The sequence below is a fragment of the Marmota monax genome, unplaced genomic scaffold (assembly GCF_021218885.2).
Source record: "Marmota monax isolate L192 unplaced genomic scaffold, Marmota_monax_Labrador192_F-V1.1 WCK01_AAM20220418_F8-fsc00355, whole genome shotgun sequence".
NCBI classification, from domain to species: domain Eukaryota; kingdom Metazoa; phylum Chordata; class Mammalia; order Rodentia; family Sciuridae; genus Marmota; species Marmota monax.
This window is the reverse complement of record NW_026694765.1, coordinates 569,313-641,401: the sequence shown is the minus strand read 5'-3', so window position 1 is coordinate 641,401 and position 72,089 is coordinate 569,313. Positions and strand designations below refer to the sequence as shown.

Sequence of the window (72,089 nt, the reverse complement as noted above, 5' to 3'; positions counted from 1 at the left end):
TCTTGCATCTACAGCCATAGCAAACATTGAACAGCCTAATTATAGAAAGATAACAAAACTCCTTAAACTAAAGATCTCTTTACCTCAGTTTTTATAACCTGATATATCATTCCTGGGTTTTACAAAATTTTAAAAATATGCTAAAGGCAAGAAAAGCACAATCTAAAGAAACAAAGCAAGTGTCAGGACCAAACTGTGATATGACACCCGATGTTAGAATTCTTAAGCAGAGACTTAAACGGGACAATTATTTAGATGTTAAAGTGTAATGGAAAGACTAGTAACAGATATGCAAGGACAGTAGGGCAATAATAAGCAGAGAGATGGAAGCTCCATGAGAGACTGCAGAGGAAACTCTAGAATCAAAAGCAATGTAAAGAAATGAAGAATGCTATTGATGTGCTTAGTGTACTAAACACTTCCAGAAATGAGTCAGAGAGCTTGAAGACATGTAATGGGAACTTACCACACTGCTATTAACAATCACATCCTCAGCCAGCAATATCAGTTCATGGGCCTAGATGATGCACTTCCAGGAAATGTATCAGACACAGGCTTAATAGTGGAAGAAAAGGACAAAACCTGAAACTGGTAATTGAGAGTGCATTAAAATTAAAATTCAGTGAAATAATCTAGGATCAAATAAAATATATAGGAAATGGCACTTATAGGAATAGCATAATGAAAATCATATTCACTAAATAATTGTATGACATATGCTTCACTTAGTCTTTGGAGAAACTAATTTAGCAATACGACTAAAGACACTACAACTTAGGCCACTAAAACATTTTCTGGTATGTTATCCGTAGATTGCTATGAAGCCTTTATTTTGTTGTTGTTGTTGTTATTATTATTATTATTATTATTATTATTATTATTACATTAAAGTCATACATAATAGCTGAATTTCTTATGCCATATTTATTTGAATTCTATGATATGTTCCCCATTCTGAAACTTATATACTCTCCTCTTCTTCTCTTCTCTTGTATATTTCATATCACTAAAGACCAAAGAGATCAGGGATACCCCCTTCACAGATCAGCCCTACAGAATGAATGAGGAAGAAAAGAAGAGTTTTTTTCTCCTATAGTACTTAACATTTGTCGAGCTTTAAACAAAAGCCGTAATTCCTGGTTCTGAGCAGCAGACAATAAAATCATCATCACACATAGGAAAACACTAAGGAAGAGAAGGTAAAAGCACTCTTTAAGGTCATAGAACTAGTAATTAGAAGAGCTAAGCTTCAAAGCTAGTAAAGTTAATGTAAAATTCATGTCATTTTTATCTGACTACTTTGTGTTTCAAATTTCCTATGGGATTCCTCCTGATTTTGTCATCCACAGCATTGGATACTAAATCTAGACTTGAAAATACATGATTAATAGAAAAGTATTCTTAGTTTTACCTTATAAAACTCTAATCTACATATAGAGTATACATGAGAAAGTCAAGTGTTTCTCAACTATTTTGTAAAAAAGTCATTGACATGTTACCAAACACATTTAAATTAACCAATCCCTGTACATCAGGAAAGCTGAGATGACTCCCTCTAATATAAAGGACTGGATATGTTTAATATCACTAGACAATTCTATTTGGAGCTTAGAAGAAGCTAGCAAGACACTGTGACCTAGGACCAGGCACCTTCCAAACACACTTAAAAACATACCTTCTATAGGAAGAAATACTGTTCAAACCCTGGGGCAGTGGCCACAGCTTTCTTTCACTATCTTTCTTTTACTGCAGATCCCTGACATCTTATCTGAAACATTTTGACATTCTTTGTTCTATGTGACTTTTTGGATTTAATACTATGTATTAATTTAATTATGTTAGTATTTATAGACTATGCTTCTCAATTTATCTTGACCCAGCATCCTAGAGGGTTTATTCTATCCACTTTCATTTTATAAGTCACTTAATATGATCTATAGAATGTGCTCAGTCTGTATATAAAATACAATCCAAGCTCAGTCGTTTCCCAGAGAGCTCAAAATTCACTGGATAAAACAGACATATGTGCAGATAATTCTAATGTTGTAACACAAATTTCCTAAGAGAAATAGAACAAGAACCTAAGGATTTTTTTCTCACACTCTTATTTCAATTACTTTAGTATTTACTTTACCCTTGATGGGACCAAATTTAATTTTATTCTTAACTGATGCTATTTAAAGGCATCAAAAATGAGCATAAAATGGGCATAATAAAAAATCAATTGGTATTTTATTATTTTACTATTTAACAGACTAGATTAATCTTTATCCACACAAGGATATACAGGAAGGGAATAAGGCTTGCCATATATACATCCTGTTCAAATTCCAGGGATAATTTTAATTAAAGAAATTCTGTTATCTCCCAAGTTCAGCCTTTAAAACTCTACTGGAGAGTCTTGACATTGTTTTGCTTAATAAATACAGTTCCTAAAATATGTGCAAATTAATTGAGTCCATTTAGTTTATGCATATGTTATTGCAAAAGAATTTCAGAGTGATAAAGATGATGAACAAGAGAACACCAGTCAGGCACAGAGTACCCTATAATTTCTACCCATTAGTTCTTGTTTCCCATAAAAATCACCTCAACATCCATTATCTCACATTTTCATGAAACTAAGTGATTATAATTAAGAGCTCAGCTGCTCCACCATTGTCTCCTGAACAAAGTCTCAGGGGCCTCACTGAAGGAGTAGTGATTTGAAAAATGCTTTGCTGAAGAAAGTATCACGCTGAACAGACTTTTGTACTGGAAGTATCCAGAGAACATATCAAACCATATACAAAAGGTACTTTAAAATTGAAAATTAAAAAATGATGATATTTCATATGTTAATTTCATTAAATCTAACGAAAATTAAACTGTCACCTGTATATAGAATGCTCCTCTCTTTGATAAATGTGAAGACTAATTTTTAAAGCAGCCTGAACTCAGCAAAGCCAGTGCTCTAGATAACCTGTGAATTAATAAACAGTATTTATAACTGTTTGGAAATTTTTAAACTAAACCCAAGGTTCAGATTCAGTTATAGGATAAGTATTTGTGTGTGCGTGTGATGCTAAGGATTAAGCGTAGGGACTCACCCACACTAACAAAGTGCTCTACCACTGAGGGACACCCCCAGCTCTATTACAATTTTTTGTTGGAGAATCATAAAATATACTTTGAAATGTACAATCTTCCCACAAAACTCATCTTAGGTTTCAGATCTTTTCTATTTCAGAGCACTACTTCTAAGCTGTTCCCACACTCAGTGGATTATCATTAAGCCAAAGAAAAAACAGAATATCTTGGAAAGTGTATAACAAAAAATCATGGCTGAGAAACAAATAAAAAATGACCTCTTTAGGGATTTACACATATAAAAACATACATAATTGAAAAAAAACTACAGAATTCTAAGATGGCTGAAAATGGTTTCCAACATTCACATCCTCCTTCCCAAAGAAAAACCAAAGCAACAGAGGCATAACTGCATTATAAGGGGAGGGACCATGATAGAACACTGGAACTCTGCAAGAGAGAGACAGACACATGTAAGGCTCAGAGACCTGGGAATGCACTATACTGGCAAATACAACCCTGCCTCCCCAGACACAGGGGTGTTTCCCTTTGCAGGTGAAAGAGTGAAAAGGAGCCCTAGCAAATTCCATCAGCAGGAACACCAGTAATCCTAGCTCCTGAAAAGTTTCACAGTGGTCACAGGTTTGTGGCCACTAGAGGAGAAACCTTGAGTCTGTGCAATAGTGTTACTTTAGATAATATCTCTTATTATCACCCTGCCAAGCCCCAGACCCCATACTATTGCAGTTTGGTGTCATGTTGAGAAGGGAGTTAGTGTCCAAATTCATACCCCCCTAGAGATTAGAAACCTCTGTGTATCCTATCGCTAGGACTCCACACACATTCTACCACACTAGCATGAGGCCTGCAGTATCACCACCCAACTTGACCCACCAGAGCAAATGTGACCCCAGTACCCAAGCCCATGCAGTGCTCTGTATCACAGGTGTTTCAGCACAGAGAAGAATGGAAGGTGCTGCTATCAAGACTGAGATAGCAGGGCATTTCTCAACTGAGAACAATAATGTGGTCACCTGAATGGGTTCGTGCCACTGCCAAGATTGACAGCAGGCCCCTACATAGTTCCCCACTGCTACCTCCCCCAACACACATGGGCAGCATGAGAGTGGTTGAGAGTGATTGCTACAGGGAGGGAACCACAGTTCCTGCCACTGCCACCTGTGCTATGTGAGAGACCATACATAGTATTGTTGGGACTGAAAACAGGCTGTCTGTCATGGGAGCTGTGTGTAGGCCCAAGAAACCACCAGGACTGAGAGTGGTGGTGCCACATCTCACATCTGCAACCTGTGCCCATGCCATATGCAGACACACACTACTAATGGGAAAGAGAGTGAGTGTTGCAGAGAGGCCATCACCCACCTACCTCCACAAGCATTCATGTGTGGCTTTGCACCATTGTGTGAATTTAGAGCAAGCACCATGGTTACCACCACCACCTCCTCCTGCATATGAGATTGTATCACCGTGGGACTAAGAGTGAGTATGATGGAGTGAGAGCCACAATTCTGTACCAATGTGCATGGGTGCATGTTCCTGCTGGGATTGAGAGCAAGTGCCACAGAGGGGCACTTAATTTGTTTACTACTGGTGGGCAGCAGCTTGCAGGACCCTACCATAGCAGGGCTGAGACTCTGAAATGACTTTAAGAATCTTAGAAGAAACACCTCAAGATATCACATATTCAACAAGTATTTGGCTAAAACACCCCCCAAGTACAGAAAAAAAAAAAAAAAAAAAAAAAAAAAAAAGATTGAGAACACTTGAGATTACACCAAACTAAGAACATCTACACAGCAAGGGAAACTCTGAAAACCGAACCCACAGAATGGGAAAAATTTTATGAGCCATTAATTCGAGAAAGGGTAAATATTCAGAATATATAAGGATCTCAAAAAAGTCAATAAAAAGCAACAATAGTACATTTTAAAAATGGGGAAATGATATTAACAGATATTCCTCAAAATAAGAAATTCAAAGACCAACTTTTTCAGTCATCAGAAAAATGCAAATCAAAATCACAATGAGAAATAATTTCACTACACTGAGAAATTTTCTTTTCTCAAAAAGACAAAAATTGACAAATGCTGGTAAGGATGTGGAGAAAAAGGAACTCCCAAACATTGTTGGTGGGAATTTAAATTAGTTCAGCTACTGTGGAGAACAATGTGGAGGCCCACACACACCAAAAAAAATGAATAAATCAAAATAAATCTATCATGTGACCCAGATATATCCCTTCTAGGTGTTTATTCAAAGGAAATGAAATAAGTTTACCTAAGAGATAAACTGCAAAATCATTTGTGTTGCAACTATAAAAATAATGACATAATATCATTTGAAGAAAAATGAATAAAACTGAGGACATTATGTTAAATGAAATGAGTCTGATTCAGAAAGAAAAACTCCACAAATTCTATGTCATATGTGATGTTAAGAAAAAAAAGACAGTCAATTGGAATGTATAATAATCATAACTAAATTGTGGGAAGAGTAAAAAAAGGAGGAAGAGTGGGCAGTTGTAACCAGCATCCAAACAGAGTTAGACAGAAGTTATAAGCTCTACTGTTCTTCTGAACAACAGGGGAATAGACTATAGTTCACAATAACCTACTTTTTTATGAATAACTAGATGAGAAAAGCTTGACAACTCCAAACACAAAGTAATGATAAGGAAATGGAAATATTAATTACCTGAATTTGATCATTACATAGTTTATACATGTATTGAAATATACTCTGCACACTACATATGTACAATTTTTACATGTTAATCAAAAAAGTTTTAAGTATAAGGAGATGTTAACTACCCTGATTTGATCGTTACATATTCTATACATGAATTTAATTATGACATTCTACCCCATACCTTTAATAAAACAAGCAGAAATGAAAAACTAAGATTCAAAGCTATTAATCTTAATCCAAACTCTATATGATGGACTTCTTTCAGGTAGGTCCCAATGGAACTTGCTGCCCAGTATTCATATCCTTATTTTAAGCCCTGTTTGCATTGTACTAAACTTGGTCTTTGTGATCAATAGTTGTGTGGCAGAAATTAGGGTATATCACATCTGATATTAGATAATAACAAAGATCATTGTTTATATATTGATATCTCTCTCTCAAATTATTTGTGCTGGGAAAAACTAGAAGTTATGTTAGGAGTAGCTTAGTGAAAAGCCCACGTTGTATTACCAACAATCACAAAAGTGGATCCTCTAGGAGGATCCTTCAGCAGTCTGACTAAAACCTCATCAAAGACCCTGGGCCCAAACCTCCTAGCAACCACTCTTCTATCACTCTCCTACAGAAACAGTGAAATAATAATTTATTGTTTTGAACTTCTGCACTATAGAATAATTTGTTATGTAGCAATATATAATAAATAAAGTTATCATGGGGCTAATTTTAATCAAAGTTCCAAAAAAAAGTGGGTTAGGAGGTTAGTATATATATACATATCTGAAAATCAGGAGTCTTAACCAAAAAGTTAAGATCAGTTATCTGGGATAATGAGCCTCACAGGGGAGCACAGACAAAGACCAGCATTTATAGTGCTAAATGCAAGTTTGAAGAGTGGATTTCATAAAAAGTGGATTCTGACTGTAAGAGATCAGAAATAAGTTTGATGTTCCAATGAGATGAGAAATCAGGCATGGTGTACATATGTAGTGTGCAGAGTATATTTCAATACATGTATAAACTATGTAATGATCAAATTCAGTCTGTACAGACTAACCCTTTGGGGAAAGAATGAATTGGCTCCACCTGGTAATCCATCCTCATCCGTGCTGTCTTACCTGATTATCACAGTATAATCACATTGGCATTCTATGTGTTCTTAGAAAAGGTTAAGAATTGTAATGCAAGAGAGAGAGAGAGAGAGAGAGAGAGAGAGAGAGAGAGAGAGAGAGAGCTCATATATAATGGCATAATTTGGCGTGAACATACTTTATATACAGAGTTATGAAAAAATTGTGCTGTGAATGGATAATTATGAATGTAATACATTCCACTATTGTCATGTATGTAAGAAGTAAATGAAAAAAGAAAAAAAAAGAAAAGGTTGAAACCATTCCTATTTAAGGACCTTTGGAACATGCTTCAACCAGTTATTAATTTATCCATCCCTTTCCTGAAGATTCTTTTCAAGGATGTCAACATTCTGACATGCCTCTCCTAAAATGTATCACCATCTGCAATTAATTATAGATTTATTTACTGTGAATGCTAAATGCCCTTCCATAAGGAGAATATGCTCAGGTTGAGTCTCTGCATGAAAGAGTAGCAGGAACTCTTTCTCAGTTTAACTTCACCACAAATTTTCCAGAGATAAGCCACCTCATTCCCCAGGAGTAAGGCAAGTGAAGTGGGAAGACAGGTGTGTTTCAGGAGTTCGGCCTCCTCAGGAAGAAAGTATCTGAGGCAAGAAAGAAATAAATTCCCATGCTACCTCTGATAGTACTATTATTACTATATTGTTAGAAGTGATTCATTTCTTTGTTTGAACAGCATTTTTGTGCTTAGAAATTAAGACAAAGATGGTGCCATCACAATGCTGTGTGTTTCCCCAAAACTCCTTTACAAGCAAGTTTCTTTGTCATCTCATTCCAATTTATCTCTTCAACACCACTCCCTGCTCTCCATTTGCTGACAATTTCATTCCAAGATGGACTAGGAATTATTATTCCTTCCATGTCTTCCAAACACAGAACTAAAGAAAATGTTGATCAGGGAAAAAGCTTTGGCCTTCCCCAGGTGGAGTGATGTGTAGGAACCCTCATGTTTCTCAGACTCTTTCCAGCAACAAAAGTGGATGATGTTAGCTAAATTTTAAGTTAATAAAGACAAAAACGCAAGAGATTTCTATGAAATGATAAATGAGTTATCTAAACTGCTTTACCTAATATTACACACATGAGCCTCTATCTTTAATGTAGAAGTATTCTCTGGAAGACTTCAAGCAAAAAAAAAAAAAAAAAGAAAGAGAGACAGAGAAAAGAAAAAAGAAAATTAATGATATTCCCTTCAAAATGATATATTTATACATAATTCTCATGTCAACTGTAATCTTGTAAGAATAAGCAGCTTCAGCAAGACCCAGAACCAGCTCTGGAAAGTGTCGATGAATTGCAGTTCTGAATGCTTATTATGGAATAATTGTCATAAAAATAAAAGAGAACTTCAGGTAAGTCTTTAGTTCTAGGTAGAACTTCATGAATTTAAAGTTTAGAGGGTGATTCTTGATGATTTCTTTTAAATTGAGTCAGCCACCCAATTAAGTTTTCATTTCCCAAATTATTTTCTAATGATTTAAATCAAAGCTATTGAATGACTTCACAGAAAAACTACATTTTTTACCACAAATAATAATGATTGACATTTATCACTTGTGGCATTTCTAAAAAAAGTATAGATACCATAAAGAAATTTTCATTAAGAAGTATTTCCCAAATCCTTCAACGAGGGTAAATTTTAGTAAAAGTATAAGTTCATTCAGGATGTTGGAAATGGTCGATGTCAGTCTACTCAACCTCTAAAATATCTGTAACATGTAGGAAAAAATGGAAATGATGACTCAAAAAATCCTGAACCCAGAATACTATTTACTAAAACTCAAGATCAATATAGTAAGTTACTAGTTTCACCAGAAGGCATTTGGGCTGCCTGATAAATTAGTAACCTTACAGCCCCCAAAAGAGAAATCTTGCATTAGTGAAAGTGGTGGAGTCTAAGAGTCCTTTCAGCAACAAACTGGATGGTGTTAGCTCAATTTCAAGTTAATAAAGACAAAATTACAACAGATTGCCAGGAAATGATAAATGAGTTAGGAAACTGTTTTACATAATAGTATAGACAAGAAGATCTATCATTACTGCAGAAGAACACTCTGGACTTCAATCAAAAAAAATTATATATATATAATGATCAAGATAGATTTCAGAAAATATTTGCATATTAATCAAATTTATGGAAGTGAAGTTGGGAATTCACTTGGACATCTTTGAAATAAGACCAAATTTCTTCCAGAATGCTGAGTAGTATTTCTGTCTGTTTAGGAAGACTATTCTCTTTCATGTGGAATAAATTCCATTGTTTTTTTATACTACTTTAATAATCAGAATTTGTATGCCACTAGTACAATTTATCTTTTCAAATATCTGATGTATTTGAATGATTTAACTTGTTTTTACCCAGGGAAGTTGGTATATATGCAAGAATCTATTCTTTCTCAAAAAAAAAAAGTGTAATGCTTTTTTTTTTAATGATCCCTTGTTCTTTTTATTTTATTTATTTATTTATTTTTGGTGGAGGAGGCGGGAATTGAACTCAGGGGCACTCCACACTGAGCCACATTCCCAGCCCTATTTTGTATTTTATTTAGAGACAGAGTCTCACTAAGTTCTTTAGTGCCTCTCTTTTGCTGAGGCTGGTTTTGAACTTTCTCATGAAATGATACTTAACTTTTATGAAATGCTTTTTCTGTTTCTTGACGGCTGTGGTATTTCTTAAGGAGTTATTTCTAAATATTGAACAGACTTAAATTCCTAGGATTCATCCTATCTTAAAATATTGATGTTTTTATTGTTTATTGTTTCAGTTTTAAATGTTTCATATGATTTTTCTTATTGGGCTGATGACCCATAAGGTTCTTCCTAATTCTCCTAATTAGTTGTGCCAGGAAGCATTATAGAGCTTGACATTTGTAATTGTAATTCAGAAAAACATGCAGTTAGAGGAACTGTCCCCAAAAACACAGTACCAGATAGGGAACTCCAGTGAGGGAAAGTAGGCAGTAAAGGGCACATGAAGGCATTTGACCCTGGAGAAATTGTGTGTGTACAAAACTGGGAGGTTTCCACCAGGTGCAGTGGCTCATGCCTGTAATCCCAGTGGTTTTGGAGGCTGAGGCAGGAAACATATAGATTAAGAAAAAGTAACCAAATTATACTGTTCCACTGTGTGCATTACAAGTATTTAACAACAAATTCCAGTATTGTATATTACTATAATGAATCATTAAAAAGTAAAAATTATATGTAACATTTAAAATTGAAATAATAAAAACATTGATATTTTTAAAAAGTACCATGATAAAATAGATGAATCCTAGTTATTTGTCTAGTTCAACATTTACATATAACACCTTAACAAACACCACAGCCATCAAGAAATAGAGAAGAATTTCATAAAAGTTAAGTATACTTTCATGAGAAAAACTCCCTGGAAGCTAAGAATAGAAGGCATTCTTAGTCTGGTAAAGGAAATCTAAAATCACCTACAGATACCATGTTTCATGCTGTGGGACTAATGTTCCCATTAAAACAGGGAACAAGATAATCGTCCTTGCCATCAACTCACTGAAAAGTTTTTCAAGTGCATTACAAAAAGAAATAGAAAGGAAAGGAAAAAGAAATAAAAGTCATGTATATTGATGAGAAAAAAAAATCTGTCTCTTTTGGCATAAGACATAATTGTCTAGGTAGGAAACACAAAACAATTTTTAAAATAACCTACAAAAGTAAGTGTTTATCAAGATTACAGGATAAAAGGTCAGTTTAAAAAATAAGTGGAACTTCCATGTACTATTGATGAACAACTGGAAATCTAAAATTTTTCAGTATTTATAATAGTAAACAAATACTTATTAGATAAAAATCTAACAATATTTGTGAAGGTTATATAAGCTGAAATAACAACAACCAGAGAAGAAATCAAAGATCTAAATATGATAAGACATATATAGTGCTTATTAATTGGAAATTATAATATTGTCAAGTTGCAAAAAGCTGGCAAGATGCCTTGCAGATATCCATAAGCTTGTTCTAAAATATATGGAAAAGCAGAAGAATTACACCTGTACTTCACACTCATACAAAAATTAACTCAATATTAGTCATAAGCCTAAGTATAAAACATGGAAACATAAAAAACTTAGGAAGAGAACATGAGAAATTTTTGAAAACTGAGATTAGGCAAAATATTCTTAAGTACAACATCAGAACACCATTTATAAAAGAAAAAAAGTTGATGCATTGAACTTCTTGAAAATTTAAATCCTTTTGTTCTGTAAGAAACCCAATTGACAACATGAAAAGATACACTGAGTAGAAAATACACTCAAATTACACATCTGACAAAATATTTGTGTCCATAATATATAAATAACTCTCAAAATTCAATAATAAGAAAACAATCTCTATCTTATAAATGGGCAACATATTGAAAATTTATCTCAACATATATCCTTGATCATCCATAAACTATATGGATGTCAAAAACAACAGAAAAAGATAATCATCAGTCATGTGGGAGATGAAGAGTAAAATTACAATCTAACACATGCATTATAGTCCCTAAAATTAACTACCAAATATTATAATACAAGACTCTGGTAAAGATGAAGAGTGGTCCCAGGGTTTGAACCCCAGAACTACAAAAACAAAACAAAAACAAACAAACAAAAAAGATGAAGAGTGACTTAAACAATCAGGCATTGCTAGTGGGCATGCAAATAAACATTTTGAAAGCAGCTAATGAAGGAAAACAAGGAAGCTCAGAAATGACTACTTACTTGAATGGTGAAAGACAGAGAAAATACAAAGAAAACTGAGAAATTAAAAACCGAAAAAATGTTTTAGTCACAAGTTACTAACAAATGTAGCCAAATATAATACTGAGAATGTTAACTCAAGGCCTTTAGGTTTTCTCTGCCAATAAATGTCTTTGAACACACTCTTTTACTCCCTTTTTTTAAAAATAAAAATTAACACCTTCCTCTTTTTTTTTCTTTGTGCATATTAATCAACCAAAATGATGGGTATTATTGTGGCATATTGTACACTCATACACCATAAATTGATAAATTTCCCTCCCCCAAATTCTCCTTTTCCTCTGCCTAGTCCTCTTCTTCTCTGTTATTAGTCTCCCTTCTACTCCCTTATACTCCCATGACATCTATTTTTTTTTCTCACTAGCTTCTATATATGAAAGAAAACATATGAAACTTCTTATTCTGAGTCTGACGCAACTTTTCTTAACATTACAACATTCCAGTTCCATCCCTTTCTCTGCAAAAACCTAATGTTATTCTTATTTGTGGCTGGCTACAAATCTCCATTGTGTTTGTGTACCACATTTCCTTTATCCATGCATCTCTTGATGAATACCTGGGTGATTTCATATGCTGCCTGTGGAGAGTTGTGCTGTGATGAACAAAGGTAGGCAGTATGTTGATTCTAATTCTTTTGGAGAAATACCTAGTCACATTCTATGTCTATTTTCAAGTCTACAATAGAGAAAGAATAATTGTAGAGATAATAATAAAAGCCAACCAAGATTGTTGTAAGATCCAAAACAATTAATGAATTTTAAATAACCTTTGTAAGTTTTTTAACATCAAATGCAGAGTTACACTGTAAATATGATCAACCTATGGAAAAGGTTGAAACTGATTTTCCTTAATCCAAACAGAGGGAGTATGTGCCCCTGACACAAGAAACGATTCACTTTAAAATGGCTGCACAGAATGGACCCAGGCTTTATTATCACTAGAAATGTCACCCTACATCAACTTCAATAGAAAAAAAAATGGCTTCTTACTCCCTGAGTGAGAAGGTGAAAATAAATTAAAATTGGGCAACAAAATGAATGTTATAGTATATAAATGAAGATAATGGAATGATCATTTTTAATCAAATGATTATATAACAAGGAGAAAATTATACATGCACTCCCTAAGAGTTCTGGATAACAATTCTGCTGTCATTCCACAATTTTGATACCTTTTTGTAGACATTACTGTATAAAAATCAAAAATAAGAAAAACCTAAGGTTGCAAGTTATAAACTTCATTGAGGTATCGCAGAGATATACTTTGTCAGGAAGAAGCTCATAATTATTGTACTCATCATCAATTGGTGCGTTTGTATGCTAATTTTCCTTTTCCATGTTTAATGTGTGTATTATGTGCTTGTATTTAAGTGCATCTTCAGTTGTGATACTGTTGCTGGAAAAACTTCAGTGCCTGAACATGCTGCATATTGTGAAACTGTCTGTTTTTATACCTTCAGACTACCTATTGTTTTAAAAAAAGTAGACATTTTTGTTATGTAGATAAGCATTAGAACAAAATGTAATGAAATTTAAATTCTTTTTTTTCTGAAATACAGTACATACAGTGGAAGGGAAGGAAAAGTGTTTACATAGATCATGACAGTGAAGAGATAAAGGACAAGAAAGCAAGGAAGAAAGCTGATTAGCCAAGAGAAGAAAGACACGTAGCAAAACAGCTTGTGAAGAAAAATTATGTAAAATTAGCGAAGAGAAATTGTCCTCAACTCTGAATGGCTTTATAACAAAGTCTATGGTAAGTAATGTGCTTTTAAGGATTTTAAATGCTACATTAATTAGAAAATGTAAAAAGCAATTGGACAAATAATTGAAGATAAATCATGAAGACAAATTTTACCTTCAGCTTCTAAGCTATAATCATCTGAAGTTATATTTTTCAGTTAGCAAATCTAAGCTGCAAGATTTCCTCATTAATGGTTAAATTAACATATATCCTTGATCTTGTCTCTAATATAAATTTTACAATTTCCTTCCCCTAAGCCTTCTCTTTATTTTCTCCTAGCTAGAAGGGTGCCCTCTGAGATACAATTAATGTTTTGCTTCTCATTTCACATGGAGAAATAGCTACTTCTTATGGTTAAGTCAGTTTCTTGATTCTGAGATTATTCTCATTTATCTAATCCTAAATTAGTTTAAAACTAATCATGACAAATAAAATGAAAATTAATTAAAAGAAACTTCGACAATTTCTCCAAGAACTAATTTTTCATTAAAATCCCCAGGCTAGATATCATAAAATTGTGCTGACACTGAAGTGAGATATGTTAGTGTATCAAAAAAAAAAAAAAATCAAAATAAACCTTGACCAATAATAGTCCTATTTAATATGTGCAAGGTATTTACATTCTTAGTGAAAGTTCTAATTATTTGAACTCATGAACATTTTATTTAACTCTATGTCCTACTATCATGCCCCCACCCAAATACTTCAATCTTTTATTCTTTTAACAAACTCTATACATGTCATCACTGTCAAAGGCAAGGTATGAGATATAAATAAATTTCTATCATAAATAAGTTCATCATTTGGGATACTAGAGATGCAAATGAAAATTCAAGTAACAGGAGCAAAATTAACATTAAAGAAATAGGAAAGGCAATCTTGTCAAATACAAGACCTTACACATGGCTGAGTTTAAAGGAGAAAACCAAGGGAGCTGGAGTATTAAACAGGAACACCTGTGTTCTGCCAGTGATTATGCTCTGTGCTAGAAATACAAATGGCTAGGTCAGGGGGCTCGAAGATGGTGGATTGGCATAAGGCAGCATTTCTCTTAGGTTAGCTTCCCAGAATTCAAACATTGGGAATACCATGTCTTTATGAGGCTTAGAGTGAAAATTCCTGAGACTGTAGGGACAGTCTGCCATAGCCAAATCAGAATGTTTGACTCATTAATCATTTATTTACCTCTCCACCAGAGTTTCTCAATCATCCAAGATGCAGGAGCCATGGTGGGACTGCAGTGTGGCAGAGCCTAGAGAAACTGGAAGCCCAGATCCATGAGTTTGCAGCTAGGTCTGTGTGGGCCTGTCTGAGCCTAGCAAACCTGTGGGAAATTAGAAACTGGGACCATTTCACCTGGGGAAACAGGTTAGAGAGGCTGCAGAGAGCTGGTCTCTCCCTAGCTCCATGAGTTCTGAGGCTCGTGGGGACTCACAGGGCTAGCTATAGTGAGTTGGTGTTGGAAACTTGGAAGAGGGTGTGAGGGCATTTTGCTTTCAGCCTGCCCAGCCAGTTGGTCTGGTACCCACTGGGTTCCCAGGGCCCACCCAGGCTTGCACTCACAGGGTCCTCACACAGCCTGGTCCCTGATTCACTTCCCAAACCAATATCCATCAGTACCTGGGTCCTGCCAGGTCTGGCATCACTCCCACATCCAATAGGGCCCTCTAGATCCCCAGTCCCCTGTATCCCAACCCCTGCCTGGCCCCCACACAGCACATCACTTGAAGCTTCACACCCAGCCTGAAGGTCCCAGTGCCTGGCCATGACCCACCCAGTGCAGAACAGCTGGCCTCTGAGATGGCTGGGCCTCAATTCACCCCATATGCCACTTAACTGCCAAACACACCAGTCCAGCAAAGAGCTTCCTGACTGGCCCATAGTTTTTGGCACCAGCTAACAGAACCAGCTGAGAGAGAAGCATCTGACCAGAAATTTGAAAGGGGTGGGAGTAGGAAAGATTGAGTTTGGAAACTGAATTAGAGACTGGGAATTAGGTGACATGGTGGTCTAAGAATAGGCTCCTACACCACATGAGTGGAACCCAAAAGAGATCCCTAGGGTACAGTCTTCTAACATGAACCAGGAATTGCTGGCCCCTGGAGGTGCACTAACTAAAAACTCCAGACCAATTGGCAGTAGTGAATAGATCAGAGCATACCTAAGCCTACAACCCAGCTCAAGGAGTTCCTCCTTAAGGTTTAAACCTCTCACCCTAGCAATTCCACCCACCCCATCTAAAATTGCTGAGAAGGGAAGCTGAGTCACTTCTTAACTCCAATGGAAACAATTGCTCAATTATTCATTGAGATTATTTTTCTTGTCTTTTTATTTTTTCACTCACATTTCTATCATTTTGAAACCAATTATTTTTCATGCATCAGTTTATTGAAGACTGAGATGTCTGAATAGTATATTTCAGGGTTTTTTTGTATTCTTCTAATTATGCTTTTTTCTTGCTATTTTATTTTTCTAATTATATATTATATATATATATATATACATGATGTCTATACATTTATATATTATCTATACATATATTATCTATACACACACATATATATATTTCTCTCACTTATATGTTTCTCTTGATTTGCTTTCTCACTTTTCTCCTACTAACAAACTCTATTATGCCCTCTTTCACTCTTCCTAGAACTTTTTACTTCTATCTTCTCTCCTCCTTCCTCATAAACATAATATCCTACACCACCTGTATTCTCTTTGTCCACATTTGAAAGGTAAACCCTTTTGCAAAAATTACTGTTTTTATTGTGGGCAATTATTGAGCACATCATTTATATTTATTTGGACAAAACTGTAGATGTTGTAGTAGGGACTATTTGGTTTAAGGCTGTATATTGTTTGCATTGGTTGCTGTTATTATTGTTCTCCCCCTTAAAGGCAAGGTACTAGAAAACTTTTGGGGCACTATGAGTCTAAGGGTAGAAATTCTATGACCTCAGATTCACATTGCTAGATGGGTAGACACACAAACAACATGAAAAAACAAGGGAATAAGTGACCCCTAACAAACCAAGAAGCACAAATAAAAGAATCCATTGACACCACAGTGAAAGAAATGTAAGAGAAGGAGTTTATAATGTATATCGTTAAACCAATCTGTGAGGTAAATCACAATGTAAGGAGTGAAATCAGAGAGAAAGTCTGGAGGTGAAAGATCAAAGCAATAAAGAGATGGAGATTCTGAAAAGAAATCTAGGAGAAATACTCAAAATGAAGGAACCAATAACCAAATTAAAAATTTAATTGAAAGCATCAACAACAGACTGGATCACTTGGAAGACAGAATTTTAGACGATAAAAACAAAATATATAATCTTGAAAATAAAGTTGACCATGAATGGAAGATGTTAAGACACAAACATAACTTCTAAAATATATGTAATAACATGAAAATAAAATTTAAGATTTATCAGGATAGATGAAGGCACAGAGATACAAACCAAAGGATTCGTATTTGATATTTTCAAAGAAATAATATCAGAAAATTTTCCAAACATAAACAATAAAATGGAAAATCAAATACAGGAGGCTTAGAAGACCCCCCATGTATAAAATTACAATAGACACACTCCAAGGCAAATTATTATGAAAATGTCTAACAGGATTTTAGGATTTTAAAGCTTGACAGAGAAAAATGTCAGATCATGTTTAGGAGGAAACCAATTTGGATCTCTGCTGATTTCTTAAACCACACCTTAAAAGATAGGAAGTCCTGGAATAATATATTCCAAATTATGAGAGAAAATGGATGACACCCATGAATTCTATACCCATAAAAACTGAACTTCACTTTTGGAGATGAATCAAAATCTTCCATGATAAAAAAAAAAATAATAAAGCATTATCTAGAAGGCCTGCACGATAGAACATTCTCAGCAAAATATTCCATGAAGATGAAATGAAGAAAAAAAAGTGAAAACCATAAAAAGGGGGAATTGTGCTAACATAATAGTCAAACAAAGGAGAAACTAATTCAAATTAAAAACCGGGAATAAATAAAATGACTGGGAATATAAATCATATCTCAATAATAACCTTGAACATAAGTGGTCTAAACTCATCAATCAAAATATATACACTGGCAAATTGGATTAAAAAACAAAGCCCAACAGGAGACTCATTTCATAGGCAAGATGTCCATAGACGGAAGGGGAAAGGATGAGAAGAAACATATCATTCACATGGTTCACATAAACAAACAAGGATTTCTATCCTCATATCAGATAAAATGGACTTCCAGCCAAAATTAATCGGAAGAAACAAAGAATACTATTTTATACTGCTTAAAGGAATTATATATCAATAAGACTTAACATTAATAAATATTCCCCAAACAATGGAGGACCTATGTACATCAAACAAAACCTTCTCAATTACAAGAAGAAAATAGACCATAACACAAAAATACTGAGTGACTTTAAACACACTCACCACTGGAGAGATCCTCCTAACAAAAACTAAACAAATAAAATATAGAACTAAATAATACAATCAATAATTTAGACTTACAGACATATATAGAATATTCATCCATCAGTGATTAAATATACTTTCTTCTCAGCAGCACATGGATCCTTCTCTATAACAGACCATGTGTTATACCAGAAAATAATTCTTAGAAAAGACCAAAAAAAAAAAAAAAACTAGAGATAATACCTTGCATTCTATCAGATGATAATAGAATGAAATTAGAAATCAATGATAAAATAAAAAATAGAAGCTACTCTAACACATGGAAACTAAATAGCATGCTATGGAATGACTAATGGGCAGCAGAAAAAATCAGGGATGAAATTAAAAAATACTTAGAGGTAAATGAGAATAGCAACACAAAAATATCAAAATTTCTGGAACACTTTAAAGGCAGATCTAAGAGGAAAATTCATTGCATCAAGGTCATTTATTAAAAGAATAGAAAATAGCCAAAGAAATAACCTAACATTATAGTTTAAAGTTCTTGAAAAAGAAGAACATAACACCACCAAAAGCACTACAAGACAGGAAATAATTAAAATCAGGCTGAAGTCAATGAAATTGAAACAAAAGGAACAATTCAAAAAACTGACAACACAAAAAGTTGTTTCTTTCAAAAAATTTTAAAAAATTGATAAACACTTTGCTATGCTAATGAAGAGAAAAGAGAGAAAACTCAAATTGCTAAAATTTGTGATGAAAAAGGAAATATCACAACAGACAGTATTGAATACAGAAGATAATCAGAAACTATTTTGAAAATTTATACTCCAGTAATATAGAAAATGCTGAAGACATTATAAAATTTCTAGAGACATATGACTTACTCAAACTGAATCAGGAGGATATACAAATTTAAACAGATCAATTTCAAGCTATGAAATAGAAGACACCATTAAAACCTACCAACTAAGAAAATCCCAGAATCAGATGAATTTTCAGCCAAGTTCTATAAGACCTTCAATGAAGAATTAACACCAATACTCCTCAAATTATTCCATGAAATAGACATGCAGGAACCTAACCAAACTCATTTGATGAAGCTAGTATCACCCAGATACCAAAATGAGACAAAGACATATCAAGGAAAGAAAACTTCAGATAAATGTCCCTCATGAACATTGAAGCAAAAATTCTCAATAAAATGCAGCAAATCACATGCAAAAACATATTTAAAAAATAGTGCAGTAAGATTAAGTGGGGTTAATCTGAAGGATGCAAGGTTGACTCAACATGCAAAATTTTAAAAAAAATCCATCATATCAATAGACTTAAAGACAAGAATCATATGATTATCTCAATAGATGCATAAAAGAGATTTGACAAAATACAGTATCCCTTCATGTTTAAAACACTAGAAAAACAAGGGATGGTATATACCTTAACATTGCTAAACCCAAAGATAACATCATCCTAAATGGAGAAGAATTGAAAGCATTCCCTCTAAAACCTGGAATAAGACAAGTATGCCCTCTTTCACCACTTCTATTCAACATAGTTCTGGAAACTCTAGCCAGAGCAATTAGAAGAAAGAAATTAAAGGGATATAATTAGGAAAACTCAAACTATCCCTATTTACCACCAACATGATTCTATATTTAGAAACCCCCCCAAAAAAAAATTCCTCCAGGAAATGTCTAGAACTCACAAATGAATTCAGCAAAGTAGTAGGATACAAAAATATCACCAATAAATCAAATAGATTCTTATGCATCAGTGATGAATCCACTGAAAGAGAAATTAGGAAAACTATTCCATTTACAATAGCCTAAAAAGAAAACTTGGTAATAAATCTAAAGAGGTGAAATACCTCCATAATGAAAACTGCAGAGTCCTAGAGAAGAAAATTGAAGAAGACCTTAGAAAATAGAACAATTTCCCATGCTTTTGTATAGGCAGAATTAACATGGTCAAAATGGCCAGACTATCCAAAGCACTATACAAATTTAGTGTAATTCCTATTAAAATATCAATGACATTTTTTATAGAAAAAAAAGTCATGAAATTCATCTAGAAAAATACTCTTAAAAATACCCAGAATAGCCAAAGCAATCCTTAGCAAAAAGAAAAAAAAAAGTGAAGCAGGAGGCATCACAATACCTGACCTTAAATAATACTACAGAGCTGTAGAAACAAAAATGGCATAGTACTGGCATCAAATATGACACATACACCAATGCTACAAAATAGAAGACACAGAGAAAAACCCACATAAATACAGTTATCTCATACTAGACAAAGATGCAAAAAACATACAATGGAGAAAAGATAGCCTCTTCAACAAATTGTGCTGGGAAAACTAGAAATCCATATGTAGCAAAATGAAATTAAACCCCTTTCTCTGATATTCAAAGTGGATCAAATACTTAGGCACTAGAACAGAGACTCTGCACCTAATAGGACAAAATGTAGGTCCCCATGGACTTCATGTCAGCTTCGGACATGAATTCCTTAACAAAATTCCTAAAGCACAAGAAACAAAATCAAGAATCAATTAATGGGATGGAATCAAAATAGAAAGCCTCTTCAAAGAAAAGGAAACCATCAAAAATGTAAACAGACAGCCTACAGAATTAGAAAAAAAAATACTTCACTACATGCACCTCAGATAGAGCATTAATCTCCAAGATATATAAAGCACTCAAAAAACTTAACTGTGGGAGGCCGCCTGCCCATGAGCAAAGTATCCCCTCTCAGCCTTGAGTAAAGGGTGTGTCAGTCTGGCTTGGCAGGGCACGTGCTGTGGGAAGCAAGTGGCCTTCATCTTCACTCAGCAAAGAAATTTGCTTCAGCTCTAGACTTGAGCATTACCCAGTGGGATTGGGCAACCCCCCTTGAAACCTTATCCCTTGCCTTATTTGGTGAAGAATATTCTATCAAAAATCCTTTGTCTTCTTTTCCCTATAAATAATGGGATTCTGGGTGCACTCACTCTCTTGCTTTCCATTGTGGAAGAGGACCCTGAGGTCACAGAGCAGTCCCACCCTGGATCTGAAAAACTCATTTCCATGTGTTGTGTGATTTCTTCACGGTTTTCTTAGCTTAATGTTGAAGCCAGCTCTTTTGAACCCAGTTCATCTTGTCAGCATGGATCGCTGGAGAGACTCAACACTAAAAAAACAAATAACCCAACCAATAAATGGAACTGAACAGACACTTCACAGAAGAAGAGATACACTGATCAACAAATATATGAAAAAATGTTCACCATCTCTGGCAATTAGAGAAATGCAAATCAAAACTACACTCCATTTCACTATAGTCAGAATGGCGATCATCAAGAATATAGGCAACAATAAATGTTGGTTTTGGATGTGGGAGAAAAGATACACTCGTACATTACTTGTGAGACTGCAAATTGGTGCAACTACTATGAAAGCAGTACAGAAACTCCTGAGAAAACTTGGAATGGAATCCCAATTTGACTCAGACTTCCCACTCCTAGTTTTATACCCAAAGGATTTAAAATCAGCATACTATGGTGACACAGCCAGATTAATGTTTATAGCAGCTCAATTCATATAGCTAAAGTATGGAACCAACCTAGATGACCTTCAACAGATGAATGGATAAACAAAATGTGGCATATATACGCAATGGAATACTACTCAGTCTTAAAGAAGAATAAAATTATGGCATTTGCCATAAATGGATGAAACTGGAGAATATTATGCTAAGCAAAATAAGCCAATCCCAAAGAACAATAGCCCAAAAGTTTTTTCTGATATGCAGATGCTAATTCACAATGTGTGTGTGGGTGGCAGAGCTATTTTGGAGTAGACAGAGGAGAGTAAAGGGAGGGGAGGGGAAAACGGGGTAGCAATGATAGTAGAATGAATCAGACATTATTGCCCTATGTGCATATATGAGTACATGACCAGTGTGATCCTATATCATGTACAACCATAAGAATGAGAAATTATACTCCATTTACGTGTGGTGTGTCAAAATGCATGTATAACTAATTAGAACAGATAAAAAATATATTTAAAATAAATAAATAAATAAGAGCAATAATGCATTTGGGTACACAATCTCTGCTAATAAACCTCTAGCTAGGGAGTAGATATGAGAAAAGTAAATAGGAAACATTTTTCAACAGCCAATGTCAGTTAATACCTGTTCTCATTCCCAAACTTGAATATTGGTGCTGAGAAGATACCAAACACCATTTTATGAATCTCTTGTCACAGAAGTACTTTAGCAACCTTTTAAGCATCATTGGAAACACCAGAAGGTAGAATGCCACCAGCCTCAGTGCTATGTGGACTTCAGAAACAGCAATAGTGGAAACAATTTGAAGTCTGTCTGCTAGAAGACAGCAAGCAAACATTTTCTAAATGACTTGTTTCAGTAGAAGCACGTGGGAGGCAAGTCTGGAATTGTTTATTTATTTGAAAATAAAATGCATGTATTGAGTCATAGGATGTGCCTATGATTTTTACATTGTTTAAATCTCTAGTTTGACTAATGAGGAGCCCTGGAGAGCATTTCTACCATCCCTGACTCAGTGCATGTTTATTACACATCTTAAGTGAATTCAAGCAAACCTATGAACCACTATCCTCTTAACCATTGGAAGCCAGACTCCTGGAAGCTCTCAGACTTCATTGTAAAATGCAGAGCAAGAGCCATCCAAGTCTAAATCTAGGCAAACTCCCCATATCAGACAGAATTGTGTCCATGGTGACCATGTGATGTGTTCCACAGAGGCTAGGTAGTCATTGCTATTTTTTCAAGGACATTTCCTTTGCTCCATATCTATATCATGTCCTTACCCTGGTAAATATCTCCAACTCAGACAGAGAGTTGCTGGCTTTTACTTTCAATAGCCAGTTCATCTCCAAGAATAGGGAGAAGAGGCATTCATTAGAATCATGCATATTCCTTAGGAGGCCATGTGAACCACGGGATCCCAAGTGCTAAACAAAGAGAATGCAAGCTGGAAGAGTTACTGCAGTTTCTCTAAACTGCCCTCTGGTCTGGAACACACCTAAACTTCAATATCTCTCTAGCTTCTTACTGCTGTTGGAATCATGTTCTGCACCAAAAGGAGCCTAATCTTTACCCACATATTTTTCAAGCCCCAACGTTAATTTTGCAGTGTTCAGAAAATACAGACTCAATTACCCTGTGGGCTTTGTTAAACCTAATTTAGAGCCCTAAAATTACATCTTATTCAGAATTTGCCCCTTCAGGCCCTTTAGATATTCTTAATACCCTGTCCAATTGAATCCTCTAATGGAAGAGTTAATAGGCTTATACGTTTTGAAAGAAATTTTGCCACAGGGAGTCCACTACAGTGACTTAATTTTTCCCCAGAATGGTGCCTTACTCATTTCACTATTTTTAAAATAATGTTCTTATAAATCACACTGGTCATCTTTGCCTTTTATTAGGAAACTGAAATGTGCTGGTAACCCCTAGTCATGATAGAGTAGAAAATAACCATGTTTTCCACCTAAATGCCTTCAGTGAATCCATGCAAAAAGTTAAAATCTGGAAGCTATTTCTTTTGTATTATGCCACAGTCACAAGTTGATTTTTAGAGTTAATTTTCTCTTGAAGTTTCATTATCATAGATTTAAAACTAGAAACCTTGATCATAGCTAAAATGCAAAATGCCTAGGAGAAGGAGCACATCATTCCTATGAATTTTATTTTAACGTTTTGTAAGAGCAGAGAGAATTTTCTGGAAATGAATAAGGAGAGTATGTGAAGACAAAGGGTACAGAAGAAGGAAGCTTTTCATATTGAAGTTGTTACTTTTAAATTTATTTTGAGAAGGACGTTAAATATGAAAGGAGGGGCTGGGGTGTAGCTTGATTGTAGAATGTTTGCCTAGCATGCACGGGACTCTGAGTTTATCTGTGTATCAGATGGATACCTGAAACGAAGTCTGTTTGATTTTTCTTTGTCTTAAATATTTAGAAATATCTAAAAATATATTTCAGAGGGATAAATAAAAGGAGAAACATTAGCGATAGAGAAGCTTCCAGTCATTGTGGCCAGGAGCAAGCTTCCAGTCATTGTGGCCAGGAGCCAAATCTGCTTGTAGTAGCTCTGTTTCCCATCCAGGAAAAGTATAAGGTGGATAGGTTGGGGAGTGTTGAAATGTTATAGATGTTAAAAGTAGACACCAGACATTTATTTTCTGGTGCTACATCAGTTGCTAACATTGTTGCTATTCCTGTCTCCCTGCCTTCTTTCTCTAAGAGGCTGGAAAGTGACTGGGACACTTTGAGTTTATAGAGAAGAGATCCTGCTGCTGAGCAATATTCACAACTCAATCAAGTAACAACAAACCTCCACACATGAACTAGTCCAACTTAAGCCATGACAATACTTTAAAATACAGAATAAGGAAGACAAAAGCACAAAAGCAACAACAAAACTGGGCGAGGAAGTGCACGACTGTAATCCCAGCAGTTTGGGAAGCTGAGGCAGGAAGATCACAAGTTCAAAGCTAGCCTCAGCAACTTATGGAGGCCTTGAGCAACTTAGTAAAACCCTGTCTGAAATAAAAAAATAAATAAAAAAGGCTGTGGATGTATCTCAGTGGTTAAGTACCGCTGGTTCAATCCCCAGTACAAAAAGCAAAATACGAAAATGAAAATAAAATAAAATAAAAAACCCTGAAAAAACAGACCACAAGTAGGAACAAAAAGAATGGCACCTCAGGTCCTCCTCCTAGACATTTGCTTATCCAATAAAAAGAGAGAAGTCCATAGAGCAAAAACTATAACTGCATATACCAGGACAAACATGCAAATAAGGAAGAAAAATCCATCTCAACTGATGTGCAAGTCAAAGGCCTCTGAAAATATGAAGAAATGTGAAAAAAAACCCTCCCCCTAAAATTCAAAATCCCCCACCAAAGGAACCACAAATGTGGAATAGGATGAAATTTTAGAGAAGGACGATAAAAACCTCATTATTAAAATGTTCTATGAACTGAAAGAAGATCTAAGGAACAAATACAGGATATGGAAGACTATTTCAATAAAGAAATAGAGATATTAAAAAATATATATACCATAGTGAACCTCCACAAGAAATTAATTTTAAAAAAACCCTATGGGTAAACGACAGAAAGATAATAGAGGGAAGGGAGCAGGGGTGGAGAAAGGAAAAGAGCATTATTTAGAGCAATAATGGCATCTAAATTAGAACAAGATATATTTCATGCTTGTATAATTATGTCAGAAGTTATTCTATTGTCATGTGTAACTAAAAGAATCAATAAAAAATAAGAAACAAGTCAAAACACCTGTTAATAAAAGACACAATGAATGATATTAAAAATTTACCTGAAAGTATCATCAACAGCTTAGTTTGAGTAAAAATTAGAACTTCAGGTCTTGAAGACAGGGTATAGCAATTTGAATATTCAGTGTGCAATAAAAGGAAAATAATTAAAAATGATAAGAATATACAAGAACTCTGGGAGAGAAAGATAGATCAAATCTGAGAATCACTCAGAGAATAACTTGGTGATAAAGGCTAATGGCATTAACAACTCTACATTGAGATAATACTAAAAAGTTTTCCATACCTTAGGGAAGAGATAGACACCCACATACAAGATGCATATAGAACTCCATAGACACAAAATTCAAAAAAGAACATAAGACATCATAATTAAAATGCCTAACATAGAAAATAAGGACAAAATGCTGCAAGAAAGAAATGTCAAGTAACATTTAGATGCAAAACCATAAGGCTCACTCTGAATTCTTGACTCAGGCACTAACATCAAGGAAGGCCTGGAAAGGAATATTCCAAGCTCTAAAAGAAAAAAAATTCCAGACAATATTGCTATATCTAGCAAAGATGTCTTTCAGAATAAATGAGGAAATAAAAATATTCCATTATAAGATAAACTAAAATAATTCATGACCATTAAGCTAGTGATTAAAAAAAAGATACTTAAAATATACTGTGTACAGCAGGGTACGGTGGTACTTGTATGTAATCCCAGCAGCTCCGGAGGCCAAGGAAGGAGAATTACAAATTTAGGCCAGTCTCAGCAATTTTGTAACACCGTAAGCAACTTAGCAAGACCATCTCAAATTTTTAAAAAATATATATTTTTAAAAAGGGTTAGGGGTGTGATTCAGTAGTTAAGTACCTCTAGGTTAAATCTCTGGTACCAATTTTTTTAAATATTGCATACAGAAAAACTCAAAAACAACCCCCCAAAATTTCAAATAGATGAAGTCCAGTAGAAAAGCAACTAACTAAATGAAAATCAAGACAGAATTGAGTATTCAGCAAACAAAACAAAATAGCAGGGGTTGGGGTTATAGCTCTGTGATAAAGCACTTAGTATGTGTGAGGTACTAGGTTTGATCCTCAGCACCACATAAAAATAAATAAATAAAATCAAGGTGTTAGGGAAAAAAGTTGATTCTATTTTTAAAATAGCAGGAAATAACAATGTCATGTACATAATAATGCTGAATGTAAATGATCTCAATACCCCAATTAAAAGACATAAGTTAGAAAAATGGATCAAAAAACAACGTCCAGGGGGCTGGGGATATAGCTCAGTTGGTAGAGTGCTTGCCTTGCATGCACAAGGCACTGGGTTCAATCCTCAGCACCACAAAAATAAATAAATAAATAAAAATAAAAAATCTTCTTAAAAAAAAACCAACAACAACAATGTCCAGCTACATGTTGTTTGCACAAGATTCATATCAGGGTGAAGACACTCACAGGATTTAGATAAATGATAAAAAAAAAAAAATCCTTGCAAATGGAGTCTGAGAACAAGCAGGAGTAACTATTCACATAGTTGACAAAATTTATCTCAAGAAAAAATAGAATAAAATAATAATAATAAAAGCTACAATATCCTGGGAAAAAAAGAACAATCCAACAAGAAGATATAGAAAAGATATAATGATAGTAGATATGTATGTTCCAAATGTCAGTGTGCCTAATTACACACACACACACACACACACACAAATATTTCTTGAAAGGTAGAACCCAATGCAATAATACTGATTTCAACATACCTCCATGACCAATAGATGGGTCATTCAAACATAAAATTAATAAAGATATTTACATCTTAAAAAATACTATAAATTAAATGGATCTAATAGACAACTACAGAATATTTCACACACACCCAAACAACTGAATTTACTTACTTCTTAAGAGCTCATAAATCCTTTTCTAAAATATACCACAATGTAAGTCTTAGCAAATACAAAAATAATGATATAACCCCATGCATCCTATTAGATAATAATATAATAAAACTAGAAATCAACAGCAAGAAAAATATTAGAAATAACTTAAAATAGAGATTGAGCAATACTCTTTTAAATAAAGAATGGATCATGAAAGAAATGATAAAAGAAATCAATAAATTCCTAGAAACAAATGAAAACAGAAATATAATATTCCAAAATCTCAGGAGCAGTATGAAGGCATTTCTAAGAGGAAAGCTTAAAGTTTAAAGCATGGAGTGCCACATTTTTTTTTAAAAAAAGAAAGTTTCAAAATAAATAATCTAGTGATCCACTCACTATAAAGCCTTAGAAAAGAAAGAACAAACTAATGTCAAAAGACAGAAAATAATATCACAGCCAATATTAATGAAATTCAGATTTAAAAAAATAGAAGGAGTAAATAGCACAAATTGTTGGTTCTTTGTAAAGATTAATAATATTAACAATAATAATAAAATTATTATTTATTAATAATTAATAAAATTAACAATAATAATATAAACACTTATTCAAACTAACTAAAAGAAAGAGAAGATTCAAATAAACAAAATTAGAGATGAAAAAGGAGATATCATCACAGGCATTTCTAAAATCTAGAGGATCATTAGAAATCATTTTGAAATTTTATACTTCAATAAACTTAGAAAATATAAAGACATCGACATATTTTTAGACATATATGTCTAAAAATGCCCAGATTAAATCTGGAAGGTATAGAAAACCTAAATACACCAAGTAATACAATTGAAACAGCAATTAAAAGTCTTTCAACAAAGAAAAACATAGGACAAGATGGAGTTTCAGTTGAATTCTACCAGACCTCCAAAGAACTAACAACAGTATTTTTCAAATTATTATATGAAACTGAAAGGGAGGGAACACTCCCAAATATATTTGAAATTCTGATTTCAAAACCAGACACAATGAGGAATGAAAACTATAGACCAATATCACTGATGAACATAAATGCAAATATCCTTAATAAAATATTAGCAAACCACATCCAAAAAACACATCTAAAAGATAGTATATCACAATCAAGTGGATTTTATTCCAGCGGGATGCAAGGTTTATTCAACATGTGTAAATCAATAAATGTAATTCAGAACATAAAGAGAATTAATGACAAGAATCATATGATGCAAAAAAAAAGCCTCTGATAACATTCATATTATAAACTCTGGAGAAATTAGAGAAAGAAGGAATTTATCTCAATATCAGAAAATCCATATATGACAGACACAAAGCAAATATATTGAACAACTAAAAACTGAAAGAATTTTCTACAAAATCAGGAACAAGACAAAGATATCCTCTTTCACCATTGTTATTAAATATAGTTATTTGAACTCTATCCAGAGCAATAAGAGAAGAAATTTAAAAAGATATAAATAGGAAAAGAAGAAGAAGTAAATTATCTCCATTTGCTAATGACATAATCCTATATCTAGAAGACCTAATACTCCACCAGAATTCTTCTAGGGCTGATAAACAAATTCAGCAAAGTAGCATAATACATGGATCAACATACAAAAATCAATAGTTTCTCTGTGACTATAATGGATCTGCTGAAAAGGAAAACAATTCATTCACAATAACCTCAGAAAATAATAAATACCTGGGAATACATCTAACTAAGGAGGCCTCTACAATGAAAATTATAGAATACTAAAGAGAGAAAATGAAGATCTTAAAAGATAGAGAGCCCTCTCATGTTCTTGGATAATCGGAATTAATATTGCCTAAATGGTAATATCAACAAAAGTGATCCACAGATTAATGCAATTCCCATTAAAATTAAAAAAAAAAAAACTAGAAAAAAACTGTCATAAAATTCATTAAAAAAATGAAAGATGAAAAATAGCTAAAGCAACCCTGATCAAGAGTGATGTATAATTTTAGGATCCTAAATTATACAACAGAGTATTGGTAACAAAAACATCATTGATGTAGACAGGAAGATTAATGGAATAGAATACAAAGGGACAAAGCCACATAGACGTAGTCATCTGATACTTGACAAAGATGCTAAAAATATGTGTTGGAGAAAAGATAGCCTTTTTTAACAAATGGTGCTGGGCCATAGTTAAATCAAAATGTATCAAAGACTAGACTAAGAAATTAGAATAGAAACTTTGCAAATTCTAGAAGAAAATATAGGATCAAAATTCCAATATATTGGTGCAGGCACTGATTTCCTTAGTAAGACCCCTAAAGCTCAAGCAATAAAATCAATAATAAGTAAATGGAATGACATCAAACTAAAAAGGAGAAAAGATTAAGATCTTAAAGAGAGAACCTACAGGGCTGGGGTTGTGGCTCAGCAGTAGAGCGCTCACCTAGCACGGGCAGGACCCAGGTCCGATCCTCAGCACTACATAAAAATAAAGGCATTGTGTTGTGTCCATCTACACTTAAAAAAATAAAAAAAAAATAAGTAAATAAAAAATATACCTTTGAAAAAAAGAGAGAGAACCTACAGCATGGGAGAAAATCTTTACCAACTACTCCTCTGACAGGGATTAATATTCAGAATATAAAAAGAACTCAAAAAAACTTAACTCCAAAAAAAATTAAAATTAAAAAGCAAATAACCCACTCAATAAATGGGCAAAAGAACTAACCAAACATTTCTCAAAAGAAGTACAAAAGACCAACAAACATGGAAAGATGCTCAACATCTCTAATAATCAGGGAAATACAAATCAAGACTACACTAAGATATCATTTTACTCTAGTCAAAAAGGCAATTATCAAGAATACAAATAATAATAAATGTTGGTGAGGATGTGGGAAAGAGGTGCACTCATACATTGTTGATGTGAATGCAGATTAGTACAACCACTCAGGAAAGCAGTATGGGGATTCCTCAAAAAACTAGGCATTGAACTACAATATGATGCAGTTATTTCTCTCCTCAGTATTTACTTCAAAATACACACTAAAATCAGCATGCTATAGTGATAGCTATAGCCACATCAATATTTATAGCAGCATAATTCACAGTAGTCAAGTTATGAAACTAGCCCAGGAGCCTGTCAATAGATGAATGAATTAAGAAAATGCAGTACATATATACAATTTAATTGTACTCTGTCATAAAGAAGAGGAAAGTATGGCATTTTCTCATAAATAGAGGGAAATGGAGAGTCTCATGCTAAGTGAAATAAGCTAGAGTCAGAAAGACAAAGATCCAATGTTTTCTCTCATATGTGGAAGTTAGAGCAGTGTAAGAGAAAAAAAAAGAAGAAGAAGAGGGGTTTGAATATCATAAAGACAAAGGGAAGACAAGTCAGGTGGAATAGAAGACAAGATTTAGAGAGAAAGAAGGACAGGAAAGGGGAAGTAATGCATAGCGAATTTGACAAAATCATGCTATGTTCATGTATATGTACATGCAAAACAATGTACATATAAAATAAATAAATGAGTGAAAGAAAGGCCATAAGTAGAGGAAGGGGAATAGGGTAAGGGAGGAGAGGAGACCTAGGGGGTGGCACTGGTAATTGAAGTGAAGTAAATTAAATTTCATGCATATGTAATCTCAAAATGAACCCAACTATTATTCATAATTATAAATTATAAAAAATAATATTTATATTATTTTTTATATTATATTATATTTTTATACTATAAAATTATATTTTATATAATATAATTTTATATTATAAAAAATAATAATGAAAGCAGTGTATTGGAAAAGAAGGCCAGTATTCAATATATCACCAAACTAAGGGAGAGTTTCTCCATTTTGTCCCCAAATATCATCCATCTTCACCCAAGCTAGCCCAAACATGGAAATAGGGCACCAAGAACCAACAGAGGTTTCCAGGAACCCTCAAATTCTACCTTGAGAAATGAGATAGGAGTTTCCCAATGCTAATAGAAAGTAGAAGGAAGTTCTCCCAAGAGTGTTTATTTTTTTTTCTGTTCTCTTGGGCCCTGAGCCCCATGAAATCTTACAGCACTGTTGTAAACAAGAGCAACACTGGCAACACCACTCCCTCACCAAGATGTGAGGGAGAGGAGTCTTTCCAAGGAGAAGAGTGTAAGCCCAAGAGGATGGGGATGGGAGAAATCAAAAACCTCCATGCTGTTTGCTTTTTATTTGTGATCCTGTAGCTTGACCCGGGGACAGGCACAGGCACAGGCATAGGAAGTGGCAGAGTAGAATTGCTAAAGCCTCAGCTTTAGGCTAGGAGACTGAAAAGTGCAGTAACAGAGAATCGTTTAGAAAACTAAGAAACTAATGGAAACTTTTTAACCTAAGAAAGGTAATGTATTTTTTAAAGAAAAGGTAATTATAGTGAATATACCACCCCCCCAAAATGTGAAATACCAAAAGCATTACACATGGGGTTAAAAAAATCAGGTAAATAATAAGGCAATGTAATACTTCAAATACTGTTTAATCTATCCATTATGTTTGTATTGTTTATGATATATTTTACCAAAAATTAAAAATATTATAAAATAAGAAAATAAAACTATATGTTCATATATATATATATATATATATATATGTGTGTGTGTGTGTGTGTGTGTGTATAGATATAGATTACATATAGATGTATATACTTGCTGTGGAAAGGGAAATGTATTACATTGGGAATTTAAATTCAAAGTTTCTAGCTCTGCTGTCTAGCACTGTCTAGTGATTTGTATAAGTCATGTAATACTTTATAACCTCAATTTATTTTTTAAAAAATTAACTCAATTGGCCCCAATATACTTTAAGATGTGGTCAGAAATTCTAGAATTCTTTTAAACTAACTAGTGACCAGGCTGTGGGTTTCCAATGTAACTTGAATATTGGATATATTTAGGGTACAATTTTGCATTCTTAATAAAGAATAAAAATGAAATAATATACTATTCAAATTTCAATGTCCATAAACAAAGTTTATTGAGACACAGCAATGCTTATTAATTTATATATTGACAGGAGATTCCTTTGAACTATAACAACCCAGTTGAGTGCATGCAACAAGAGGCCGTGAGTGGTACTCTCATTACTGTTTACTGCTGTTCGGTGCATAAATCCAATAACCTAGGTATAACTTTAAATAACATATTTCCATTTTACAATTTTATTTTTTATTACTGATGCATATCCATCATTTTAAAACAAGGGAAAAATGGACACTGTAGTATTAAGAAACAGTCAATTGTATATATTGTTGTTGAATTAAATCACAAAGAATTGTGTTCCTTATTCAATGATGCAATATCTATGCTTATATGTTGTATTGCCAGTTTATGCATTTGATGAAAGATTGATTGCTATAGAAGAAATAGGTCATGAGAAAACAAATTTCTTTAGCCTTTCTACAAAACCAATTGTTCAAATACTTGAGGATATGAGGAGAAAAATCAAATAATCTACTTTTAAAAAGAAAAATGTTTTAGAATAGTTTTCGCTGACTCTTGTTGAACTGAGAGGTGGAATATTAGTTATTTAATGTGTAAATGTTGATTTTTGGGTGACTTAAAAATTAGCCTCAGTGAATAAACTGAATAGGATAATGAGTAAGAATATTTTTTTAAAGAAGTTGAGTAAATACTAAGTTAGTATAACATAAAGTGAAGTCTGCAAAGATAAACTTTATGATGGTAAAAACATGTTTGAAATAAAAAAGGGTTTATTGGGACAGACCTTAAAAGTTTGTAGAAATTCATGTTGTTTAAAGTTCTTAGTTATCAAGCAAGTAATTTGCAGAAACCATTTAAATTAGTCCTGTGTTACTGAACCAGTAGTGTTACCAGTGAACTTCATCACCTTAGTAAACTGAGCCATTATCAATCCCATGAACTTTTGTTAGAAATAGAAGCTGAATTTCCTAACATGCTTGTTATGCAGCAACTTTATGGCTTTTTTTTTTTTTTTAGTTCGGTACAAGAGTGAAATTTTTCTATAAGAGAACTGTCCCCAACCGCTATTATTGGACACTGTCTGACTTTGGAAGTTAGATTTTACTGCAGAAAAGATAATTTTTTTCTTGCTGAATTCAATCTAAAATTTCAAGGTGAAACAAGACATGTAAAAAAATATTATTACAAAGTGTTTTCAATGATAATAAAATGTGGTGAAATCACATATAATGTTGACTACTTTTTGCACTTCCAAATTTTTAGCTGCCAAATTTTAAAGCAAAACGTGATATCTTAATTCTGTACAAAGTTGTAGTAAGTATGATTCATGAGATTAAACTATAGTCTCAGCAACATTTTGAGAACCTCAATGCAATTGGAAAGAAAGTATGTGGATTTAAAAATTCACTTTACCCTGCAATTTAGGATCTTTCACCTAACCTTCATTTACAAATGATGAAACTGCAATAAAATTCTTGTCCAGATGTCAAAAGAATAAATTAAAAGAAATATATAAATGCCATCCAAGCATTGAGTATGCATAATTAAAATTATATGCTTGTGGATTCATATAATGATTTGGCAGTAAATATTCATGTGAAAGACATTTTTATTTTTATTTTTATTTTTATTTTTTTTTTAGCAGTTCATTTCTGATTTATATGATGAGACTAATTCATAGGTTCAGCCACAGACAGAGATGAATAAGGAAATATAGGAAAATCTAGAGTTATTTATGAAAATAATCTATTTCAACAATCTATTAAATAGATAATAATGGATACCAATCAATGACAAGAGAAATTTTCCAATTAAAAATCATTTAACAAAAGATCAATTTACATATTCCTTTTAACTTTTGTCCATAAAAATTTAAATATACAAATCACATCCCCAAGTCCAAAAGAATCTTTCTAAACAAATAAAATATAGGCATTGAAAAATTCAGGATACAAACCATTTAAAAATATTTTTTAAATTTACAGTAAATTAAATCTTATAAGAAATGAGACAACAAAATGACAGTTATATACAACTGTTAAGTTCCCAAAAGCTGAATGATGATGATACAATGGTACCACAATTTATCTAAATGAGAACTGTTAACTATGCTTTTTATAGTTATATCTATTTCAGTTTTATTAGACAATGGGTTTAAAGAGCAAATGCTGAAATAACCAAAAGCAGAATTATAGTTATTCTTGGAAAATTCTAATTTTGCCTATGTGTCTAAAGTTGCAAATTACAGAAATATTCTTCAGAAAAGTCAGGTATTTGGTAAGGCAAGGCACATAGGACCAGATTTTGATAAAGGTGCTTTTTCCTTGGCCCTGTAATTAAATTATCCTGGAAATTCTTAAGATTACTTTCAATAGAGCATAAACAACTGATGTAAAGTGTATACCCATAGTAATTAAATATTTTCTGTGCATGTTTAAATAAAATAAGGAATGCTAAATCCTTAAAAAAAAAAGCTAAGTTGAATGACTATACAATGACATTTAAAGGCCAATGATTTGATATGTAAGAACAGTCATTATTACACTAAATGCACAGAGCAGAATGTCAATTAGTTTCCTTTTAGAGTCCATGTTATAAGAATCTAGTTTAAATAGCAAACTGCCTTTCTTTTCTATGAAATTTGGTGACATTAGATGTAAATATTTAAGTACTATATATTCTACCGTAAAAGTAGCTTAGGACTTCTCTAAAATCACTTATTAAAGAATTGGTAATACTGCTATATTGAAACCCCTACCTGTTGCATTTTAAACTTTAATTCACAATAACTACATTCTTAATTTTTAGTTTAATTATCAACTGGCACTTTTCTCCTAAGAAGTAATACATTCTTACATGGAACAACTTAGATGAGAGACAACAAATACACTTTTTTAAAAAGTACAGAAATTTAAATTATCCAGGTGTCATCTTTATAAAAGCTTAATACAATAAGGACCTCTGAAGGTCATTAAAACACAAAACAAATACATAAAATAGCATTATCTGTATATATGACATGATCTAGGACCCAAATCCATCTTCTTCAATATGACTGCTTCCTTTGAATTAAAAATTAAAAACTACATAGCTCCATAACATTTTCAAACCTATTAGAAAAGCAAAGTATAAATTATGGCTAATGAAAGTTTGCTTTAAAAATATACTTTAGACTATTTTCCATTTTCACAATTCCTAATTACATTTTATAATCTTTGTTGGAAATCTCCAAAAATATATTATTATGGACACCTGAAAATGTTATTAAACATACCTATATTATCTAATAATTTACTTGTGTAATTGCTTAAGTGTTAGAATAGGGGCAGACTAAACTAAGTTAACAAAAAATTGTTGAATGCACAATGCATTAATACATAATTGCCCAAACAACACTGTAAACTGAACATATATTTTTATTTTCAGTCTTAAAATCTGTGTGTTTGCAAGATTTAGATTTCTCTTAGTAGTAATAGGATATAAGTCTGAATGTTGTTGCAGTCTTAAAACAAAATGTGGTTATCAAACAAAATACTCTAAAAGATGGTCACTGCAGTCCAAATTAGATCACTGCATTAGCAAGGTAGCACAGCCAGTCCAAATTATCCAAGAGTATCCAATGGTTTGGAATAACATTATTCTCCAGCCAAATTCTATTTAACAAAATCCACTAGAACTATATAAAAATATTCTTTTACAGTTTTTATATCAGAACAGACTTTTAAAAATATATACAGTATAAATGAAAAAATAAAGCAAAATACTTCTTATACTTAATAGATAATCTGCATATAGTCAATAATTAAATTAAACCTATATCACTTATAGAATGTATTTTTGCCCACCAATTCATCTTACTATTTCTAATATATTCTCTCTCCTTTGAACCAGTTTATTAAATAACATATAAATTCACATCCTCAACTCCAGTGTTGAATAGGGAAGAAAACCCTTTATTTTAAAAGCAAAATGGTGACTCCTTCCCAGCAGCTTTCATGGAACATAGAAAGGGAACTCTGAATTCAACTACATCTCCCAGTCATGTGATCACAGTACTCCTGGGGAAAATGGGCTTATGAGAAGTCTAAAACATTTCTTCTGACCAGTCTTGAATTTAAAGTTCTGGCGCCATCTAAAATAGTGTAATATGGCAACAGGAATGTCTCCAAGAAAAGTCATTTTGGTCTTGGTCCACTGATACCTATACAACTAATATTTTTGGTTGTTGTTTTTGTCAACAGTTGTTGATTAAAGGAAATTTCTACAGATAAGTAAAATATTAATTTAAAATCTTTCTATTTGTATACAGTATAACTTGATAGTTCAAAATTCTCCAAATGGAGCTATTAGACAATAATTATTTTAAATTATTAAATCGGTATTTAATTCCTTTAAATTACATTTAAAATTTTCAGTAACAACACAAAAATTTAATTTAAAGTAATATTAAGAATTTATCTGATTTACAGAAAAGATAGTCAATTAAGAGATCAAGGGTAAAACTCCATTAGAGTAAAATCTAGCACAGGAACAACTGGATTGCTTTCAGCTGTCTCAAAGCACTAAAAAAAATCTTAGGATGTATATGGAGAAATAGATGTTTCTTTACACTACATTTAAATATGAATTTTATTTTCTGACAAATCAGACTGAGAATATTACCTTATCAAATTTTTGTAAGTGAACAAATAATATTTGGCAATCCTTTGTTTAGTAATCTTTATACAAATATAAAAATCTCAGATATGTGAAAAAATTTTTTCAAATATTTCTATTTTTCACAGCTTTAATAGGTAATTATAATTTTCAAACTTCAACTATTCCATGTGATTTGATATTTCTGTACAGAAAGAATAAGGTAAAAAACATCTAATAAGAGTAAGTAGATCTAATTTGCAAAAATTGATATTTGTGTGCTCTTGCAAAGAGTGCATAGGACATTTCTGCAGCAATCAAAAAGGTAAACTCTTTAAAATTAGATTTCAAGTTTCCTCCAATATTCTCTCTAATTTTAAACCCTGGAAATACTTTAAAGTTTTGATTTCTAGGCATAATGTGTTTTGCTACATATACAGTACAAACATTTTATCTTTAAGCCTGTATATTTTCAAACCACCTGAACAATATGATCAGATTCAGCATGATGATATCTTCACAGAATCAGTAGAAGTCCTCTGTGCAAGATTAACGTTGAGATTCCTAGTGCACCATCATGAGAAACCAGTTAAACAAAGTTTATGACTATGCTTTAATGGGATTTCCTGCAGGTTTGGGATCATAACCATATAAGAAAGTAGCTGCTATTACAAGGATGGCTCCAAGGAAAAAGACACTGGTTGGCACAAAATCTTGTAGCCAAAAATAGGATATCAGTGTTGATAATATTATGGATAAAGAGGTTGCAAATCCTTTTAAAATATTATCCGCATACTTAATAACAGCAGCTATTACAAGGCCTCCAAGTGCCTGAAGAACTACTACTATCCAGGTCAGTCGGTTATATCCCTGAAAAAAACCATTCTTTGATACCAATTCTCCATCATAAATGTAAACACCCATTAATCCAAATATGCTCCCAAAAAAACCAAGCTGAATGTTTCTTATCCACACTGATTGTTTTGTTTCTTTTAAGATTTTCTCAAAATAAACTCCAGCAAAGCCACTTGAAAAACATGCTGTTAGAACTGCCATGAGGCCTACAAATTGAGAGCCAGCTGAAAGTTCCTTAGAATCAATCTCTTGAGAATCTGAGGGCCACTGTACAAAAGCAACTCCTGTCATCAAAATTATTAGGGAGAGCCATTGGTATACACCCAATTTTTTACTGAGCATAGACACAGAAAATAATGCTGTTGTAAGAATTTTCAACTGATATGTGACCTGATAAGTAGCTGCATCTAGATTTGATAGTGCCACATATAGTAAATTATTCTGAAGAGTATATATCCCTGATGGAATAGCAAGTTTAAGTGTTTCCATAGGTTTATTAAGAATTTCATCGTGCAGTACTCGATTCAGTGCTCTTAGACTACATTTACTGTCTTTGTAGACTAATAAAAGGCAGGCCATTATCTTCAAAAGTTCAGCAACAACCACTGCTGTAGAAGATAGATAACGAGGTCCTTCCTCTTTTAAAGTCCTAGAATAACGCATGGTTAGAACCAAACTGGTAGTCTGAAAGACCAAAATTCCCAGGGAAAGGTATTTTAGGTTGGCAGACATAGTTTTATCTTCATTTGCCTCCCGCGCAGCTCTGCCAGCGGCACGCACTGGGGCCTGCGGCTCAGCAAAGCCGGGCGCCCAAGGCCGCCGAGCTCTAGGGGTCCGTCGGGACTGCTGACCCGCAGCGCTGCCAGCTCCCGCCGCCTTCGTCGGTGCCACCTCGGTGCCTGAAAGACATTTTTAAAGATTAAATACATAAAAATCTTAGTACACTACAGCATAAACAGATAGTTTGTAATCAATTTTTACCATGGGGACCACTATGAATGAACATTGAATAAACAAAATATTATCCCTCCAAAATAAATAAAATAAAATAATACTCTTCATTTTTATATCTGTATTATAATAGACATTTATTTAATCATGTTATTATTATTTAATTTTTTCAATAAAATATATTTTTTCTTATTATATACATTATCTTATATCCTTGGATTATACAATATGTTTGATTTTGGCTTTTGGCCTACAACAGCTAATTTATTTTTACCATCTGATTTTATAGAGGAAGATTTTCAACTCTTAAACCTAATCAAAAAGTGACCATACCCAGCACACCTACATATCTGCATGGAGTTTATTCACTTTAATATATGTGTTTTCATCAGTGCATTTTGCTATGTTCTTCTCACCAGGGGACTATTAACATGATGTCATTAATCTAATTGGTGAACACGATCCTCAATGCAATTATGAAATGATTACATTCCTCCACTGTACAGTTTGCAGGGTTGGATAGTTGCTATAACCTTGAAGTGTGGAGAAGAAAGCAAACTGCAATACCATAAGGAGAAAAAAAATAACCCTGCTTATTAACTCAGAGAAAAAAAATCACCACATAAAATCACATAGACACCATTAGCTATATTTACTTACCTCATTAAATTTGTCACATTTGGAATAGCAGCTACAATTAGAGTTATTCTCTCTTAAGACTTATTATATTCTATTGCCTATAACATCAATCTATCTTTCCTACAGACTAAATTGTCAATTTAAATGAGAGAATAAAAGCCTCTTACATGCATGCAATTTGCATGCCTCTTTTGAGATTGTGAGAGTGTCACTAATCTCTCTGACTCCCTCAGGGATCAGCTATGGACTTTGAGTTATTTGGGGGGTACTAATGGAAAATTCTAGAAGCTCTCAAGTGGTCTTTCTTACCACAAGAGGCTTTACTAATTAGAGAATCAGTCTGGTGATTGCCAGTTGCTGCATATATTTATTTCTATTGTCATTTCAAAAACTGAAAAAGTAACCACAGAAAATTTTCCCAGGTCTACTGGCCAACTGAGATATGACTTTCAGCAAAAACTCCATTTGCCATATGCCAACCAAGAATACTATACTCAGCAAAATTAACCTTCATATTTTAAGATGAAATAAAAACTTTCCATGATAAACAAAAATTAAAAGAATTCACAACTACAAAGCTTGCACTACAAAGCATTCTTAGCAAATATTTCATGAAGAACAAATGAAAAATGAAAGTGAAAACCCACAAAGGGAAGCACTACACTAAACATAATTAAACAAAGGAGAAACTAATTCAAACTAAAAAAAAAAAATAGAAATAAACCAAAATAACTGGGAATAAAAATCATATCTCAATATAACTTTGAATGTAAATGGCCTAAACTCATCAATCAAAAGACTCAGACTGGCAGATTGAATTAGACATAACAATATACTGTCTCCAAGACACTCACCTCATTAGGCAAAAACATCCACAGACTGCAGGTAAATGGATGGGAAAAAAGAAAAGCATATCACTCACATGGATCTTGTAAACAAACAGGGGTTTCTACCCTCAGATTAGACAAAGTGAACTTCAAGTCAAAGTTAATCAGAAGGGACAAAGAAGGACATTTCACACTGCATAAAGGAATTATACATCAACAAAATATGACCATTACAAATATGTATGCCCCAAACAATTGGAGCATCTTTGTACATCAAACAAACCCTTCTCAATTTCAAGAATCAAATAGTCTACAACACAATAGTATTGAGTGACTTTAACACATCTCTCTCACCACTGGATAGATCCTCCAAACAAAAATTAAACGTCTCTTGAGTCACTCCCTGCACAGCCTAGGTGTTGCAAGCAAGTCACACACTGTTCAGGCTCACCCTATTCTGTAATATAGTCTTTTCTCTTTAAGATGCCTGAGGAAGTGCACCATGGAGAAGAGAGGTGGAGACCTTTGCCTTTCAGGCAAAAATTGCCCAACTCATGTCTCTTATCATCAATGCGTTCTATTCTGACAAGAAAATTTTCCTTCAGGAATTGATCTCTAATGCTTCTGATGCCCTGGACAAGATTCACTGTAAGAGCCTGACAGACCCTTTCAAGTTGAACCATGGTGAAGAGCTAAAAATTGACATCATCGCCAACCCTCAGGAAAGGACCCTGACTTTGGTGGACACAGGCATTGGCATGACCAAAGCTGATCTCATAAACAATTTGGGAACAATTGCCAAGCCTGGTACTAGAGCATTTATGGAACAATTTGGTGTTGGATTTTATTCTGCCTATTTGGTGGCAGAAAAAAGTAGTTATGATCACAAACAGTATGCCTGGGAGTCTTCTGCTGGGGGATCCTTCACTGTAAGGGCTGATCATAGTGAGAACTTTGGACAGGGTGCTAAAGTCATTCTCCACCTCAAAAAAGACCAGCCAGAATATTTAGAGGAGAGGTGGGTCAAAGAAGTGGTGAACAAGCTCTTGCACTTCATAGGCTCTCCAATCACCCTTTATTTGGAGAAGGAGCAAGAGAAGGAAATCCGTGATGATGAGGAGGAGGAAGAAAAAGGTGAGAATAAAGAGAAAGATGAGGATGGTGAGGAGAAACACGAGATTGAAGATGTGGGCTCAGATGAAGAGGATGACACTGGTAAGGATAAGAAAAAGAAAACAAAGAAGATTAAGAAGAAATATATTGATCATGAAGAATTGCACAAGACCAAGCCTGTTTTGACCAGAAACCATGATGACATCACTCAAGAAGAATATGGAAAATTCTATGAGAACCTCACCAATGACTGGGAAGACCACCTAGCCATTAAGTACTTCTCTGTAGAAGGTCAGTTAGAATTCACAGCATTGCTATTCATTCCGCTGTGGGCTCCCTTTGACCTCTTTGAGAACAACAAGAAGAACAATATTAAGCTCTATGTCCATCATGTGTTCATCATGGAGAGCTACAATGAGCTGATACCACAGTATCTCATCTTCATTTGTGTGCTGTTGACTCTGAGGATTTGCCCCTGAATGTCTCCTGAGAAATACTCCAGCAGAGCAAAATCTTGAAAGTCATCCACAAAAAATCATTGTGAAGAAGTGCCTTAAGCTGTTCTCTGAGTTGGAAGAAGATGAGGAGAACTACAAAAAATTCTATGAGGCATTCTCTAAAAATCTTAAGCTTGTAATCCACGAAGATTCTGCTAATCAGTGACACCTTTTTGAGCTGCTGCACTGTCACACCTCTCAGTCTGAAGACAAGATGACTTCTCTGCCAGAGTATGTCTCTCACATGAAAGAGACACAGAAGTCCATCTATTACATTACTAATGAAAACAAAGAGCAGGTGGCCAACTCTGCTTTTGTGGAGTGTGTGAGGAAGCAGGGCTTTGAGGTAGTATATATGACTGAGCCTATTGATGAGTACTGTGTACAGCAATTCAAGAAGTTTAATGGGAAGAGCCTGGTTTCTGTGACCAAGGAAGTCCTGGAGCTACCTGAGGAAGGGGAGGAAAAAAAGAAAATGTAGGAGAGCAAGGTAAAATTTGAGAACATTTTCAAGCTTATGAAAGAAATCTTGGATAAAAAGCCAATAGGCTTTTATCTTCACTGTGCTGCATTGTTACCAGCAACTATGGCTGGACAGCCAACATGGAGCAGATCATGAAGGCTCAGGCACTTCAAGACAACTCCACAGTGGGCTATATAATGGCCAAAAAGCACCTGGAGGTCAACCCTGATCACCCCATTGTGTAGATACTGAGGCAAAAGGCAAAGGCAGACAAAAATGACAAGGCTATAAAGGACCTGGTGGTGCTGCTATTTGAAACTGTGCAAACTGTGAAACTCTCTTCTGGCTTCTCCCTTGAGAATCCCCAGACCCACTCCAATTGAATTTACTGCATAATAAAGCTAGGCCTAAGCACTGATGAAGACAGTGGAAGAATCCAGCGATGCTATTCCTGTTCCCTTTTGAGGATGATGAGGATGCATCTCACATAAAAGAAGGAGATTGGGAGTCACCACTGAGAAATCTGCCCTCTGTATAGCGTCCCCATGGCTCCTACAGTGGCCTTGAATGGCCCTTTCCCAACTGGCTCCTCTGTGGATTGATGTTCTAGTGGGTTTTTCTGTCCTTGGCATCTTAAGGCAGGAAACATGGGCCTCAAGCCCCCAGCCTCTTCCTAGTTTGGCAGCAGGGTTGGATAATGTATTGTCTTTTTGTTTTATTTTGCTCCAAAATTAAAGTATGCACAGTAAAGAAGATGCAGTTTTATACAAAAAAAATTAAACAACAAAACCCCTATTTCAATAAATAATAAAATCAATAATTTAGACTTAATGGACAAATATATAGTATTTAATTCATCAGTGATTAAATACACTTTCTTAGCAGCCCACGGATTCTTCTCTAAAATAGACTATATCTCAGACCACAAAGCACCTGTCAGCAAATATAAAAAAATAGAGATAATACCTTGCATTCTATTAGATCAAGAATAGAATGAATTTAGAATTCAACAATAAAAAAATATAGAAGCTACTCTAACATGAGAGACTAACATGCTATTGGTTGACAAATGGATAGCAGAAGAAATCAGGAATGAAATTAAAAATATTTAGAGGTAAATAAGAATAGTGACACAACATATCAAAATCTCTGGGTCACTATGAAGGCAGTTCTAAGAATAAAGTTTGTTGTACTGAGCTAATTAATTAAAAGAATAGAAAATTGCTGAATAAATAACCTAATATTACATCTCAAAGCCCTATAGAAAGAAGATCAATCAATACCAACAGCAGTAGAAAACAGGAAATAATTAAAATCAGAGATGAAATCAATTAAATTGAAACAAAAGGAACAATTCAAAATATCAACAAAACAAAAAGTTGATTCTTTCAAAAAATAAGTAAGATTGATAAACACTTAGCCACGCTAACAAAAAGAAAGAGAAAAATCAAATTACTGAAATTTGGAATGAAAAAGGAAATATCATAATGGACACTACAGAAATGGAGACAATAATCAGAAGCTATTTTGAAAATTTATACTTCAATAAAATAAAAAATCTTGAAGACCTCAACAAATTTCCAGAGACATATGACCTAGCCAGACTGAATCAGGAGGACATAAAAAATTTAAACAGAACAATTTCAAGCAATAAAATAGAGGATGCCATCAAAAGCCTATTAACAAAGAAAAGCCCAGGACCAGATGTATTCTCAGAAGAGTTCTACAAGACCTTCAAAGAAGAATTAACACCAACACTCCTCAAATTATGCAATGAAATAGAAAAGAAGGGAACCTTTCCAAACTTATTCTATGAAGCTAGTATCACCCTGATAACAAAACCAGACAAAGACACATTAAAGAAAGAACACTTCAGACCAATATCCCTCATAAACATAGAAGCAAAAATTCTCAATAAAATTCTAGCACATCACATCCAAGACCATATTAAACAGATATTGCATCATGATCAATTGGGGTTCATCCCAGGGATGAAGGTTGGTTCAACATACAAAAATCAATAAACATAATTAATCACATCAATGTGCTTAAAGAGAGGAATCACATGATTGTTTCAATAGGTGCAAAAAAAGCATTCAACAAAATACAGCACACCTTCATGTTCAAAACACTAGAAAGAAGATCCAACGTGGCAGGCCAGGGGAGGAAAAATTCTGTATTGCTCCATGACCTAGGTCTCAACTAGTGGGAATACTGCTTTTCAGAGAGTGATAGAGGACCCCTCCACAGCTGATCCCATCCAGGAATCACGGCCACCATGCCACAGGGAACCCCGGGCCTCAGTGTTAAAACAGGACTCCTGACTCCCAACTACTCATCAACACAGGTCTTGTGGGTGCCTTAGCCAGACCACCAGCATTAGCACCAGTGCAGAATTCCCAGATACTGCCGCTCCTTCAAAGGACACTCAGCTGCTACCCATGCGCAGGAACTCCGGCTGCCATTCTCATGTGGATCCCCATCTAACACGGGGCTCCCACAGTAGCCTCCGTCTTGGGACTTGGCAGCTACTGCCGTAGTCCCGACTTGTGGTAGCCTGCCTGCACCTAGGAACATCACAGGCTCTGAAGAAAGCTGACAGCCGCAACACTGCATGCCACAGAGCTCACCTCAATGCATCACACATCGCCACCACCTGGCTCCCCCCACCCAACTTAACACTCCATCCCTGAAAGCAGCAACCTTCATTTTGGGTCACCTCCATCACCATCTTTAGTCAGAGTAACTACCATTTTGGAACACCGGATAGCCAGGTACCCATAGTTTTCTAACCGCCCCCCCCCAATCCCCAGCAGCAGATAACTAGGCAGAGTGACTGCCTGATTCAAAACAGCCATCTGGGACAGGTGTACAGCCACCAGAGTGCAACACACAAGACCCCCCCCCCCAGAGAAACGTTCCTGATTAGCAAGTAGAAAGGGAGAGGGTGAGGGAGATATACTTTAGAGACTAATTTAGAGGGCGAAAAGAGGAGAAAAGACCTGGTACCAATGTCACAGGAGTAGACCTTGAGATCCTTGAAGTGCAATCTTCCAACAGGACCAGCAGGTACCATACCCCACTTCTGGGTGTCCTGAACCCAAGATCAGCCCTCACACCCTGGTAACCCCCACCATCCTCAGGGCAGATATACAAACTAAGAACAAACATTCCCATGTATTGGATGAGAAGGGAAGCAGGAAACATACTGATCTCCAACCAAACAATCCTTGTTTTTTTCTTTGAGATTTTTTTTTTCTTTCTTCTCCCTCTCTATTCTTCTGCTCTAACATCCCCAAAATATGTGAAGCCAAGTACTTTGCATGAATTAGGATATTCAGGACTGAAATGACTGAATAGTATATTACAGTTGGGTTGTATATCCTTTTTTTTCATTTTTTTCTCTTTTATTCTCTCCAATTTTTATTATTTAACTTTTTAAATTTTTTAATATATATATTTGTCTTATGTACTCTACTGTCTTCTATCTTACATGTATACCCATAATTATTACCTCTCTATTTTCCTGCTACTAACCTTCTTCTTTAGGTTTCTCTTTCAAACTTCCTAAAATATATTAATGCTATATCCTCACCTCCTGTCTCCTCAGCATATCTTCCTACACCTCACCCCAAGTTCTTTATCCACCATCAGAAACTGTAAACCTACTGATTATATTATAGATAATAATTGAATTCCCAATTTCTGTATATCATGACCTAACTGTAAATGTCTTAATAACAATGATTTGGTTTTAGATGATATTTTGCTTATATTGAGATTCATTGACATTGTCCTTCCCCTCAAAGGTGAAAGCTACTGAATGAACAATGGGTTACAAAAGACATCAAGGAGGAGATTAAAAATTCTTAGAGGTAAATGAGAACACTGATACAACATATCAAAATCTCTGGGACACAATAAAGGCAGTACTAAGAGGAAAGTACATTGCATGGAGTTCATTCCTTAAAAGAAAAAAAATTCAACAAATAAATGACGTAACACTGCATCTCAAAGCCCTAGAAAAAGAACAAATCAAAACCAAAAACAGTAGAAGACAGGAAATAATTAAAAATCAGAATTGAACCAATGAAACTGAAACAAAAAAATTGAAAAAAAAAATGACAAAACAAAAATTTGGTTCTTTGAAAAAATAAAAAAAAAATGACAGACCCTTAGCTATGCTGATGAAGAGAAGGAAAGAGAAAACTCAAATTACTAACATGCATGATGAAAAAAGAAATATCACAACAGACACTACAGAAGATAATTAGAAATGATTTTGAAAACTTGTACTCCAATAAAATAGAAAATATTGAGAGCATTTACAAATTTCTAGAGTCATATGATTTGCCCAATTTGAATCAGGATGATATACACAATTTAAACAGATCAGTTTCAAGTAATGAAATAGAAGATGCCATCAGAAGCCTACCAATCAAGAAAAGCCCAGGACCAGATGGATACAAAGCTGAGTTCTACAAGACCTTTAGAGAAGAACTAATACCAAAACTCTTCAATTTATTTCAGGAAATAGAAAAAGAGGGAGCACTTCCAAACTCATTCTATGAGACCAATATCACCCTGATTCCAAAACCAGGCAAAGACACATCAATGAAAGAAAACTTCAGACCAATATCTCTAATAAATATAGATGCAAAAATTCTCAATAAAATTCTGACAAATTGAATACAAAAATGTATCAAAAAGATCATGCACCATGATCAAGTGGGATTCATCCCAGGGATACAAGGTTGGTTCAACATATGGAAATCAATAAATGTAATTCATCACATCAATAGACTTAAAGATAAGAATCATATGATCATCTCAATAGACACAGAAAAAGCATTTGACAAAATACAGCACCATTCATGTACAAAATACTAGAAAAACTAGGGATAACAGGAACATATCTCAACATTGTAAAAGCTATCTATGCTAAGCCTCAGGACAACATAATTCTAAATGGAGAAAAATTAAAATTATTCCCTCTAAAAACTGGAACCAGACAGGGATGCCATCTTTCACCACTTCTATTTAACATAGTTCTTGAAACACTGGCCAGAGAAATTAGACAAAAGAAATTAAATGGATATAATAGGAAAAGAAGAACTCAAATTAGCACTATTCGGATGATATGATTCTATACCTAGAAGACCCAAAAAGTTCCACCAGAAAACTTTTAGAACTAATAAATACATTCAGCAAAGTAGCAGAATACAAAATCAATACCCATAAATCAAAAGCATTTCTGTATATCAGTGACAAATCCTCTGAAAGGGAAACAAGGAAAACTATCCATTTACAATAGTCTCAAAAAATAAAATAAAATACTTGGGAATCAACCTAACAAAAGAGGTGAAAGACCTCTACAATAAAAACTACAGAACACTAAAGAAAGAAATCAAAGAAGACCTTAGAAGATGGAAAGATCTTCCTTGTTCTTGGATAGGCAGAATTAATGTTATCAAAACGACCATACTTCCAAAAGCACAAAAAAGATTCACTGCAATTCCAATCAAAATATAAATGGCATTCCTTACAGAAATAGAAAAAAAATCATGAAATTCATCTGGAAAAATAAGAGATCCAGAATAGCTAAAGCAATCCTTATCAAGAAGAGTGAAGCAGGTGGCATCACTATACTAGACCTTAAACTATACTACAGAGCAAGAGTAACAAAAACAGCATGGTATTGGCACCAAAATAGACTTATAGACCAAAGGTACAGTATAGAGGACACAGAGACTAAATCACAAACTTACAATTATCTTATATTAGACAAAGGTACCAAAAACATACATTGGATAAAAGATAGCCTATTCAACAAATGGTGCTGGGAAAACTGGAAATCCATATGCAATAAAACGAAATTAAACCCCCATCTCTCATCATGCACAAAACTCAGCTCAAAGTGGATCAAGGACCTAGGAATTAAACCAGAAATCCTGAGTCTAATAGAAGAAAAAGTAGGCCCTAATCTCCATCATGTTGGATTAGACCCCAACTTCCTCAATAAGACTCCTATAGCTCAAGAATTAAAATCAAGAATCAATAAATGGGATGGATTCAAATAAAAAAGTTTCTTCTCAGCAAAAGAAACAATCAGTGAGGTGAATAGAGAGCCTACATCCTGGGAGCAAATTTTTACCCCTCACATATCAGATACTGCACTGATATCTAGGCTATATAAAGAATGCAAAAAGCTGAACACCAAAAACCAAATAACCCAATCAATAAATGGGCCAAGAATCTGAAGAGACACTTCTCAGAAGAGGATATACAATCAATCAACAAACATATGAAAAAAAGTTCATCATCTCTAGCAATTCAAGAAATGCAAATCAAAACTACTCTAAGATTTCATCTCACTCCCATCAGAATGGCAGCTATTAAGAATACAAACAATAATAAGTATTGGTAAGGATGTGGGGGGGGGGGAAGGCACACTCATATATTGCTGGTGGGACTGCAAATTGGTGCAGCCAATCTGGAAAGCAGTATGGAGATTCCTTGGAAAACTTGGAATGGAATCACCATTTGACCCAGCTATCCCACTCCTCAGTCTATACCCAAAGGACTTAAAAACTGCATACTACAGGGACACAGCCACAGTAATGTTTGCAGCAGCACAATTCACAATAGCTAAACTTGTGGAGCCAACCTAGATGCCCTTCAGTAGATGAATGGATAGGGAAACTTTGGTATATATAAACAAAGGAACATTACTCAGCAACAAAAGAGAATAAAATCATGGCATTTGCAGGTAAATGGATGGAGTTGCAGAATATAATGCTAAGTTAGCCAATCCCAAAAAACAATGCCAAATGTTTTCTCTGATATAATGAGGCTGATTCATAGTGGGGTTAGGAGAGGGAGCATGGGAGGATTAGACTTACTCTAATGAAATTAATTAAGATAGGGCAAAGGGGTGGGAGGGGAAGGGAGGGGGCATGGGGGTAAAAAAGATGGGGGAATGAGATTGATATCATTAGCCTACGTACATGTATGAAGACATGTATGGTGTGAATATACTTTATATACAACCAGAGATATGAAAAATTATGCTCTATATGTGTAATATGAATTGTAATGCATTCTGCTCTCATATATAACAAATTAGAATTTTAAAAAATCACTAGAAATACTAGGGATAGTAGGAACATACCTCACCATTGTAAAAGCTATCTATGCTAAGTCCAAGGCCAACATATATCAAAATGACATTCTACTATCATGTAATGTATAAATAAAAAGAAATAATTTTTTAAATCTTCATTTTCCTAAATACCTTAATTTCTCCATTCTGTTTGGTAAGGTTCTCCATGACATTCTGAGTCTGCTTCTTCAGGAAATAGAAAATGTAAAAGATGTCTGTGAATTTCTGTGTATATCACTTCACCCAATTTTTTAGTTTTCTTTCAGATTTTGTTTTGTCTTTGTTTTTTTTTACTTTTTACAGAATTGGGGGTTGAACCCAGGCCTTGTGCATATATATACATGCTATACAAGTGATCGGTCACTAAGCTATACCTCCAGCCCATCACGTCACCCAGTTTAGTACTACTTTAGTAAATGGTTGCAGCCTTGTGGGAAAATAAGTGGAAGATTTAGATATGTACTTGTAGTGGGTCTCCTCCAAGGGTACCTGGCACCCTTGGAGATTTGAATATCTATATACTGGCTTGTATTTTACTTTCAGAAGAGACCACTAATTCAAGTATAGTGTCTGGAGTGATCTTAGACTATATTTATTTAAATTGATCAAGGTAGGAACTTCCTGGATGATCCATCTTTTTTACTTATAGATATTGCATTATCAATTATCTTTAAAAATGGGTTAAATCCAGTATAATGGTGTATTAAGAATTGTGATGCAAAAAAATTAAAAATTTTAAAAGAAGTTTAAAAAAAAGAAAGAAATCTTTTGAACTGTTTTTTTTAAAAAAAGGTTAAATCCAAACCATCCTGATTCCTCGGGCCATGCCCTATCTTGGAAACCATGTCCACTTAGTCTATAGACATTAAGACATTCTTTGCTGAATTTGGGATTTTATTTCACTGGCAGCATTTCCTCCTTTTTCCCTCTTTTGTAGCCTAGAGAATATAGCCACTGGATAATTGTTCAAGCCTCCTCATCAGTGTAGCCCTTGGTGTTTCATTTAAGGAAAATCTTAGCCATCTATTTTTAAATACAAATTTCCTCTTTTACGTTATATGTAGTAATTTTTGAAATTTAAAATTTCATTCAATATAGGCTCCAGTTTAGTCCAGTTTTAGTTAATAAACTAAGCTTCCTTCAACAACTAAAGCCCAGGGCAGAGCCTCCTTTAAGAGCTAAATCCAGGCTTATTAAAAATCATATTTCCCTCTCCCTGGTGCAGCAACCTCCCTCAGCACTTATTACAATACTAACTCCAGAGGTTGGCTGATAAAAAAATTTTAAGTCTTACAAAGCTTTTTGTGTATGAATCTTTATTCTGGGGTTTCAATGTAAAATGGCCTTTTTGCGTAGGACATTCTGAATACATATCAATGAGGGGTGACAGAGATTGGAAATGAGAATTAGCATCTACATAGAAGATAATGAGTTTGTGAATTAAATACAAGGTGTTCAAGGTACACAAAGTCCTCAAACAGGTGAAGAGGAATGGCTTCTACTGATACGGAAAGCTCTAAAGTCTGAGTCTTTGAACATAAGCAAAACCTCCAAAATATCCTATTCCATATTTCAGTCTTCCACTCTTTCCTCCAAAAATCCTAACTTCCACAAGAAATGTGTTGAGAAATGTGTAAATTCAATATGTTTAAATTCAAGAAATGACAAAATCAGATTCTGCACCTGAGGATCATTTACATAAACCCTGTGCATATGAGAGCTTTTTAGATGTAGTCACAGAATATTCTTAGTATAGTGCTGTAAGTACAGACATTAAAGTTTCAGTCCTACTGTTTTCTCTCCAGAAGACTTTGTAGCAACTATCTCATTCTATAATCTACATATAAATTATGCTGATCCTAATATGATAACAACCATTGCTTGGTCTGTCTTCAATATTTCAATGATTGGTGTCATACATAATAATATATCATTCTTGTCTGTCATGATGGCACATGTTTATAATCCTGGCAACTCAGGAGATTGAGGCAGTAGGATCCCAAGTTTAAGGCCAGCTCTGGCAACTTAGCAAGACCCTATCTCAAAATAATAAATAAAAATGGCTGTGGATGTAGCTCAGTGGCGGAATAACCCTGAGTTCCATTCCTGGTACCGCACAAAAAATAAAGAAAAAAAATATCATTCTCTAATTGTAGCCTGCTCCTACTACCTTCAAATCCAAATAGGTCAAATTAATAAATTCCTAATTACTAACTTGAATTTTATCTTTGGTACCAAAGACTATATTGGTTCACATAATAAAAAAAACACTGGCTATTTTAAACACTGATGAAGTTGCTTCCAGTGGCTTTGATCCCAAGAACTTCCAGCTGGGGCAGGCTGAGCACAGGAAAGAAAATCCCTTGGGCAGAGTCACAGGTGCCTCTGTGCCTCTAACAGTGTAGAGCTTAATATGGAGAATTGGGTGCTTACAAAGTTGTTGGAAGGACTGGAGGTGTTCTCAGTGATTTAACTCCCGAAATGACTTCCAGAACAATGCTGCAGAATCAGCCCACCAAGAGGACCCCTACTTCTGCCACAACTAGACAGTCTCTGTCCGGCTTCTGCATTTATGATCCCCCAATCTTACTATGATTGAAGGTCTGGAAAAAGCCCCTGTACTCTCTTACTCAGTAAATAATTATGAAGTGTCTACTAGGGAGAGACTCTACAGGGTGGGGGATGTCATTTTCTAGCCAGAAGACAGAAGAAGCTATGAGATTATGGCAAGGTAGGAACCGAAAGAGAAAATGAGAGTGTTAAGGAATAAAGGGATAAGAGCACTGAATGGAAACTTTATAGAATGTTCTGTTTCATGAGGGAAAATTCTTACTCTGAGCGCTCATTTGACATGGCAGAAATTGACAAACAGTGTGTAGGAATGCTTATATCTCTTAAATGAATATAATCTCATCAGTTTATTTCATAGTGGCCTTTCCTTTTTCATAAAAATTGTAATCAAAATTCTTAGAGACGATGACAAACAGGATCATAATTATTTGAGTTTTTCATTTTGTTTTGCTTCTGTATAGGAATTTACTCAAGCTTCTTTTCTTTTTTCCAAACTCCTATCAATGTTGATGAAGTTGCTTCCAGTGGCTTTGATCCTGAGAACTTTCAGCTGGGATAGGCTGAGCACAGCAAGGTGCCTTTCCAAGGTTAGTGCCAAGGACAGGGCATTTGTTACATTGTATATATTTGTCCATGTTAATTATGGCAAGAGGTGTTTCCATCACTTATTTTCTTTTAGCAAGAATGCTTTACCTCCAGCAAAAAGCTTTAATTGACACCTTATTTTTATGTCCTTAATTAAAACATTTATTGGACCATAGAGGGATTAAGTAGCTGTTGAGGGAGGAAGAAAAAAGCATTTAATTTTGTTAATTCTTTGGTTTAACTCTAAATTCCTTAGGAAATGGAATTGTCTAAATCTGTTTTAAGAAATCTTCCCATGTAAAATATTTTACCCCTGAAATGTCAATCTTTCCCCTTAGTTTAACACTTCGCCATTCAAAATCAAGGAATAAGTGGCAAAAAATGGATGAAGTTAGATGGCTTATTAAGCACAACTTAACTAAAAATTCACCAAAGATTTTTTTTTCTTCTACCTTTATCTCCTGATGCATTTTCTGATGTTCTTCCTCCGCACTTTTAAATGCCACTCTACTTACAAACAACAAAAATATTCAATACCTTAGTTTTTAAAAAACTGTCAATATTTTAATCTTCTATTGCTGAGATACCCATCAGGGCACAAGAACTCATTACTATTTAATTAATAGTAATACATCTTTTTAATATTAGATTATTTCAGTTACAACATTTTGCTCCTAGAACTTTTCCTTTGGAATCAGAAATCAATTATACTCTCACCTTGAATTTCAGAATGCCATGAGTTTTTATTTGATCTTTTTATCCATGTTGTGAGGATTTGATGATTGCAGCAAACAATTATTGGACTTCTTTCCAAATTTTCTCCTTCCCAGAGGACCATTCATAAATGAAATTTAACAGGGCTGGGGCTGGGGCTCAGCAGTACAATGCTTGCCTAGCACTTGCAAGGCCCTGGGTTCGATCCTTAGAACCACATAAAAATAAATAAATAAAATAAAGGTATTGTGCCCAACTCCAACTAAAAAATAAATATTAAAAAAAATAAAAATAAATGAAATTTAGCAATCTGGGAAGATTGTCCTTTTCAGCTTCCATCCTTAGGAAAAGCATGCCAATGAAATTCAGTAAGGAATTAAGTCATAAAAACAGCAAGTAATTCTATTGCTAATGAGGCTAGAGATATCGCTTTCATGATCAAACTACAGGGGAATTAAAACCATTCTTATCAGGTGCAAGAAAAGAATACACATCTTAATTTTTAAAAGAAAATAGGCATATAACCATATATGGTAAAGATGAGTTCTCTGAACCAAGGAAACATTTCATTTACAATTATCTTGCAGCTACGTTGACTATGAGGCGCAGTTCTAATAAATAAGATACAAGCCCATAATCTCCTAGGGGTTTCTGAGAATGCTTTATATTACTAAGACAAGATTTTCCTACTCTTTCTTGCTTCTTCCTCCTTTTTTTTGCCCAGAATATGGTCTAGAATTGTTGCAGTCATCATAAAACTGTGAGTATTAGAACCACATTCCATGAATAATAGGACATAAAGCTGCAGGAAAACTGAAACACAGGTGGTCTCATGGACTGTTCCCTCAAACTTGGATGACTTGCCTCAATTAAGTTTATAAATATTATGCAAAAACAGTAAGTTTCTTTTGTCTAAGACATAGTAAGTATGATTCTGTTTCATCAGATCATATGCCGTTCCTAACTGATAATATCCGTAGTGTAACTACTGAAAAATTATGACAAACACCTTGAATGTGGGCTATTACTTATGTAGGCATTCATCTTGCATCTTAGGTCATATCTGTGTAAGAAAACTCTCTAATTAAGAATACCATGACCTCATGACATAGTATGAAGTCTGATTTTGTGTAAACTATTAGAGAATTTATATCCAATAGTATATGTTTACATACAATGAGAATGCCTCCCTTAGTTGTCTAAGTTACATTTATTACACCCAATGAAACAAAGAAAGCTGACATTCCTTCTACCCTTTTTTCATAAAATGTTTCTTCAGTTAATTTTGTTCTTTCTCCATACACATGTGACAACCATCTGGATCTCAGAAGCTCTGAAAATCTGTCTTAACATTAACAATGCTTCTCAGAAGTTCTAGGAATACTGGTCATAGGCAATAACAGCTAAAGGACAGCTAAATGGTAAGATGAGTATGTTATGATCTGTATCAATCATGTTGAAATCCATTTATTCCAATTTTAAATATTTCCCCTTAAGTAGTATATAAAATTTTCTTTGTTAATTTTGTCAATTTTACTTATAATATAACTCATAAGCAGAAGACCATTCATTTATAGGTAGCCACATTTCTTTTGAACAATGAAATCAGCCTTACCCAATTTTGAAACACATATAGCAACAATAAATCAAATTACCAGATTCATTTGTTGTCAACTTGACCCAAAATAATCAATACAAACAAAATAATGAATCTCTTAAAAAATATTTAAGAGTTACCTTTACCCAGGGTATCTTTTAGTCAATAATTTTAAAGAGGAAAAACTGGAAAATTTAAACATTAGACTTCTGCCAATTCCAGAGGGAGCTCTGTATTTGGGGACCTTCAAATTTTTCTTAACCTGAAGTAGTTGGGACTGCTTCACCTCCATATTATTAATAACTGGATGTGAGATGCCCCTGGGGAGGGAGCTGTCTTTGAGTGAGACAGTGTCCATCAAAGTAATTCTATAAGAAGTTATGAGACTTCTTCAGCCAATTCTCCCACTAACTAGGACTGAGACCTAGACCTGAAGAAGCATCAGAGAGACTTCATCAGGGCACAGCTTCCTGGGAAGCATTTATTTAGGTTATAGATCTCATCATCCTCTGTGCCTGTACTATTTATACTTTACCCTGACATCTTTGTGGCCAATTTTACTATCATTTTTTAAAGTTTTTTAAACAATTATCTAGGAAACAGATTTTTAGATATAGATGACAGTAGAGTATATTTTGACACATTTATAAAAACATGGATTATATCTTATTCATCATGCCAATCCCAAAAAACCAAAGTTTGAATATTATTTCTCATATATGGATGCTGACTCACAACAAGGAAGTGGAGAAGGTAAGAATAGACATTAAATATATAGACAAAAGGGAATGAAGGGATGGGAGAGGGGACAGAACTAGGAAAGACAGTGGAATGAATCTGATACAACTTTCCTATGTATGTATATGAATACATCATAATGAATCTCTGCATCATGTACAACCATAAGACTGGAATTCAAATTTTATTATCTTATCCTTTCCATATCCTTAGCAATTTAACCAGTCTGTTAGTATGTCTTTAAATCACTAAATTTGGCTCCAGGTCCTCTTACCAACACAAATAATGACCAAAAACACAACACAAAGCCCATCTAAAGGATTTCTTTCACTATTTTCTGGACGAATCTGCTAACAGATGCACATATACAACTCTCTCTCTCTAACTTTTCCAGAGATAGAGGGGGAGGGATAAGTAACAAAGCAGTCAAAATCAGTATCATAAAAGACTAAGTAATCTGCTTTTGTTTTTCTACCTTCTAGCCTTGCTCAAATCTAATTCAATATTTATCATTGCCATTTTTACACTACACTACTGCTATGCATGTAGTCTCTCTAACAGATAGCCACCAGTTCAATACAGACATAACCACTTGACTGTGAAGCAAGCCACAAGCTGATTTTTAATGGGATGGAAGGGATAGGAAAGAAAAAGAGGTTGGGACTTACTCCAACCTTGCAGGAAATAGTGTTAGTAATAATTAATGCCAAAAAAATATGAGGGAAAAAAGAAGAGATTTGTCAAACAAGGCAATATTTTAAATTATAAACATGGAATACAGTTATTTTGAATGTAATTCTCATGAATGTTTGGCAGAAAATCAGTTCTCTCTGGGAAGTCAGTTCTTTTGAAAGGCTACACAGGATGCAGAGACTCAGCTGCATAGGAGGTCAGAATAATTATTATTATCCATGGGGCAGAGAAAGCAAGGAAGAAACTTCTATTTTATTTAAGCCTTTTCCTCCCTAACAACATTTACTGAGAGCTATGTGCTGATCCATTGCTGAGTGCCCCACACACCCTATTTCATCTAATGCACACAACAGACCAGTTTTAATTAGTTTCCAAGCAATCACTAATCAATCTCTGAGATGAACTGGAAACAGAGATCCACCTGCTAATTCTGGAGTCACACTGCCCTAACCAGGTGACTCTCCCATCCAGTTTTGCCAATTTCAAGACTTTACCTGGGACTGAAATAGATTTTAATCAAAGAAGACATTCTATAAGAATTCTTGTTATCATGCAGTTATCTAGGAAAACCTAGAAATGTCTTAATTCTAAGAGAAGCTTAGAGAGTTCATTAAAGTAAATATATACCAAGATACAGAAAATTACTTTTTATCCCTTACTTTCTCCAACTAAGAAAATGTGTGCAAGGTTCCTTGACATAAAAGGTATTGGGATACAAACCAGAAAAAAATGTTCACTGAGATTAGTAACTTGTTCAGCTGTACTTCACACTCGAGGCCTTTAAGTAGGTCAACATATGTCAATGATGTAGTTCAGAATAGTTTTGGAAACAACCAAAAAGAAAATCTTCCAGGCTGGAAAAATATTTGTGTAATGAAAGTATTTTCTTTCTGATATAGTGACAAAACCCAGTATATTTTTCAGTATTAAGACTTTGATCAATTCATAAGGCAAAGCACTGCAATTTAAAATTTATTAAATTATGTTTGCATAAAAAGGATTAGAATTGTTTTTTTAAAACTCATCAGTTTCATAGTTTGCTGGATGACTAGTCAGTTCCTTTATTTAATTCATATATTGGATCTGTATGTACAAAGCACATACATATTATTAAAGTATTTCTTTATTGAGCATGAAATGATATTAAAACACAAATTAAACATAAACATAATTAAAGTACCTTTAAATATGTGAAATTTTTCTTCTATTATATTGAATGACCATGATTATGACTTACCCCCCAGAAGAATGAAAAAATTGCCACATTCTAAGATATCAGCAAGTAAAATCCTACTTTTTCAATCTTTAACAAAGAATTTTCTTATTTGTAGGTCTTTCAGCCTATTCAGAACCAGGTTCACCTTCTATATATGAGATGTTAGATGGACCCCCAACTCGAATGATTTTGAGGATGAACAGATATTTGGGACAGATATTTGCGATCAAATTTCCTCCCATTGGAGACCCTTTTAATTTGCAAGCTCAAACTGGGGGTTCCAGCCTAACTGTGTGCTTTATTTGTTTGCCAACATGTTCTTACTTGAATTTGAATGCTTTTAGGCAGGGCAGGCCCTCTTAACTTTGACATAAAACGTGCTACTTCCTGTTGTTGTATATCCTAATCCAAAGAGTGATACTACCTACTAGTCTACAAAAGCAATCAACTGTTCAGAAGATGCTTCAAATTTCAAGAATCATCTCAGAACTTTAAAGATAATGATATACTTTTTTGGCAAGTGTGCAGAAAAAAAAATGCTACACTTGTACATTTCAGCTAAGAGAAAGCTTTCTTGATAAGGTAAGGAGTTTGGTAATAATTCCTTTCAAATGTTTATAATTGATACTTTTGACACCGTAACTCCAACTCTGATTTTTTTCTAAAGAAATACTTTGATAGGTCCAAACTCTCATACATGCAAGAATATGTTTGCTTGCATTATTAAAAGTAGCAAAATGTGGAAAACAATCTAGATGTGCATTTATAAGAAAGTAGTAATGGAAATTATGATATAGTCAATGATTAAGTATATATATATATATATATATATATATATATATATATCATATAAAATATATAAAACATGGAATTTATGTATCATGTATTAAATTATATGTATGAATTCATATATTTTATTTGTGTATAGATGACTGTCATGCATACATAAAATATATGAGTAATGATTAAACTGTAGTGGCAAGAAATACCCTCAAGCCCATACTATTATGTGAAATAAACAAGTTGCAGATGAATATACTTAGTAAGAATCCATTTTAGAAAAAATAAGAATAAAGAATATATGTGTACCTGTATATAATTATAGCTGTATTCATTAAAACTTAATATTGATTATGTAGAGAATATAAGAAAGTGATTTTCCAAATTTTAATCTATATAATTCTAAAAGCTGCTTAAATCATTTGTGATTAGGAAAATTGGAAGGGGAATTCACTGTCAAAATCAAGAAATCCCAAACCACTCTCCTTGCGTTAGTACCCTATGCCTGCATCCCTAGCCAGCTACTATCTTTGAATCCTTCAATTTAGACTCAAATACTTTCTTCTTAGGAAGGTCTTCGCTAACCAATACAGCCATCTGCTTTCAAAGAAATCAAATTCCGGCCCCCTCCCCCTGCACCGGCAAGGTAGAGGGAACTGTGACCACGCACAGAGCAGGCCCAGCGGCCTGCTGAGGGGCAGAACCGCCCCCCACCCCCCGCGCCTGCCAGGTAGGGGAACTGTGACCACGGACAGAAAAGGCCCAGTGGCCCGCGGCGGGACAGAGCTTCCAATCACTCCTGCAAGGTAGGCGGGCCTTCGACCCACCTGCAGAAGAGGAGCAGCGACCTGCTGAGAGGCAGAGCCGCCCCCTCCCCCTGCACCGGCAAGGTAGAGGGAACTGTGACCACGCACAGAGCAGGCCCAGCGGCCTGCTGAGGGGCAGAGCCGCCCCCCACTCCCCACGCCTCTCCAGGTAGGTGGAACTGTGACCACGGACAGAAAAGGCCCAGTGGCCCGCGGCGGGACAGAGCTTCCAATCACTCCTGCAAGGTAGGCGGGCCTGCGACCCACCAGCAGAAGAGGAGCAGCGGCCTGCTGAGAGGCAGAGCAGCCCCCTCCCTCTGCACCGGCAAGGTAGAGGGAACTGTGACCACGCACAGAGCAGGCCCAGCGGCCTGCTAAGGGGCAGAGCCGCCCCCCACCCCCCGCGCCTGCCAGGTAGGTGGAACGGTGACGACCGACAGAAAAGGCCCAGTGGCCCGCGGCGGGACAGAGCTTCCAATCACTCCTGCAAGGTAGGCGGGCCTGCGACCCACCGACAGAAGAGGAGCAGCGGCCTGCTGAGAGGCAGAGCCGCCCCCTCCCCCCCGCGCCTGCAAGGTAGACGGAACTGTGACCACCATCAGAACAGGCCAGACCTGCAACCGAGAGACAGAACAGGCCCAGTGGCCTGAGGAAGGGTAGAGCCGCCCCCCCCCCCCCGCGCCTGCAAGGTAGGCGGACCTGCGACCCACTGGCAGTACAGCCCCAGAGGCCTGCAGAGGGGCAGTGCCGCTGCCTGCGCCTGCAAAGTAGACAGAACTGTGACCACCGACAGAACAAGCCTAGCGGCCCGCAGAGGGACACAGCCGCCGCCCGCGCCTGCGAGGGAGACTTTGCAACTATACAAGACCAATATAAATATATAGGGGGAAAATTCAATAGCACAACAGTTTCACCAAGTAGAAAGGAACGCGAACAGTATGAAGAGACAAGGAAAGAAAGGACCACAAGCATTGCAGGTCAACTCAACGTTAGAAGAGGTAATAGCTGCAGCAGATGGAATGTCAGATAAAGAATTCAGGATATACATGCTTCAGATGATCTGGAGTCTCAAGGAAGACATCAGACAGCAAAATCAGACAATGAAAGATCACTTCAACAATGAATTACATAAACAAATCCAAGAAGCAAAAGATCAACTATACAGGGAAATAGAGGTTATAAAAAACAAACAAACAGAAATCCTAGAAATGCAGGAAGCAATAAGCCAACTTAAAAACTCAATTGAGAATACTACCAGCAGAGTAGAACACTTAGAAGACAGAACATCAGACAATGAAGATAAAGTATTTCAACTTGAAAAGAACATAGACAGCTCAGCAAGACTGTTAAGAAACCATGAGCAGAACATCCAAGAAATATGGGATAACATCAAGAGACCAAATTTAAGAGTCATTGGGATACAGGAAGGGACAGAGTTTCAAACCAAAGGAATGAGCAATCTATTCAATGAAATAATACGAGAAAACTTCCCAGACTTGAAGAATGAGACAGAACCCCAAATCCTAGAAGCCTACAGGACGCCAAATGTGCAAAATCATAAGAGACCCATACCTAGACACATAATAATGAAGATGCCCAACATACAGAATAAGGAGAGAATTTTAAAAGCTACAAGAGAAAGGAAGCAGATCACATTTAGGGGTAAGCCAATCAGGATAACAGCTGATCTTTCAACACAGACTCTGAAAGCTGGAAGATCCTGGAATAACATATTTCAAACACTGAAAGAAAATGGGTTCCAACCAAGAATTGTGTTTCCAGCGAAATTAAGCTTCAGGATGGAAGATGAAATTAAAACCTTCCACGATAAACAAAAGTTAAAAGAATTTGCAGCTAGAAAATCATCTCTTCAAAACATCCTTGGCAAAACATTACAGGAAGAGGAAATGGAAAATAACAATGAAAACCAACAGTGGGAGGTAGGACACTAAAGGGGGGAAAATAATCAAAGAGGAAAACAAACCATGTTTAGTAACATAAATAAAAAAATATGGCTGGAAGAAGAACCCATATCTCAATAATAACCCTAAATGTTAATGGCTTAAACTCACCAATCAAGAGACACAGGCTAGTAGAATGGATCACAAAACAAGACCCAACAATATGCTGCCTACAGGAGACGCATTTGATAGGAAAAGACATACATAGGCTGAAGGTGAAAGGTTGGGAAAAATCATATCACTCATATGGACCTCGGAAACAAGCAGGAGTATCCATACTCATATCAAATAAAATAGATTTCAAGCCAAAGTTAATCAAAAGGGATAAAGAGGGACACTACATACTGCTCAAGGGAACCATATACCAACAAGACATAACAATCATAAATATATATGCCCCAAACAATGGTGCAGCTATGTTCATCAAACAAACTCTTCTCAAGTTCAAGAGTCTAATAGACCACCATACAATAATCATGGGAGACTTCAACACACCTCTATCACCACTGGACAGATCTTCCAAACAAAAGTTGAATAAGGAAACTATAGAACTCAATAACACAATTAATAACCCAGACTTAATTGACATATATAGAATATACCACCCAACATCAAGCAGTTACACTTTTTTCTCAGCAGCACATGGATCCTTATCAAAAATAGATCATATATTATGTCACAGGGAAACTCTTAGACAATATAAAGGAGTAGAGATAATACCATGCATCCTATCTGATCATAATGGAATGGAACTGAAAATCAACGATATAAGAAGGAAGGAAAAAGAATACATCACTTGGAGAATGAACAATAGGTTACTGAATGATCAATGGGTTATAGAAGACAACAAGGAAGAAATTAAAAAATTCTTAGAGATAAATGAAAACACAGACACAACATATCGGAATCTATGGGACACATTGAAAGCAGTTCTAAGAGGAAAATTCATTGCTTGGAGTTCATTCCTTAAAAAAAGAAAAAACCAACAAATAAATGATCTCATACTTCATCTCAAAATCCTAGAAAAAGAAGAGCAAAACAACGGCAAAAGAAGTAGAAGGCAAGAAATAATGAAAATCAGAGCTGAAATTAATGAAATCGAAACAAAAGAAACAATTGAAAAAATTGACAAAACTAAAAGTTGGTTCTTTGAAAAAATAAACAAAATCGACAGACCCTTAGCCATGCTAGCGAAGAGAAGAAGAGAGAGAACTCAAATTACTAACATACGGGATGAAAGAGGCAATATCACAACAGACACTTCAGAAATACAGAAGATAATCAAAAATTATTTTGAATCCTTATACTCCAATACATTAGAAGGTAGTGAAGGCATAGATAAATTTCTTAAGTCATATGATCTGCCCAGAATGAGTCAGGAGGATATAGACAACCTAAACAGACCAATATCAATTGAGGAAATAGAAGAAACCATCAAAAGACTACCAACTAAGAAAAGCCCAGGACCGGATGGGTATACAGCAGAGTTTTACAAAACCTTTAAAGAGGAACTAATACCAATACTTTTCAAGCTACTTCGGGAAACAGAAAAAGAGGGAGAACTTCCAAATTCATTCTACGAGGCCAACATCACCCTGATACCTAAACCAGACAAAGACACTTCAAAGAAAGAAAACTACAGACCAATATCTCTAATGAACCTAGATGCAAAAATCCTCAATAAAATTCTGGCCACTCGGATACAAAAACTTATCAAAAAAATTGTGCACCATGATCAAGTAGGATTCATCCCTGGGATTCAAGGCTGGTTCAATATACGGAAATCAATAAATGTTATTCACCACATCAAAAGACTTAAAAATAAGAATCATATGATCATCTCGATAGATGCGGAAAAAGCATTTGACAAAGTACAGCATCCCTTTATGTTCAAAACTCTAGAAAAACTAGGGATAACAGGAACATACCTCAATATTGTAAAAGCAATCTATGCTAAGCCTCAGGCTAGCATCATTCTGAATGGAGAAAAATTGAAGGCATTCCCTCTAAAATCTGGAACAAGACAGGGATGCCCTCTCTCACCACTTCTGTTCAACATAGTTCTCGAAACACTGGCCAGAGCAATTAGACAGACGAAAGAAATTAAAGGCATCAAAATAGGAAAAGAAGAACTTAAATTATCACTATTTGCAGATGACATGATTCTATACCTAGCAGACCCAAAAGGGTCTACAAAGAAACTATTAGAGCTAATAAATGAATTCAGCAAAGTGGCAGGATATAAAATCAACATGCATAAATCAAAGGCATTCCTGTATATCAGCCACAAATCCTCTGAAATGGAAATGAGGACAACCACTCCATTCACAATATCTTCAAAAAAAATAAAATACTTGGGAATCAACCTAACAAAAGAGGTGAAAGACTTATACAATGAAAACTACAGAACCCTAAAGAGAGAAATAGAAGAAGATCTTAGAAGATGGAAAAATATACCCTGTTCATGGATAGGCAGAACTAACATCATCAAAATGGCGATATTACCAAAAGTTCTCTATAGGTTTAATGCAATGCCAATCAAAATCCCAACGGCATTTCTTGTAGAAATAGAGAAAGCAATCATGAAATTCATATGGAAAAACAAAAGACCCAGAATAGCAAAAACAATGCTAAGCAGGAAGTGTGAATCAGGCGGTATAGCGATACCAGACTTCAAACAATACTACAGAGCAATAGTAACAAAAACAGCATGGTACTGGTACCAAAACAGGCGGGTGGACCAATGGTACAGAATAGAGGACACAGAAACCAATCCACAAAACTACAACTACCTTATATTTGATAAAGGGGCTAAAAGCATGCAATGGAGGAAGGATAGCATCTTCAACAAATGGTGCTGGGAAAACTGGAAATCCATATGCAACAAAATGAAACTGAATCCCTTTCTCTCGCCATGCACAAAAGTTAATTCAAAATGGATCAAGGAGCTTGATATCAAATCAGAGACACGCCGTCTGATAGAAGAAAAAGTTGGCTACGATCTACATACTGTGGGGTCGGGCTCCAAATTCCTCAATAGGACACCCATAGCACAAAAGTTAATAACTAGAATCAACAAATGGGACTTATTCAAACTAAAAAGTTTTTTCTCAGCAAAAGATACAATAAGAGAGGTAAATAGAGAGCCTACATCCTGGGAACAAATCTTTACTCCTCACACTTCAGATAGAGCCCTAATATCCAGAGTATACAAAGAACTCAAAAAATTAGACAATAAGAGAACAAACAACCCAATCAACAAATGGGCCAAGGACCTGAACAGACACTTCTCAGAGGAGGACATACAATCAATCAACAAGTACATGAAAAAATGCTCACCATCTCTAGCAGTCAGAGAAATGCAAATCAAAACCACCCTAAGAGACCATCTCACTCCAGTTAGATTGGCAGCCATTATGAAGTCAAACAACAACAAGTGCTGGCGAGGTTGTGGGGAAAAGGGTACACTTGTACATTGCTGGTGGGACTGCAAATTGGTGCAGCCAATTTGGAAAGCAGTATGGAGATTTCTTGGAAAGCTGGGAATGGAGCCACCATTTGACCCAGCTATTCCCCTTCGTGGTCTATTCCCTAAAGACCTAAAAAGAGCATGCTACAGGGACACTGCTACATCGATGTTCATAGCAGCACAATTCACAATAGCTAGACTGTGGAACCAACCTAGATGCCCTTCAATGGATGAATGGATAAAAAAAATGTGGCATTTATACACAATGGAGTATTACTCTGCATTAAAAAATGACAAAATCATAGAATTTACAGGGAAATGGATGGCATTAGAGCAGATTATGCTAAGTGAAGCTAGCCAATCCCTAAAAAACAAATGCCAAATGTCTTCTTTGATATAAGGAGAGTAACTAAGAACAGAGTAGGGTCGAAGAGCAGGAGAAGAAGATTAACATTAAACAGGGATGAGAGGTGGGAGGGAAAGGGAGAGAGAAGGGAAAATGCATGGAAATGGAAGGAGACCCTCAGAGTTATACAAAAGTACATACAAGAGGAAGTGAGGGGAAGGGGAAAAATAATATAAGGGGGACAAACGAATGTCAGTAGAGGGAGCAGAGAGAGAAGAGGGGAGGGGAGGGGAGGGGAGGGGAGGGGGGATAGTAGAGGATAGGAAAGGCAGCAGAATACAATAGACACTAGTATGGCAATATGTAAATCAATGGATGTGTAACTGATGTGATTCTGCAATCTGTATATGGGGTAAAAATGGGAGCTCATAACCCACTTGAATCAAATTGTGAAATATGATATATCAAGAACTATGTAATGTTTTGAACAGCCAACAATAAAAAATTAAAAAAAAAAGAAAAAAAAAAGAAATCAAATTCCTCCATAGTACTTAGCATATTTTAAATTGTATGCTCATTTGGGAAATCATTCATTTCATATCCAGTTTCTCACTAGACTGTGAGCTCCAGCAGGTTGGGGGCATGTCCACACCGCTCTCTATTATATCTCTAACACCTACAATAGTGTCAGGCAGGTTGAAGTTACTAAAAATATGTTTACAAAATGAAGAAATCACAAATAAATTTATTCTATCACTGCTATAATCTAAAAGCATAGGATAAGTCTTCGTTTTTTAGGTTACTTAAAATGGGTAAAAGGAAAATTGGACTCTTAAAAAAATACAGAGTCATACTAACAATTTCACCTTGTTTAAATCTCACAGGTCTTAAGAATTAAATCCTTATTGCTATTTGGAATGACCTCTGCATAAAGTCACCAAGCATACATTCATTCATTGTATGCATTAATATTAATTTGTTAATTATTCAGTCCTTTCATACAGAAAGAATCATTCATTCAGTCTTAGATCCAATGTAGCATTTTGATTTTAGTTCACAAACAGCTACCAAAGAATTCGGTAGCATCTTTTTTCCTGAAGATTTTAAACCATGCATTTCAGTTCTTATGAGCCTTGTGCAAATACTTGACATGATGCTTTTTCAAAAATAGCTCTATTCAGTTCAAAAGGTGTTTTACTCAGCACATCTACTAAGTTTTTATTGTTCTAAGTTTCTCCTTTTTACTGCTGTTTATTTCAAGGTTTTATTTACCTATTATTCAAATGGACTTTTTATTGCTATCTTCATAGCCTTAGATCTCTACTTAATGTTTTAAAAGGGTTGCATCACTGGATAATAGTTAAATTCTTACCAATTTTTCTGCCTAATCTCAGCAAATCTGGTGCCATTTTATAACTGCAATATCTCATACCACTCAGGGCAGGTCAGTGCATGAATGTCAAGTCAGTTCATTTGACTCTGGGACAAAATCCCCTATTCAGTCACACTCAACACTTACAAATAGCCAGCCATACATCTGGCCTGTAGGACAGCTCCCTTATTAGAGAAAACACAGTCCAAAAGCCCATATTACCAAAGTTCTTTAAAATTTGCAAAATAATTTATAAATGTCTTGTTTCATAACTTTTAATCTCTAATTCTTGTTGAATAAGTCAATTGCATAATAAAATTATGTAAAAAATAACTTCCATGTTTAAACATTTAACCAGCTCTTCCAAGGCAAAGAAATGATACACACTCTCTTCATTTACAAACACTTGGGAACTTGAAATTGATTCATTGAAAAAAAAAGACTGTTATTGAATTAAAGGGTACTGCACCAACATAAAAACAAGGAAGACTGTAATATTTCTATTTCTAGCTAAAGGTGATGAAAAGAAAGGATTTATGTTTGGCTGGGATGAAGGGAAAAGCTAGAAAATGTAAATCTGACTCTCCTGACTGTGGCATTGGTCACAGCTACTTTCTTCAATCATGTTTGTGATCTGGATACATAATTCTGGCCTACTATCCTGCTTCTACATGTGTATACTCCCCTAGCCTGGACCATAACAACTTTTAATATCTACTTTCAGTATGTCAGTCCTAACTTTTACATTTGGATGTTAATATTCAGTGATACATTTAATGATTTGGAAAATTATAATGTTGATAGCATTTTTCCAGAAAGCAGTCCCACCTTATCATTTATGGTCACTTTCTTTAAGTCTTTTCAATATGCCCAGCATTGTTTTGGAACTCTTAGGTTATAGAATAGAGGAGTTTACAGTTTTTAGGAACTTACAGTTAATCCCAGGAGTCGACAAAACAGACATAATATATTAGAAAGTTTTTAATCAATTATAATATCTTAAGTTTTAAAATATATTGGAATTTCCCTTTTGAAATTTTCTAGCAGTCTTTACTACATGAAGGAAACAAATAGTGTCTCTTGTATTACATATAGAAAACTTATGAAAATATTAGATTGGTCTGTTTAGTACAAGTATATTAAGCAGAAGCCCAAATAGGCACATTTATAAGAATTAAATCTGAAAGTATATCAAGGTAAAAATTTATCTGGCAAAAAGTAAAGTGCCACATATGCCAAGATTGGAAACACACTAAAGAAAATTAATCAACCATCAGCCACAGGACTGTGAGAAAGCTGACGTATTCATGCTCCTTCTGTAAGATAAAAGTGTAGAGACCTAGAGAAAAAAATTCTTTTCAGTAATCTGCTCACTTAGCCATAAAGTACATAATTTTACTTAAAAGTAATTTCAAAGGGATTACATTTAAAAAAATCAATGCCAGTAATATTTTTTAAAAATCGCCACAACGTTGAAGAGAAAACACTGATTCAGGGATGGCAAAATTTTATTAGCAGCAGTGAAAAAAGTAGTAAGTAGGTCATATTTTTGGTCTGTTTTTAGATATCTCAGGTGAAATGTTCTTCCTTGAGTTTTGTATATGGAATAAATTTTTCCTGATCAAAATCATTCAAGGGACCATTTGTGTAACTGAAGACAGCAGTAGTATCCTGTGAGCATCAGACTACTCAGTGCACATGATTAAAGCTGAGAGGATGAGATAAAAAAACCATTCATTTCCAGGTCCATAATGTTACTTTGATGGGAAGGAGTAGAGAGGAAGATGTTGGGTCTTTAACAATTTTAATCTATTGTTTTCACACAAGGAAAATGAAGCCATTATTTTCATGAAAATGAAAATGCTTGAATTTGGAGCAATTACATATAGTGTGAAACATGTTGTCATATGAAACTTAGCTAAAGGTAAGAAATCATGTTGAAACCAATCAGCTTATTCAGAATAGCCCTGAGATGTTCGGAAAATTTGTTCATCACCTTTTTGGCTTAATGAATTTCAGTTTCAGTACTTCCTAGTTTAAGTGTTTCCATTTTGTTTTGCATGTAACATTAGATTTCTGATTGATTTTAAATGTATTGTGTAAGCAAAAAGTTAAAAAGGAAATATGTTTGGAAAACTTTGGGTTACATTAAGTTAAAGTCATTTCTGCAGGGCCTCATGAAGTCTCTAAAGAATGTTCTATTGCTCTCTGAAAATGATGAATAATGTCTTTCAAACATATTTGATTATAGAGAACTTTAAACCCCTGCTCCACAATAAATGCATGAGGAATTATTTCTGATGATCAGAATAACTGACTGTATCTCTATACTTATATTTAGCCAGAGCAATAAAGAAAGAAAAGGAAATTAAAAGGATACAAATAGGAAAAGAAAAAAGTCAAATTCTCTCAAATTGCAGATGACATGGTCCTATACTTAGAAGATCCAAAAAACTCCACCAGAAGACATTTATAATTGATAAACAAATTCAACAAAGTAGCAGGATACATGATGAACATAAAAAAAGTTAATGGATTTTCTATATTCTAATAATGGATCTGCTGAGAAAGAAATCAAGAAAACATTTTCATTCCCAAAAGTCCCCCCAAAATAATAAATCATTTGGTAATAAATCTAATAAGGAGATGAAAGATCTCTATGATGAAAATTATAAAACATTGAAAGAAGAAGTTGAAAGAACTTAGAAGATGGAAAGACATCCCGTGTTCTTGGGTAGGCAGAATTAATATTGCTAAAATGGTCACATTACCAAAAGTTATCTACAGATTCAATGGAATCCCCATCAAAAAGCCAAGTATATGATACACAGAACTAGAAAAAAAAGTCCTAAAATTTATATGGGAGAATAAAAGACCCAGAATAGTCAAAACAATACCAAGTAATAAGAGTATTGCTAAAGGCATTACAATACTTGATCTCAAATTATACCACAGAGATATATTAACATAAAACAGCATGGTATTGGCATTGAAACAGACATAAAGTTTGATAGAATAGAATAGAAGACACAGAGACAAACCTACAATAGATATAATCATCTGTCCTTGACAAAGATGCAAAAAAAAAATCATGAAAAGATAAGTTTTTAAACAAATGGTGCCAGTTGAAGTGGATGTTGATGTGTAGGAGAATGAAAGTTGATCACTATCACTCACCCTTCACAAAAGTCAACTCAAAGTAGATCAAAGATCTAGGAATTATATCAGAAAAAATGAAATTGCTAAAAGAAAAAATGGGGTTAACACTCCAACATATTGGTGCAGAGACTGACTTTCATACAAGGATTTCCAAAGCACAAGAAATAAAACCAAGAATCAATGAGTGGGATGGCATTCCTCTGCACAGCAAAGGAAATAATTAAAAGCACGAAGAAAGAGCCTACAGAATGGGAGAAAATCTTTGTCAGCTACACTTTCAACTGAGGATTAATAACCAGAATGGGTAAAGCACTCAAAAATCTTAACATCAAAAAACTAATAACTCAATTAATAAAGGCAAATGATCTAAACAGACAGCTCTCAAAAGAATAAATGTAAATGTCCAACAATTACATAAAGTAAAAATTCAACATCCTTAGCAATAATATAAATTCAAATTAAAACTACACTGAGATTTCATTTTACCCCAGTTAGAATGGCAGTCATCAAGAATGTAGATAACTATTTCTGGCAAAGATGTGGGGAAAGGATACACTCATACATTGTGAGTGGGACTGCAAATTAATACAGACACTTTGAAAAGTAATATGGAGATCCCTCAAAAGACTAGGAATGGAACTGCAATATGACTCAGGTATCCCTTTCTTGGTATTTATGCAAAAGATCTAAAATAAGCATACCTTAGTGATAAATGCACATCAATGTTTATAGCAGTGCAATTCCGATAAAGTAGGGGAAGGCAATTGAGAAGGAAGGAGGAAGGGAGGTCATGGGGAAATACTAGGGAATAAAATCAAATTATGATATGTCTATATGTCAATATAACTACCACAACAAATACACTAATTAAAGTAATAATATATAATAGTGATAGAAAGGCGATAAGTAGAGTAGAGCAAACAGATTAGGAGGAGACAGCAGGCAAGGAAAAGGAAAAATACTGGGGAATGAATTCAGTCAAATTGTGTTATGATCATTTGTGAAAATGACATAATAAATGTCAACATTATGGATCATTGTAGTACACTAACAAAATCAATAAAATAAGGAGCTTAGAATATAACATATACAAAGGAAAGAGCACAATGAAGACACAGAAAACATCCGGTCCTCTACAAGGTAAGGAGAGAAGCTTTAGGGAGCTCCAAGCTCACCAACAACCTTGACGGGGACTTCAGCTACCAGAAGAGTGATAAATATTCATTTCTGCTATTTAAGTCACCCAGGCTGGAGTTCTTCGTAATGGCAGCTCTTGTGTAAATTAACATACATGCCAAGAGATTTTATTTCAACTTATCAGTGAAATAAGAGCTTTTGAAATGCCTTTTCTTGTTTTGGGGAGGTAGCATAAGACAAAAGTAAGCAGAAGATAAGGAAAGAAACTCTGCAGGTCCCAGGGTGTGTGTGTGTGTGTGTGTGTGTGTGTGTGTGTGTGTGTGTGTTGCTGGAGATTGATCCTAGGGCCTTGTGAATTCGAGGCAAGCACTCTACCCACTGAGCTATATCCTCAGCCCAGGTCCATGCTTTTGTACTCAGTACTACACATCAATACATATCATTGATGAGGGTTTCTGAATACATGATTTGCACTGGGAAAAGATACTTATAAGTTTGTTTATGAGTCAACATCCTCATTGTTTTATTTGTTATTTGCTTTATTCTCTTGGCAACAGTAATACACCTCTGCTCTAAGTACATGGATTTGGGGAAGGCACTGGACTTGAAAATTTGAATATGCTTATTATCTTTTCAAATAAAACAGAGTTTAATGTGTCTCTGTCAGCTGGGATACTTAATGTGACACTCAAATCTATGTGGGAGTCAGAGTCTTCAGTGACTTTTCCTACTTGCTATTTCTGGCCTTGAAAGTCCTTTTGAGTTATGTAAAATACAACACAATATTCTCTTTGACATCAAAAACTTTGGTCTGTCAGTCAGTATTTTTCAACCAAAATATGTTGAATAGCCTGAGTAAAACACAATGGAAAAAATTAAAGAAAGAAATCACAGGATCAGAACCTGGATTTCAAATTCCCTAATCCAAATATAGCCGGGCCTGGAAGCACTCTTCATCAATAAGATGATGGGAAGTCAAAGAAAACCCAAAGATGGAAGTACATAAGGAAGAAAATACAAAAAAAAAGTAGCTGCTCCTCCATCTACAACCACCACAGAGAAGGGACATGGAATAAATTTTTTGCATTTGAAAATTTATAAAAAAGGTGATGTGATATAAAGTTGTTAATGAGTGAAGGACATTTGAAGCAACAGTTGTCAGTTACTTAAATATCTCTGTAAAATAATTTGAAAATTAACATTTTAGAAAGTAAACTATCCAAATTTAGTGATTCAAATATCCCTAGTAAATGAAGCCAGGAAGAGGGGATCATCTTCCCTCATACCCAAATCCAACCTGATCCAAGTAGGCAACTTACTTCTTAACAAGAACTACCTCAATGTAGTGACCATGAAATGATGCTTTGACAGCAAAGGCACCAGGATGACTGCAGGATAGCAGAGCCTGGCCTACCCCAACAGGCCCATCACCTCAGATTTTGCCAGTGTGATTCATACCTATTCACAAATATCAGATCTTAAGCCAAACAGTGAGACTAGAAAGGAGCACATTAACCCTGTGTCTGCGATGATTGCCTCTAATTGTGCTGCTTCCTGCAGCATCTCAAGTAGCACTAGGAGGTCCAGCTCCACTGGAGACCTCTGCCCAAGGCCAACACCCTTCTCTCCACCCCACTTGAATGGAAGTCAGGCTGATGCACTGAACTGGACGCAAGATAGGAAATCAAAGATTCTGAGCCATAATTCTATTTCATCTTTGGTTCTTCCTCTGGATC

At 34.8% G+C, this 72,089-nt stretch overlaps 1 protein-coding gene and 1 pseudogene across 1 annotated transcript; one reads left to right on the top strand and one right to left on the bottom strand.

Annotated features, from left to right (window-relative positions):
* Nucleotides 1-34,010: 34,010 nt before the first annotated feature.
* On the bottom strand, nucleotides 34,011-38,430 carry LOC124079522 (UDP-N-acetylglucosamine transporter). Its single transcript, XM_046425110.2, has one exon. The coding sequence runs from the start codon at nucleotides 38,287-38,289 to the stop codon at nucleotides 37,309-37,311; it is 981 nt and encodes a 326-aa protein (XP_046281066.1). The 5' UTR covers nucleotides 38,290-38,430; the 3' UTR covers nucleotides 34,011-37,308.
* A 2,027-nt stretch (nucleotides 38,431-40,457) lies between these two features.
* On the top strand, nucleotides 40,458-42,538 carry LOC124079518 (heat shock protein HSP 90-beta-like; annotated as a pseudogene).
* The last annotated feature ends 29,551 nt before the right edge of the window (nucleotides 42,539-72,089 follow it).

Bases quoted from the DNA above. Each gene is read 5' to 3' on its own strand.
- LOC124079522 (XM_046425110.2), bottom strand. From the start codon at position 38,289: ATGTCTGCCAACCTAAAATACCTTTCCCTGGGAATTTTGGTCTTTCAG.